A 72,089-nucleotide genomic window follows, 5' to 3' on the forward strand; every position below is an offset into this window, starting at 1 on the left:
TGCAGCTCAGGGTGAGAGGAAGAGGTCTGCACCTCAGGATTTACAAGCGAGCTCTAACCGAGGGCCATGGAGAGGGGATCGATATGGAGGTGGTCAAAGACAGATGTCTGGCCGTGGCGGTTTTCAGGGTGGACGGGCTGCTCCTACCTATCCTAGATGCGGCCGCAGACATCCAGGTGAATGCAGGATGAGTGAGGACGTCTGCTACAGATGTGGGAAACCCAGGCACCGATCGTGGTCGTGTCAGGGATTGCCAACTTAGGCACCAGCTTCTAGACCATATTGGGGTCGTTATTAGGCACCCTGTGGAGGACATTAGAGGAATACGGAACCGGCGAGAGTGTACGCGTTGATGCCGGGTGACACCAATGCAGCTGGAGACGTAGTTACAGGTACCCTTACTGCTTTTTCATTTATAGCTGTTGTTTTATTTGATACAGGTGCCACCCACTCTTTTATTTCTATGGTATATGCTAAGTTAATGGGGTATGAGGCACAGTTGCTAGATATTGGGTTGGCTGTAGCCACGCCGACTGGGTTAGTGGTGAGATGTAGAAGGGTACTTAGGAGATTTTCAATAACTATTCAAGGAAAGATATTGCCAGCTGATTTGGTGATATTAGATATGCAGGGGTTTGACATCATTTTGGGTATGGATTGGTTGGCAAATAATCATGCTAGTATTAACTGTCATTCGAAGGAAGTGATTTTCAGACCTCTAGGCGAGCTATAATATAGATTTCTTGGTTTACGGGTACGTTCTTTGCCATAACTTGCGTCATCTATTCATGTGAGAAAATTGATCCAAGAAGGCTACCAGGGAGTTGTTGCTTACATCAAGGAATCGCCGAAAGAAGAATTGAAAAAAGTTGATGTCCTTGTAGTTAGAGAATTCTCAGATGTATTCCCAAAGGAACTACCTGGTTTGCCACCAGACCGTGAAGTTGAGTTTACTGTGGATCTTCTACTGAGGTCAGCGCCAGTATCTAAAGCTCCTTATCGGATGGCCCTAACTGAGTTAAAAGAACTGAAGGATCAATTGCAAGAATTACTAGATAAGGGATTCATCAGGCCTAGTGTGTCGCCCTGGGGAGCACCAGTCTTATTTGTGAAAAAGAAAGATGGGACCATGAGGATGTGTATAGATTATAGGGAAATAAATAAACTAACAGTTAAGAATAAATATCCTCTTCCTAGGATCAATGATTTGTTTGATAAGCTCCAGGGGACCCAGGTTTATTCTAAAATCGATCTGCAGTCAGGTTACCATCAGGTGAAAATGAGGGCGGAGGACGTCTTGAAAATGACATTTTGTACGAGATATTGGCATTACAAATTCTTGGTGATGCCATTTGGGTTGACTAATGCACCAGCGGTATTTATGGATTTAATGAACCAAATGGTCCATCAGTACTTAGACAAGTTCGTAGTTGTATTTATTGATGACATACTGGTATACTCGAGGACTTTTGACGAGCATGAGCATCATTTGAGGCTGGTATTGCAGACATTGAGAGAAAGAAAGTTATATGCAAAGTTCAAGAAATATGAATTCTGGCTGAAACAAGTTTCTTTTCTCGACCATGTGATCTTTGAGGCAGGTGTATTTGTCGATTCGAGTAAAATAAAGGCAGTGGTAAATTGGATGAGGCCTGGAAATGTTCAAGAGGTTTAGAGTTTTTTGGGATTGGCAGGCTATTATCGATGCTTTGTAGATGGATTTTCCAATTTATCAGGTCCATTGATGCGACTTACAAGGAAAAATGTAAGGTTTGAATGGACTGATGACTGTGAGGGGAGCTTCCAGGAGTTGAAACAGAGGTTGGTTCAGTATTGGCCATTCCATCAGGAGAGGATGGGTTTGTAATATATAGTGATGCGTCCCTAAAGGGGTTTGGGTACGTATTGATGCATCATGGCAGGGTCATTGCATATGCTTCCAGACAGCTTAAAGAATATGAGAAGAATTACCCTGTGCATGATTTGAAGTTAGCTACAATGGTGTGCGCTCTTAAAATCTGGAGACATTATCTGTATGGTGGGAAATGCAAAATCTTCACGAATCACAAGAGTTTGAAATATTTCTTCGCTTAGAGAGAATTGAACATGAGGCAAAGAAGGTGGTTAGAACTTATCAAATATTATGATTGTACCATTAGTTACCACCCAAGAAAAGTGAATGTAGTGGCAGATGTTCTGAGCAGGAAGTCAGTAAAACCAATATTAGCAGCCATAGAAATTCAACACCCGATACTGATGGATTTGGAGAGACTCAGTATAGAGTTGGTAGAGGATAGTCCACAAGTTTTAGTTGCCAGCCTAGTTATACAGCCTACCCTGTATGAGAAAATTAAAGCAGCTCAGGGTGATGATGTAGAGTTGGCGGAGGTTATGACTAGAGTGAGGGATGGTCAGGGAGAGAATTTTAGCATATCAGATGATGGAGCCCTATGGTTCCGTACCAGGCTTTGTGTTCTTGTAGATACTGAGATCAGAAGAATTGTATTGGAGGAAGCTCACAGATTCCTATACACTGTTCATCCAGGTAGTACTAAAATGCACAGGGATCTGCGAGAGTACTTTTGGTGGAGTGGGATCAAAAGAGAAATTGCTAAATTTATACAGTAGTACTTGACGTGCCAATAGGTTAAGGCTGAGCACCAGAGACCAGCAGGACAGTTGCAGTCGTTGTTTATTCCAGAATGGAAGTGGAACCACGTGTCTATGATTTTGTTTTGGGGTTACCACTAGTGCGGCAAGGATTGAATGCTATTTGGGTAGTTGTTGATCGTTTGACGAAGACTACCCATTTTATCCCTATTAAAGTCGGCTATTCCATGGACAGACTAGCAGAGATATATGTTCAAGAGATAGTTCGCATCCGTGGTGTACCAGTATCCATAGTCTCAGACCGGGATCCTCTGTTTACTTTACAGTTTTGAAAAAGCTTTCACAAGGCTATGGGTACACAGTTAGCATTTAGTACAACTTTCCATCCCCAGATAAGAGGTCAAACTGAGAGGACAATTCAGACCTTAGAAGATATGCTTCGTGTATGCGTGCTAGATTTTGGGGGTAGTTGGACTCAGTTTCTACAACTAGTTGAATTTGCCTATAATAACAGCTACCAGTCTAGTATTGGCATGGCTCCATACGAGGAACTATATGGTAGGAGATGTTGTTCTCCTCTCTTCTGGGATGAGGTAGGCAAGTTTTGGGTCCAGAGATCATTCAGTAAGCTTGTGACAAGGTCCGACTAATTAAAGAAAGAATCAGTACCGCACAGAGTTAGCAGAAAATTTATGCAGACACTTGCCGCCGAGAGTTAGAGTTTGAAGTGGGAGATCGGGTATTCTTGAAAGTAGCTCCTATGAGAGAGATTATGAGATTTAGGAAGAAGGGCAAGTTGAGCCCTAAGTATATTGGCCCTTTTGAGATACTAGAGAGAATAAGGTCAGTTGCCTATAGGCTAGCTTTGCCGCCAGTTTTATTCAAAATACATGACGTGTTTCATGTTGCTATGTTGAGGAAATACGTCCCAAACCCATCCCACATCATTAGCTATATAGAGATAGAACTTAAGTATTCATTAGCTTATGAAGAAGCACTAGTGCAGATATTAGACAAAAAGACTCAAGAATTACGTACAAAAGAACTTCAGTTAGTAAAAGTTTTGTTAAAGAATCACGCTATAAAAGAAGCTTCTTGGGAACTCGAGGAGCAGATCAGATAGAAATACCCGCAATTGTTCCAAGATATATAAAGGTAATCCGGTAAAGTATAATAGTTAGATAAGTTTCGTTTGCAGGTACATGTATGGATTTAGTTAGTAGATAGTTTCAGTTTTATATATGTAATCTCTCAGAACATAGTATGTAACCACGGTATTCTTCCGCCATAAATGAGGATGAGTAATAAAATAAGTAGACCATTTGCTTTTATGGGATGATAGAAGGTAATACACATAGTAAATTTCGAGGATGAAATTTTATAAGGAGGGGAGAATGTAATAACCCAAGAATTTCTATAGGACTCGTCAATGAACACAGGGGTTTCGTCGACGAGGGCTCTTCAGGATCTCGTCGACAAAGACCCATCTCAATGACAAGAAGATACTGAAAGAGAGTTTAAAGCATACTGAAACTCGTCGACGAGAGTGCAGGCTCGTCGACGAACTTTCTACAGGACTCGTCGACAAGGTGACGTGTCTCGTTGACAAATCCCGCCCTATAAATAGTTGAAACTCGGATTTTTAACCAAAATTTTCAATGCAGAACCCTTATATCTCTCTCCTATGACCTACTCCCCTTCTCTCTTCGATCCTGGCCCCATTTCTTGCTGAATTGAAGATTTGATACCACCACGACGCTCCTGACGAAGTTCTCTGCAAGTATGTCGGAGCAGATCGTGGGGAAAGTTGATTTGAAATTCATCCCAAATCCAGGGTAAGGTGTTTTATTCAGATTATGCCTTCCTTGTAGTTATAAGAAATGTTGTAGGTAAGAAAATACTGATATTTTGTTCTGGAGGATATTGCTTTAGGATGTTGAGTTAGGAACCCTATGGGTATATGACCAGAATTTAGTAGAGGCTTTTCAGAGTTAAAGTAAGGGAAATATGCTATGCTAGCAATTTTTAATATGTATACAGAAGATTATGAAAGTGTATTTACAAGCATGAATATTAGATTATTTTTGCAGAAAATTATGAATATTATTTTTATAACATAATTACAAAAATTGAGCATGAGATTGTGTTAACTCAAATGTGTGGCATGAATTTATTATGGTACAATATATATAAATTTTATAGTATTACAGATATTTCAGAATATTATAAATGAATAAGACTTACAATATTTCTCAGGAAACATGATTTCTAAACCATAACATTTAGACAGTTTATTCAGACAGATTATACAGTGATAGCATCAAGATGCTACAGCAGATATACAGAATATACAGATATTATATACAGAGCACACATATATTATATACAAAGCATACAGATATTATATATAGAGTACACAAATATTATATATAGAGATTTTATGCAGATATTATAGATAGTACAGACAGAAAACACAGATATTACTGACATATTATATATATATATATATATATTTCATTTAGACATCTCAAATAATACAGTTCAAAATTATAGTATTATGGTTGTTTTTGAAATCATGTTAAAAGCAGCAAGATGAGTATATATTTATATATGTATACAGTATTACACGATATCAGATCCCTGTGGAAATTACAGACAGATATAATTACAGCAGAGCACGGTACCATTGCTAGTTTCAGATACATGCAACCACATGACTCAGATAGCATGTGGAAACCGTCTAACCGTGGTAGTAGAGATTGCAGTCTCCCAAGCACGCTAGGTTGAGGTAGCCGGTTAGACGATGACAAAGGTTTGATACAGCCCAGAGAGATTGCAGTGGGCTAGGATCTTCATAGATCATTACAGATTAGCGGATGTATAGATATAGATTGACTTTCTTGGTAGGCCAACCAGAGTAAGTCCAGCCTATAAGACGTACAACCCTATCATAAGGGGATATATCATAATATATAGATCCCAGGGTATAGCAAAAGTTCCTATGTACAGATATATCACACAACATTAATTTATATTATCATACTAGCAGTACCTTCAGATAGAAAACTCAGATACACAGTCATATTTTAAAGATTACATGATAGATAGATATATTCTGCATAGTTTATCAGTTTTCTCAAGTTACAGTATTATTTCAGTATTTTAAATATTTAACTTAGCTGCCACACACTAGTAATAGCATATTTCCACTTACTAAGCATTGTCTCATCCTAGTGACTTATCATTTTTTAGGAGATCTAACTAGACGAGCAGATCAAGCTCGTGGGTAGAGGTTGACTGGAGATGCCCTTGTGGGAAGGGTAGGTATTTTTTAAATAACAGTGTTTTGGGATAGTATTATAGTGACGTCACTGGGTATTTTGTATTATAAATATATTTCAGAGTTCTATAGTTTTCTCATATTGTATTGTACATAGCAGTTCCTAGTTTTGTGTACCGCTGCTAAGATATGTATGACAGACAGAGTTTCCTCAGTGCTCTTTGGGGCCTGAGATGTTATTTTCAGTATTCTAGACATATGACATTTATTATATTTAGGAAAAAAATGTTTAGTAAATAGCAGGTCGTTACATTGACAGTGTAGAGTTCCATCATAAAAGTGAGAGAGTGTGCGGGAAAAAAGGGAGAACCATGTTAAGAAAATTTGGTTTTTCGCAATAGTGCACAATTTTGATCAAACGACGATTGGAGGGTCATGCGTAGTCCGATCTAGCTGCTTTTAGAGACTCATAGACGCTGATTTTGAACGGTTAGATTTGTCACCCAAGAAATGTAGCCTCTAATTCCCCAGACCCGCCACATGGGGCCCAGAATGTTATGAAACCAATCATTCGTCTCTGATACCATTCATGCAGCAGAATTAATTTAAAAACCTCAAACAAAATACCAGAATTCTATATTTACATATGTAGACCCATAAATGCAATCTCATTCTTCCTATTACATAACCAAGATAAAAATATATTAAACATAAAACTATACACATAACCGTTATGGTATCCACTCACAAAAACTAACCCCACCCTGGAGCTATCTAAGCTCGATCACTTGGAAGACCTGAAAAGATTAAATATTCGTCGGGGTAAGACACTTCTCAGTAAGGAAGAAATAAGTTACAACAGTGTGTGGCTGAAGTATTTAATATATAATTATAAAATATACATTCAATTGTATTTCACCACCAATAGTAGCCAAGAAAATGCATTCGTAATCACATCATAGTCAACTTCTCTGTCACCCAATCACATACACACATACATAATTATTTTTACTGATAATTCTCGAGAATAGGGAAGTCTACCCGCCCATACAAGTAGATTCCCTCTGCTTTAGTGCTAATACCAGGGCACTCACCTTTCTCAATAAGCCCTCGAGTTATGTATCTAGGTAAAGTCTCTGAGAATAGGGAAGATCACTTGCCCATACAAGTTGTAGTGACCCAAAGAATAATAGTATTTTAAAATGATCATAGGGAGGAAAATTGGGAACAGGAACAGAAGGAGGCTTCGCGTTCGTCGATGACATTGCATTTTGGAGAAATAAAATTTCAGGAAACTACTAGGCTTTGTTGACGAATACAAGATTTTGTCGACGAAGGTCTTCATAATCTCGTCGACGAGGTCCCATTTCGTCGATGAGAAAATATCGAGCGAAGGTTTTGGGCTGCTTTGAATTTCGTTGACGAAGGGTAAGGTTCGTCGACAAATTTACTGAAGGACTCGTTGACGAGGTGATGTGTCTCGTCAACGAATCCTGCCCTATAAGTAGTGAAAAATCGGATTTTTATCACATTTCAGCACCTCTATCTCTCTCCTCTCTCTCTCTCTCTCTCTCTCTCTCTCTCTCTCTCTATCTCTCTCCTACGACCTCTCTCCCTTCTCTCTTCGATTTCGGCCCCACTAGTCGCCGGATCGATGATCCGAAACCACCACGACGCTCCTGGCGAAGTTCTCTGCAAGTCTGCCGGAGCGGATCGTGGGTAAAACGAAGTTGGATTTCATTCCAAATTCAGGGTAAGGCCTTTTAGTCCATTTTTGGCCTTGTGACAGTTATAGGAAATGATGTAGGCGAAGAAATACTGATATTTTGTTCTAGCAAATGTTGGTTTCAGGGTATTATGTAGGAGGCCGTACGGGTGTTAGGCCAGTATATCATAGGGGCTTTTTAGTAGTCAGGTAAAGGAAATATGCTATGTTAGGTATTTTTTTAAAATATTATACAGTTTATTAAATTGTGAAAATTATGTATTAAAGTATGGTGTGGCTTGAGAATATGAATATAGTATGGAGATATGTTTTATGAATTTCAATACCATGATTTTATGAATTTCAGTACCATGATTATACGAATTCTAGTACCATGATTATACGAATCTCAATACCATGATTATACGAATTTCAATATTATGATTATGCAGCTTCAGTGTCATGATTATACAGTACTTAGTATTATGACGTATGAATTACAGTACAGTTTATGCAGTATTATGGTTATTACGGTTATTTTAGAATCATGGTAAATAAGATAGTTGTATATAGAGATATATTATATACTATTAGACCTTGTTGGACTATGCAGTTATAGAGCACGGTACCGTTGCTATAGATATTATATTATGTTATGAGTGCAACCACCTATTTAGATAATACGTGGTAGTAGGTCGATCACTTAGGCCCTTGACGTGGACAGGCTCCCCATTAGATATGGGTTGAGGTGGGCAGATAAGACTGATGGAGTATAGTGATTTACCCTAGTTGGCCAGCCAGCGTAGATCCCGTCTACGAGCCCCACAACCCTATCATGAGGGGTTAAATCATGACACACAGTTATCCACAGGGAAAGTTTTCAGTTACTATTACGTATGTACAGATTTACAGAAATAGGTAACATACTTATGTACACTAGAATTATTTTGAATAGTAACCTACAATACTGTTATGTTAAGCAACATGGAAAGGGTGGTGTATTTTATTACTTGTACTGTACTTCCAGTTATACATGATTATATGAAAACAGATTTTTGTCTTACTGAGCGTTGGCTCATCCCAGTGTTGAATCATTTTTCAAGTGATCTAAGTAGGTGAGCAGACCAGGCTCGCAGATAGAGGGGTTTCAGTAGTGCCTTGTCAGTGAAGTGAGTATTGTGGAGGATTTTTGTATATCCCAGCATAGTTGAGGGTATTTTGGGGAACAAATATATGTGTATATTTTGGGAATCATGTTAGTACTCTGGTATTGGTATTGTATATATATTTACATATGGTAATGTCTATGTGATTTCTGCTTCTCGCTGCCTAGGCTAATGATTTGGGTTTACCCCCGGTATGGAATCAGAGCATGTAGAATATCATAGTATAAAAAATAAAAATAAAAAAACTCAGTTTATTAAGCAGGTCGTTACACAAGTGGTTTCCCTTTGCTCTGGTATCCACAGATAACTACTAGAGCACTCGCCTTCCTTAGCAAGCCCTCGGGCGGAGTATTCTACTTTACCATAAATACTTAAATAATTAAAGTTACATGCAACCAATGCAAATCATTTCACAGAGTTCCACACATATGCGCATACCACAATCAATCCACACATGATATACACATTCTTCATTCTCACCCACATAGGGTCCATATCCACAAAGAATGCAATGTCCACACAGGACTCTCATGCATATAACATACACATCCACATATGACTGGTCCACAAGGACTATTATACCTACAACATACATGTCCACACAGGACTGGTCCACATAAAACTATCAACCACACAGGTTACACGGTCCACACAGGACTAATCATCGCACATATTACAACACAAACCACCCTGTTCATGGTAAATAGGTAAAACAAACTCCTCATACCACTGCCAATGTCTTACCCCCCAATATAAATGCTCATATAACGACCTTCTCATAGTACTACCAACGTTATATGAAGGTTATATCAGGTACGATATAACGACCTCCTTATACCACTCCTAACACTTTATCGCAATTTACATAAACCACGACACAAATCAAAAACAAAACCAACCATTCAAGCACATCCACGCATCTACCACAGTATACACAAACAAACAGTATCCACAACCAACCAGAATTCGCAATCCAAACAATATCCACCAGTATACATCAGTCAAAATCAAGCAACACCCACAACCATTTATTTATCAAAGTTGTTTTCATGCCACACGGTTTTTCCCAATATAATATATATATTCAAAAACAGTATTTTCAATGCCTGCACCATTCAGAATAATTTACCTAAATATATAGAATTTTATACCTAAAAATTAACTAGTTTAAAATTAATGAAAAGTTGTTATAAAGTATTTCCCTTTACTTGCTCCCCGAATTCCTGCCTAAATCGAACAAAATGACACCTTGTATTCCAAAAATCTCAACTTACTCAAATCTTAGAAAAATATCCATTTAATACTTCCTAGGTTCCTTATATTTCAAAATAATAACAAAACCATAAAATATCTCACCTACCCTGGTTTTGGGATGTTTCCCAAACTTCTCAAATCGAAACTATGCTCTACCTAAGTTGCAAAGAATCTTTCTAGGAGTCTCGTGGTAACTTTCGATCATCGAACTAGTTAAATTCGGGTTGGATTTGAAGAGAGAAGGCAAAGGGGCCGTTTTTTGAGAGATAAACAAAAGAGAGAAGGATTTCTTCCACTGAAATTCTGATTTTTGCCTATTTATAAGCAACTTGACATGTGGCCTCGTCGACGAGACATCTCGACTCGTCGATGAGCCCAAGAACACAGTTCGTGGACAAAACTAGGAGTTTGTCCACAAAATTCAGAAATATGAAAACCCCTCTCGGTAAACCCTCATCAATGAGACATGCATACTTAGTGACGAGGTTCAGAAGTTAGCTCATCGACGAGAAAATCCAGTTCGTTGACGAGTGCCTGCTTATTACCTTTTTAAAATTTCTTTTTCCTTTTTCTATTTCCCCTTTTTCCTTTAATTATCTTTCTTATTATTTTAAATAGTTAAAATTTTCCAGGTCGTTACATGAGATCTAATGTTTTGAACAGTATCCACGTTAAGAAAATTTGGGCTTTTGCAATAGTGTGAAGTTTTGAAAGAAAGAAATAGAAGGATTTGTAGGGAGTCTTTCTTTTCAACATCGGAGGTTATTTCTAGATGCTTCAGTAATCTTATCCTTTGGTCTAGATCCTCCCCACTTCTCGCGAACTTGGATAGGGAAGAATTTCAATGCATATCGTCTGACTTATGAGATTAATAGGGGCAATTTCACAATTTGATTTTCCCAATATGCTTCCAAAGGTTGGTTCTCCTTTGTTCTCTTAGGTAGGATGACTGTGCTGTTGTGCTATTTGTCCTTTCAGCCTTCGATTTGTTGTGCTGCTGCTCATTGTTGGAGTTCTGATTTTTCTTGAGCAGGGGAGATTCAGTCATTGAGTGGTTGCTATGAGTTGGAAGGCTTGTTGTTTGTCTTTTCTAGAGCTTACCCTATTTTCAAGCAAGTAGGCTTATCTTCAATTTAAATAGTTAGAACCTACTGATTGTGTTGGGAAAAATAATTATATATGTGAACAATTCCCACAAGTAAATCAATGGTGTAATGCAAAAATAAATAAAAATGAGACACAACATATTTAATGTGGTTCTCTCAAATGTTGAGGTACGTCCATGAGGCATGACATCCAAATCCACTATCACCAAAATGTGTACAAAGTTGGTACAAAAGGCACGAAGCTTACAAATACACAAGAGTGTATAATGTAACGCCCCAAAATTGCAAAGTGGGGTCCGAAGGTTACGTGTCACATTCACCTGTTTCCGATACCATAAACTATAATCACGCAACGGAAATAAATAACAATCTCAATTAAAATACCAGAGTTTATCTATAAATACCAAATAAAAAAACAACATCCATTTGTTTATATTACATCCCAGTATTTAAAACATAAACTATACATAAATTGTTCTTACAGTCACCCCAAAATTCACCAAAAATACTATCTTGCTCGGAGCTCTAAGCTCGGTCACCTGATGGACCTGAAAATATAATCATATGCTAGGGTGAGACACATCTTAGTAAGGAAGAATAAATTATAATAGTGTGTGGTAGAGAGTTTAAATAAATACAAAATATAATCATTTGCTATTCAACATCAGTAGAGGAAGCACATATAGATTACACTCATATATACATAATTATTTATAGTGATAGTTCTCGAGAATAGGGGAGATTACCCGCCCATACAAGTAGTTTCCCTCTGCTTTGATACCAATACCAGAGCACTCACCTTACTCAGTAAGCTCTCAGGTTATGTATACAAATAAAGTCTTCGAGAATAGGGAAGATTACCTGCCCATACGAGTAGATTCCCTCTGTTTTGGTACTAAACCGAAAATTACCAGGGCACTCGCTTTTCTTAGCAAGCCCTCTAGTGGAGAGTTTTACTTTGCTATAAATATTTATGTAATTAAGTTCACACACATTCTTTATAAACCCTTTCACTGAGATCCATGTGTACACATAACTATGCACATCCACATAGGAAATACTGTTCACACAGGACTCTGCACAAGTTCTTCCCCGCCAACCATCACTGTCATACTTTCACAATGACCTATCAATAGTATATCAGTAGAACAACCTCCTTAGGTCTGCCAATGTTCTACCCCAATATATAATGACAATATAACGAACTCCTCAGGCCTGCCAACGTTATATCATGATTATATCTAAGCAATATAATGAACTCCTAAGGTCTGCCAACGTTATATTGTGATACGCATTGATAACCACACAAAATGACCCATTCACACACATCAAATTATTCATCACACGGTAATCACAAGTCGCCAGTATTCGTAACCAATCTATATTCACAAATAAACTGTGTCCACAACTAGCCAATATTCACAAGCAGTCAGTTTTTATCACCATTTAGTATTCACAACAGCCAATATTCGCAACCAGATAAATTATCAAAGTTATATTCATGCCACACAATTTTTCCTATATATAATATATATCAAAAATCATTATTTTCCAAATGCCTAACTGTTCAGAAAATCATACCTAAGTATATAAATTTGTATAATCGAATTTAACCGATTCAAACTTAGTAAAACCTGCTATAATTAATTCCTATTACTCGATTCCTGAAAAGCCTACTGAAATTCTAACCATGCTCGAGGCATTCAAAACTCCAAACCCTGAAATTACATTATCCCCAATAAAATCAACTCAAACCCAATATAAAAATTATTTACTACCTTTCCTAGGCTAGCATACTCCAAATACACACATAAACCCTAAAATATCTCACCTACCCTGATTTTGGGATGGTGCCCCAAAACCCCAAATCAATGATCCATCTCGATTAAGTTGTAAAGAATCTTACCCAGATCTCCATGGCAGTTCCTGATCGTCAAATCGGGCTGAAATGGGTCCAAAATTGAAGAGAGAGAGTGAGGGAGCCATAGGGTAGAGAGAGAGGCGTGAGGAGAGAGAAATCCTCGCTTAAAATGAAAGCAACCCTATTCATAGGCAGGGCTTCGTCAACGAGACACGTGGGTTTGTTGATGAGCCTAAGAAGAACGTTTTTCGAGAAAATCATGAGTTCGTTGACGAATCTCAAAAATATTTGGAACCTCTCTCAGTAAATCTCCATCAACGAGACACATGTCTTCGTTGACGGGCCAAAAAAGGATGTTCATTGACGAAGCCAATTGGTTCGTCGACGATTCCCCGCTGACTCCTTTTTAAAAATCCTTTTCCTTTTTTCTTTTATCCATTTTTATTTTATTTTTCGGGTTCGGGTTACTACATATAAATGAATGTAGCAAGATGGAAAGATCTCACCAATATTATGAACAAAGCTCTCAAAAGAACCAACCAAAAATGGCACAACCAAATATCCCAATATAGTGTTAGTAATACACAGCCGGAGTCACCAAAGCAGCAGCTTGTAGCGGAGAAGATGACCGGCTAAAGAGAAGAGTAGCACTGGTTGCAGCTTGCAGGCAAAGGGAATGTTGTGTGGTTTTGTGTGAGAATAGAATGGAGATTTGAAACTTTAGAGGGCTTCCAACTAATGGCCGAAAATCTGAATAGATAAAAACTAGGGGAGGCCGGCTACTCGCTGCTAAAATTAAAAAAAAAAAATCCAAGTGAAGGGAATGTGCTACTGTGTGTAGAAAGTCCAAGTGGAGGGGCTGCTAGGTGCTACCTAATGCACCGGCTAGGAGAAGTCAAGGAATAGCTGGACATGCTTCTTAAGAAGCCAAAACACAAATGAAAATTTGACCCACATTTAATGCATGGGGCCCCATAAGGAGGAAACCTAACAAATCTCCCCTTCTCGACTTATGGGGTCGACTCCACTAATCCGGCCAAAATTGGACACTTCACATGCTTGTCTCTAGACAATGCTTTTTTTATCATATCTGAACCATTATCATCGGGGTGAATTTTGTCAAGCTGCAACAATTTATTATCCAACACATCTTGAATCCAATGATATCTAACATCAATATGTTTTGACTTTGAATGGAAGATAGAAGTCTTGCTCAAATGAATTGCACTTTGGCTATCACAATAAAGAACATACCTTTCCTATTCCATCCCCAACTTTTTCAAGAATCTCTTCAACCAAAGCAATTCTTTGCAAGTTTCAGTAATGGCAATAAACTCGGCTTCAGTAATAGATAGAGCAACACATTTCTGTAATTTTTATTGCCGTGTCACAACTCCCCTCGCAAAAGTCATCAAATAACCCGAAGTAGATTTTCTAGAATCAACATCATCGGCCATGTCGGCATCCGTGAATCCATAGAGCATATATTTACCTTTTCCAAAACACAAACACACCTTCGAAGTGCCTCTAAGGTATCGGAGAATCCATTTTACCACTAACCAATGCTCTTTTCCCGGATTAGAGAGAAATCAATTAACAACTCCAATAGCATGAGCTAAATCCGGTATTGTGCAAACCATTGCATACATTAAAGAACCAACGGCCAAAGCATAATGAATTTTCTTCATGTCTTCCTTGTATTTCTCACTTGTAGGACTTTGTTTTGCACTAAGCTTGAAGTGACTGGCAAGTGGGCAACCAATGGGTTTTTCTTTATCCATATTGAACCTCTCAAACACTTTTTCAATATATCTTTCTTAAGACAACCAAATTTGCCCTTTTTCAAGATCATGAACAATTCTCATGCCAAGAATTTGCTTTGCCAGTCCCATGTCTTACATGGCAAAATACTTGCTTAACTCCAACTTCAACTTGTCAATCTTAGAGGAGTCTTCTCCTACAATGAGCATATCATCAACATAGAGTAAGAGAATAATATAAGTACCATCCGAAAATTTCTTCACAAACGCACAATCATCCGAAGAGGTTTTTGAGTAACCATGATCAATCATGAAAGAATCAAACTTCTTATATCATCCTTGTGGTGCTTACTTCAACCCATACAAACTTTTCTTTAAAATGCACACTAAATTCTCTTTCCCTTTTTGTTTGAGGCCTTCCGGTTGTTCCATGTAAATTTCCTTTTCCAAGTCACCATGTAAGAAAGCGGTTTTCACATCTAGTTGCTCAACTTCTAAATTCAAATTTTTTGTCATGCCAAGAACAACTCGAATAGATGACATTTTCACAACCAACGAGAATATATCATCAAAGTCAATTCCCTTTTTCTAACCAATGCCTTTTACCACAAGCATAGCCTTGTACCAAAGATTCTTTCCATCATTTTTCAACCTAAACACCCATTTGTTTTTCAAAGCTTTCTTTCTAGGAGGAAGTTTAACCAAAGCATAAGTATATTGTCAACTATGGACTTCATTTCCTCTTGCATAGCCTCCATCCATTTAGCTTTATTTTCATGGTTCATAACTTCTTGATAACTTTCAGGTTCCCCTTAATTTGTTAGAGTAACATTATCACTTGATGGATATTTAGTTGAAGGTCTTAGCTCTCTTGAAGACCTTCTCAATGGAGCTTGCTCTTGAACTTGTTACTCCCCCCCATTTTCATCTTCAACATCACAAGGAATTTCATCGTTTCCAAAATCTTCAAGAGGTGGAAGAACATCTTCCATATTTTCATCATGTGCCAAAGGTGGAGAAGGTGACTCTAAGTCAACAAAATCATTCCCATTAGATTGTGGTTGCTCAACTGTGCCAAAATCTTCAATTGTTTGATCTTTAAAAAATACAACATCCTGGCTTCTAACAATTTTCTTGTCAACCGGATCTGACAATTTGTATCCAAATTCATTATGCCTATAGCCAAGAAAATACATTGCATTGTCTTGTCATCAACTTTGGATCTTTCATATTTTGGAATGTGAACAAATGCACGATAACCAAACACTTTCAAATGATCATAAGTGACATCCTTACCTTTCCAAATTTTTTCGGGAACTTTACCAAGTGAAGGAGATGAAGGTGATAAATTAATCAAGTCTACCGCCATCCTCATTGCTTCACCCCAAAATGATTTTGGCAACTTCGCATGAGAGAGCATGCATCTCATTCTCTCTAGTATGGTGTGATTCATATTTTTGGCAATACCATTTTGTTGAGGGTTTTCTTGATGGTCTTTTTGTAATGACTTGAGATTTCCATCCATTTTTTTTTTCTGTATCATTATAATTCTTAATGCCTTGCATGAGCATAGTTGACATCATCACGGGCCGAAGTGGGGCCGTGGTATCTTGTGCATTTCATATAACACCTAAGTAGTAGAAGTACATACATATACAACATATTCTAAAATATATACCTAGTTGTACACATACACACATATGCATAACACTTCCCAAAAATCCCAAAATATTGTGGGCTCCACAAACTAGCCCAAAACTCACCCCAAACTACGCCGACTCTACACCTCCTCTACCTTTGAGCCGGCCCTGCTTGCCTCTCTAGGTTACTTGAAATGTTTAATAATATTAGGGTGAGAGACCTCTTAGTAAGAAGAAACATATTATTACCAGTGTGTGACATATGAGTTAATTGGCAACTTATCATTTAATTTATACTATATACAATATACATCAAGAAAAACATTTATATAATAACATATGCTTATGTCATTTAGAATATGAAAATTTCTGAGTTATCTATTCAAAAGTACTTCTATCTATAATAAGTAATATTTGCTTTCTATGTGTACTATATATAAACATAAATCTGTAAATTTCCCCCTGGATGGCTATATGTCATGACTTACCCCCTCATGACTGGATTGTGCGGCTCGTAGGCAGGGTTAAACACTGCTTGGCCCTCCAGTACTAGCCTAACAATATGCATATCTAGATGCCTATAGCACGAAAGGCCCGCTCCACCTAGTACAAATGCCAAGGAGCTCACAACTCTACTTGAGGCCATAATCGACTGTACCATACTCTATCTAAGACGTATGGTTGCACTGTTTATACTGTATCGCAACAGTACCGTGCTCTGTAAACTGCTGTATTCCATTAGGGTCAGATACTGTATAATAATATTTCTATATAACTTTAGTTATTTTACCATGATTTTGTATTTCTGTAATAACCATGATTCTGTATCAACTGTATAGCCATGACGCTATAATATCTATATATCTGTATATTTTGTAGCTGTAATTTTGTATTATGTATGTCATGGCTCTATATTTTATATAAGCTGTATTTCTATACTCACAGTTCTATGTTTTGTATATCATGATTCTATAAAATTCTGTATAATCATGGTTCTGTGTATTTTTGTATAATCATGGTAATAAAACACTATATAATTAACTTTGTAAAACACTATACAATCTTGCTATGAAATATACTATGTAATCATAATTCTGTAAAATAATGTATATCATATAAACTGCAGTTCTGTATAATTCTATGTAGTCGTAGCTGTAATAACCCGAAAAAAAAAAATTGAAAAAAAATTATTTAAAATTATTAATTAATTAAGTGGTTAAACACTATTAAATTAATGTATTAAATAAACAAATAAAAAATAGTATGAAAAAAAGAGTAATTATTAATTAATTAATGAATTAATTAAATATTATTAAATTAATTAAATAAATAAAAGAATAGTAAAAAAAAATTGGAATTAAGATATATATATATATGTATGTAAGTTTAATATATATATATATATATATATATATATATAATATGTTAGTTTAATGTATATATATATATATAAATGATATAATAGTATTATGATAAAGTCAGTAAAAAAAGAAAAGAAAAAAAAGAAAAGAAGATGAAAGCCTTCTCAGACGTCTCTCTCTCAATCTCTCTCTACAACTCTCTCAGTCTTCGTCGCCCTCTGTCTCCGCCTCTCTCTCTCCCCTCATTTCTCGACGAATACTCAACTGATTGGGAAACGGAAGGTGTCGTTTGGTTCCTAACTCCGCCACCGACATTTCTATTTGAGCAGATTTGTCGTAGGAACGACTTAAGCACTGCTCCTGGGGAAACGTAATTTTTTCCCATTTTCTCAATTTTGCTTTTAATCTGTTGTTGAATCAACGATCAGGCACCACCATGGGGTCCTAATTGTTGTTGTCATCATTTTGGCGTAGGTAATTTTTCAATTGAGATTTTCTAGGCCCTACTCCAAAGCGAGAGTGAGATTTGGAAAATTTGGCAATTTGACTAAATTTAAGGGTATATTTATTTATTTAGGAATTATGACCCAAGGAAATATTTAAATAATATTTTATTCAGGAATAATTTATTGGAGTTAGGAATTTTTTATTCAGGGTCCGGGTGAGCGCCGCAGGTATTTTTCGGAGTCCCTGTTGGCGTAGTTCAAGAAATCAAGTAAGGGAAAAAATATATATTAAATCATAATTTTTATGGATTTAATAGAAAAATAAATTGTGTTATATGTACATGTATATGTTTCAATATCGGTAAAATGCCAACTGCTTAAATTATATTTTTTTCGAGTTTATGGTTGTTTATTAGATATATATATGTAAAAATGAACTGACGAAAGTGGGAAATAATTTCAGGATAATTAAGTAAGAAATGAAAGGTATTTTCAGTATATAAACATTAAATGTTGGTTGACTTATTTTACAGGCAGTGTATGAATTTTATTACTAAATTGTGTGGCATGAGAATCTGTGCAAATTATATGTTAAATGTATGAGATGCAGGCTAAGTAAGTCAAGCAATGAGAATAAAATATGATATGGACAATGTTGCCTATGTATGTTAAATGCAACCATGTAAAGGTATGACAGCTGAAAGCTGGGTTAGCGAATCTTGCTCATTTCTATGTGGACTAACTGCTACAGCTAAAAAGAGCTGTGTTAGATTCTAACGCATTTCTATGTGGACTAACAAATGACGGCTAAAGAACAGCTGTAGTACAAATGAATGAAATGAAAATGTTATGATATGAAATGACAAGGAATGACAATACAATGAAATGAAATGTGAAATGTAAATGATACAAATGAGAACGAGTCACTTAAAGTGAAACACAAGGAAATGTTAAGTTATGAACATGAAAAAATGTGAATGATTGAATAACGATGGAAAGAATGATGTCTTATGATATTAGAAGTATCTATGTACGTAGAACATGTTACGATTGGGCGAAGCATACTCTTCGCCTGAGGGCTTGCTGAGTAAGGCGAGTGCACTAGTAGCTTCAGATGTGGCAATAGCTGTGTAACGCACTAGGGTAAAGGGAACCTACTTGTATGGGCAGGTAGAATTCCCTATCCTTAGGGCCTTTGCTGGTAAACTTTTCTATGAACTGTGTGAGTACGAGATCAATTGATCACTTGAGGGCTTACTGAGTAAGGTGAGTGCCCTGGTATGCTTTAGCTGCGACCTTTGGGTTGCCTAAATATCATAGTAGAGGGGTGCTACTTGTATGGGTGGGTAATCACCCCTATCCTCGAGTAATATCGTGGGTTAAACATTTGCATGTGTTTGAATAGGATCAGAGAATGATTTCAAAAATTATGTTAACAATTTTTAAATGTTAAATATTATGTTGTGTTGGCCTTACAAGACTTAAAATCTTGTTATCTTGTTTTAATGCTAACAAACAAGTGAAATTTAATGTATTTGTGTGAGTAATGTTATTTCGAGGCTCATATATAAGAAACTAAGGTGAAAGTGCTCACAAGGATCAAATGAAGCTTAAATGAGTCAAAGCATGGATTTAAAGATGATATATGAAACCTTGAAGAATATGAGGACATGAATGAGTTGTTGAAAGCCAAAGCATATTAAAGTCCAAAGAGCCAAAGAAAAGAAAAGTGAGAAAGCTCAAAGAGTATGGAAGCTTGAAGAAAAGATGAACTCAATCCAAGGACAAAACATGAAGATTCAAGAACTTAGAATGTTAATATCTTAGAAGTCTTTATGTAAGTGCTTTAATGTTTAAAATATCGTTTGAAATATTTTGAAACTCTTAGGTTAATTTCTTAAACCTAGATACCTTTTAAAATACCTGAAAAATATTTTTATAAGGTCAAAAATTATTTTAAAAAAAGGTTAGAATCATTTTTGGAATAAAAAACACCAAAAAGAGTTTTCCCAAATGCTGTCAGTTTTTATATATACACATTGAGGTGAATTTTTCTTTATCAAAAGCTCATTATTTTAAATGGTGGTCAACATGAAATTTGTAGGATTTTCTCTTAGATTTATTTTGATACCAAGAACACCTAATTTGGAGTTATACAGAAAACTTTATGGCCAACACACTAAAGCAGGGTCACTACTCTCAAACATCTGAACACTGTTCAACGGGCAAATTTTTTTAATTCTAATATTTTAAAATATAACCGTTTGAGCTCCAAACTTTCTAAAAAATTGGGAAACTCTCTAAGGAAACTTTTGCAACATGGAAATAAGTTTGAAAGCCTATAAATACATGGTTTTCCAAATCAAAACTAATCCAAGAATTGAAAAATCTGCTTGTAAAGCTGAAAGCACTCTTGTTCACTCATTGCAAAACTATTTTGCTGAGATATTTTGAAGTGCTAATCTTTCCTCTGAATTTCTTTTGCTAATCCTCATCTAAGAAGGATATTGGTGAATTCTAGACTTGAGCTTCATTGTATTTCATATTGATATTTTACATTCAAGTATATAGTGCTGAAATTGTACTAACTTGCTCTTTAAGAGAGTATACTTGTACGTAGATCTTATCTTGTATTTCTTGTAGTTCTTTGACGTTCCAAGGATTGTTTGGATCGTTGGCTAAGTAAGGGGATATTGCTTAGAGAGGCGGGCTCTAGGCTAAAGGAGTGACCGAACAAGGGAATATCATTTGGAGAAGGCGGGCTCTAGCCTTAACCAAGGAGGTTGTAAAGGTTTGTTCCACCCGTCAACGGAACAGTTTTAGTGAATCCTTTGGTAATTTGCCAAGGGTGAGGACGTAGGCTGGGTATAAGCTGAACCTCGTAAAAATCTCCATCTCATTCTCTCTTTCCCTTACTCTTTATTTTCAGCATATTTAAATTGCGTGGATGGTTTATTTGATAATTATATATGTAGACACCCCATTTTTTTCCTAGACCTAATATAACAAAAGTTGTTGTTATTATTATTATTATTTCTATTATCTTTTTATTATTTTTACTATTATTATAATTATTTTTATTATCTTACTTTATTATTATTATTATTATTATTATTATTATTATTATTGTTATTTATATTATTCTTATTATTATTTTCACTATTATTATTATTATTATTATTATTATTATTATTATTATTATTATTATTATTTTCCTTCATTATTACTATTATTTTACTATTATTAATATTTTGATATTATTATTATTATTTTTATTACTATCATTATTACTATTTATTTTTATTATTATTATTATTATTATTATTATTATTTATTTTTGTTATTATTATTATTATTATTATTATTATTATTATTATTATTATTATTGTAAGTAACATTATTATTATTATTTTACTATTATTATTATTATTATTATTATTATAAGAATAAGAAAAAAAAAAAAGGAAAGATTTTTAGGGTTTTGGGGGGAGAGAGAGCCTATTTATAGGCTCATTCTCACAAGCCAAAAATAGCCGGGGCGAAGACAAAAAAGACAAAAAAAAAAAAAAAAAAAAACCTAAGCTTTATCCTTCTTCTCCATCTACCCAGCCACCACTCTCCGGCCCTCACGACCCTCACCTCTCTTCTCCATCTCGCTGATGCCCCTGCTCTTTCTTCCCCTCTCTTAGTCGATACTCTCTTCTCTTCCCCCTCCTTAATCTCTCCCTCAAATCTCTGTTCCAATTTCTGCCGCCGCCACGACCCCAGAAACTCCACGGCGAACCATAGCAGCAGCCACCGCCACGAACCCCAGCCCCTTGCCGAGACCATTCTCGGCTCTCTACCGCTGCAACTCCGACGAACCACCCACGTAACATCATCAACCTCCCGGCCTCCATACTCGACGAACCAGCAGATAGGTACCCGTTGTTGCCACGGGCGCAAGGCCCCTAAGGGAAAGTGACAATGCCCGAAAGGGGGACGTTACATTGTGATATCAGAGCAATGGCCAGCCAGAAGTATGATTAATTTCACATTGCTTGGATAAGGAAATATTAGAGTATTAGGATAGAAATGATTTATACCAGAGTATAGGATTGAGTTGCGATTAGGATATGAATGGGTAGATTAAGATATTGTTAGGATTTCTGAGTTGTGTTTCGTAAGCTTGTGAGCAGAAATCCCTTGATGGTCTTCTATGTTTTTCTAAAGAAGTAGCTAACTTCAGAAAATCATGGTAAATCCATCGATGGTGATGTTTTTTAGCAGAAAAATTCGAACTTGGGATTTGAACTCGATGGTGAGGTTAGTTGATTTTAGAGGTTGTGGTATCGAGGGAAATCATCAGATACCACTAGGTAGAGGTGAACGAGCACGTGGTTATACGGTGGTCCTGGATGAGGCAGATAAAGCGAAGAGAGTAGGTATGAATTTATGTTGAAGATGATGATGATTTTATTTAATTATTGATGATACAAAAATTTATTTGAGAGACATATTTATTGAATGGTATGAGGTATAGTAAATCGTAGAATTATGGAGATGAAAGATTAGGTAACAAATTTCGAGGACAAAATTTTGTTAAAGGAGGGAAGAATGTAATAACTTGGAAAAAATTTAAAAAAAAAATTATTAATTAATTAAGTGGTTAAACACTATTAAATTAATGTATTAAATAAACAAATAAAAAAATAGTATGAAAAAAAAGAGTAATTATTAATTAATTAATTAATTAAATATTATTAAATTAATTAAATAAAGAAAAGAATAGTAAAAAAAGAATTGGAATAAAGATATATATATATATATATATTAAAGTTAAAGTATAATATATATATATATATATATATATAATATGTTAGTTTAATGTGTGTGTATATATATATATATATATATATATATATATATATATGATATAATAGTATTATGATAAAGTAAGTAGAAAAAAAAAAGAAAAAAAGATGAAAGCCTTCTCAGACGTCTCTCTCTCAATCTCTCTCTGCAACTCTCTCTGTCGCGCCTCCGTCTCCGCCTCTCTCTGTCCCCTAATTTCTCGACAAATACTCAACTGATCGGGAAACGGAAGGTGCCGTTAGGTTCTTAGCTCTGCCACCGACATTTCTACTGGAGCAGATTTGTCGTGGGAACGGCTTAGGCACTGCTCATGGGGAAAGGTAATTTTTTTTCCATTTTCTCATTTACTTTTAATCTGCTGTTGAATCAATGATCAGACACTACAACGGATCGTCGTTGTCATCATTTTGGTGTAAGTAATTTTTTAATTGAGATTTTCTAGGCCCTATTCCAAAGCGAGAGTGGGATTTGGAAAATTTGGCTAAATTTAAGGGTACATTTATTTATTTAGGAATTATGACCCTAGGAAATATTTAAATAATATTTTATTCAGGAATAATTTATTGGAGTTAGGAATTTTTTATTCAGGATCCGGGTGAGCGCTGCAAGTATTTTTCGGAGTCCCTATTGGCGTAATTCAAGAAACTAGGTAAGGGGAAAAATATATATTAAATCAGAATTTTTATGAATTTAATGGAAAAATAAATTGTGTTATATGTACATGTATATGTTTCAATATGGGTAAAATGCCAACTACTTAAATTATATTTTTTTCGAGTTTAGGGTTGTTTATTAGATATGTATATAAAAAAATGAACTGACGAAAGTGGGAAATATTTTCAGGATAATTAAGTAAGAAAAGAAAGGTATTTTCAGTATATAAACATTAAATGTTGGTTAACTTATTTTACTAGCAGTGTATGAATTTTATTACTAAATTGTGTGGCATGAGAATCTGTGCAAATTATATGTTAAATATATGAGATGCAGGCTAAGTAAGTAAAGCAATGAGAATAAAATATGATATGGACAATGTTGCCTGTGTATGTTAAATGCAACCATGTAAAGGTACAACAGTTGAAAGACGGGTTAGCAGATCTAACTCATTTCTATGTGGACTAACTGATGACAGCTAAAAGGACTTGTGTTAGATTCTAACGCATTTCTATGTGGACTAACAAATGACGGCTGTAGTACAAATGAATGAAATGAAAATGTTATGATATGAAATGACAAGGAATGACAATGCAATGAAATGAAATGTGAAATGTGAATGATACAAATAGGAAAAAGTCACTTAAAGTGAAACATAAGGAAATGTTAAGTTATGAACATGAAAGAATGTGAATGATTGAATAACGATGGAAAGAATGATGTATTATGATATTAGAAGTATCTATGTACGTAGAACATGTTACGATTGGGCGAAGCATACTCTTCGCCTGAGGGCTTGCTGAGTAAGGAGAGTGCACTAGTAGCTTCAGATGTGGCAGTAGCTGCATAACACATTAGGACAGAGGGAATCTACTTGTATGGGCGGGTAGAATTCCCTATCCTTCGGGCCTTTGCCGGTAAACTTTTCTATGAACTGTGTGAGTACGAGATCAATTGATCACTTGAGGGCTTACTGAGTAAAGTGAGTGCCCTAATATGCTTAGCTGCGACCTTTGGGTTGCCTAAATATCATAGTAGAGGGGTGCTACTTGAATGGGTGGGTAATCACCCCTATCCTCGGGTAATCTCGTGGGTTAAACATTTGCATGTGTTTGAATAGGATCAGAGAATGATTTCAAAAATTATGTTAATGATTTTTAAATGTTAAAAATTATGTTGATTATAAACTCATGTTGGTCACACACTGTTTTATTATATTGTTTCTTCCCTTACTGAGATGTGTCTCACCCGAATATCAATTGATTTTTTTTCAGGATTTACTCGAGATCAAACTTTTAGAGCTCGAGGTTTTTATAGCATTATTGGGAAATAGAAAAAGAAAATGGTATATTTTATGTTTTATGATTTATGTTTTAAGTTTTATAAGATATGGATGGTTGTGAAACATACTGGTATTTGTAGATAATGTTTTGGAGACATGTATATATTTGAATACAGGTGGATGATTAATTTATTATGATTGGTAGTTAGAGTTAGTAAACTCTGGTATTATGTTATATCGAGATTATGGGTTATGTTTTCCGCTGCGTATATGTTGATTATGGATTATCAGGGATTTTATTAGGTATAACGCGTCGGACTCAGGTGTAAGGGTTCGGGGCATTACAGTAGCTCTGTATATAAAACTATATAAGTTATGTTTCATAACTTTGTAGGCTATATAATCATGTTTCTGTTAAAATGTATAACACATTTCTGTAGAAACTATGTATAAGCATAATTCTGTACTCTGTCTGAATAATATATACTATTTTAGAAATTCTCATGCCACACAACTAAAGAAAATTCCATATAAATATATTCTGTAATGTTGTATAATTTTCATGCTCTAATCAAATACTATGCTATACTGGTAAAATTTCTAATAACGCTGGCATAATATTTATTCCCCTTACCTGACTATCTAGCTCTATATATTATTTAATAACCTCACACATGCGGCGTTCGTAATTTTCAACACCCTAAATTAACACCCATATAATTTCAGTCACACAACTGAATTTACCATAATAATTATCATATTCATATTTTCCCCAACTCCACATATCCAGTATTTCTAAATCATAATTTACCTGAGCTCCTGGCAAGATACCCACTATGGTTCTTAACCCATACCTACAGGGTCCAAAAAATAATCTAATCCTGAAAACATAATACCCTAGTTTTACTCCACAACACACCAGTATATTCCCATAAAATACAGAATCTAAATTCACATAAGCTTGGTAATGCTGAAAATACCCAAATAATCAACTTACCCTGATTTTGGGATGGTGCCCAAATTGGCCTAACCAACAATCTACTCCAGTAAACTTGAAGACAATCTTCCCAGGAGTAGCATGGCGGCTTCCGATCGTCGAACCGGTGAAGAACAAAGTCGGAATCGTAGAGAGAAGGAAAGGGGAACGAATTTTGGAGAGAGGGAGCTTACATGCAATCCTCGCAAAAAATGTGATTTTTGGCCTTATATAGAATGCTTGTCCTCGTGGCCTCATCGGCGAGCCACGTCTTCTCATCGACGAGTCCAAGAAGGGGGTTCATTGATGAACACCTAACCTTCATCAACAAGTTTCAGGCCTTGAAATCAGCCCTCTTAGTAAGTTCTCATCGATGAGACATGAGTCCACGTCGACGATCCCACGAAGGCTTCTCATCGACAAGACCTTGCTAAGTCCCTCTTGAAATTTTCCTTTTCTCTCTTTCCTTTTATTATTTAATTAATATAATTCTTTCGGTCTCCACACTTTTGATGTCTAATGCCTTGGCTATAACAATATTCATTAATGGACCAATGTACTCTCCACCATTATCCGAGCGCACACATTTCACCTTCTTTCTAGTCTCCCTTTCAACTTTGATCTGAAAATGCTTAAACACATCTTAAACTTGATCTTTAGTCTTCAAAGTGTAAGCCCAAACTTTTCTTGAACAATCATCAATAAAAATAACAAAATAAAGTGCACCACCATGACATTTAACTTTCAAAGGACCACATACTTCATAATGTATCAAATCTAGAATATTAGACTTTTTTAGTAACAAACTTTGTACGAAAAGGAGCTCTATATTGCTTACCAGCCAAACAATGAACATAATCTTTAAGAGTGTAGCGCCCCAAACCCGCCAAGTGGGGCCCAATGCTTACGTATTCTAAACATTTGTTTCTGATACTATACACCACAATCATGTAGCAGAAAAGTAAATAACCTCAATTTAAATACTGGAGTCTATATATATATATATCCCGAAAACAACTACAACCATCTGTTTATATTACATTTCAGCATTTATAAACATAAACTATACATAAACTACTATCACAAACACTCCAAAGTTTACCAAAAATACTACCCTACCCCGAGCTCTAAGCTCGATCGCCTGATAGACTTGAAAATATAATCATCCACTAAGGTGAGACACATCTCAATAAGGAAGAACAAAGCAGAGTAGTGTGTGGTTGAGAGTTTAAATAAATACATAACATATATTCATTTGTGTTTCACTAACAATAGTAGCTCAGAAAACGCATCATTAACAACAATACTGTCATCTGATATCATAAACGCATTCATAAATATTTTTAATAATAATAGCCGAGAATAGGGAAGATTACCCGCCCATACAAGCAGCTTCCCTCTGCTCTAATAGTGATATCAGGGCACTCACCTTATCAATAAGCCCTCGGGCTATGTATATAGGCAAAGTTTCCAAGAATAGGGAAGGTTATCCAATCATACAAGTAGCTTCCCTTTTCTCTGGTACCAAACTGAAAATACTTCCCTTTGCTTTGGTGCCAAACTGAAAATACCAGGGCACTTGCCTTTGTCAACAAGCTCTTGACAGAAACTTTTATGTAGTGACAAAAAGAATAATAGTATTTAAATAATAATGAGGGAGAGAAATGGAAATAGAAATAGAAGGAGGCAGTAGGCTTCGTTGATGAACGTGAAGCATTCATCGATGACATTGCATTTTGGAGATAATAATTTCAAGGAATTTCCAGGTTTCGTCGACGAATACAGGGATTCATCGACGAAGGTCTTCAGGACCTCGTCAACGAGGTCCCGTCTCGTCGATGAGAAAATTCCGAGAGAAGGATTTGGGCTACTTTGAATTTCATAGACAAAGGGTAAGGTTTGTCGACGAATTTACTGAAGGACTCGTCAACGAGGTGACGTATCTCATCGACGAATCTGGCCGTATAAATAGTGCAAACTCGGATTTTTATCCTATTTCAGCGCAAATTACTCTTTCCTCTCTCTCTCTCCTACGGCTCCTCCCACTTCTCTCTTCGATTTCGGCCCCGTCAATCACTGGATCGACAATTTGATGCCACCACGACATTCTTGGCAGAATTCTCGGCAATTCTGCCAGAGCGGATCGTTGGTGAAACGAAGTTGGAATTCATCCCAAATTCAGGGTAAGACCTTTTATTCAGTTTTTGGCTTTCTGGCAGCTATAGGCAATGATGTAGGCAATGAAATACTGATATTCTATTTTGGCAAATGTTGTTTTCAGGTTGTTGTGTAGGAAGCCTTGTGGGTGTTAGGCCAGTATACCATAGGGGCTTTCTAGTAGTCAAGTAAGCGAAATATGCTATGCTAGGCAATTTTACTATGTTTCAGTATAAACTACATGTTTTTAATAGATAATTATTCATGATAGAAATTTATATAGTTTATCATTTATATATAATATGTTTAAAATTTCTCTGTGGCTTGAGAATATGAAAATAGTACGGAAGTATGTCTTACAGTTTTCAGTACCATGATTATACAGTTTTCAGTGTTATGATTATACAGTTCTCAGCACCATGACGTATGAATTTCAATCCAGTTCAGAAATACAGTTGATACAGTTACAGTTTATTTAGTGTCATGGTTTATACGGTTATTTCAGAATCATGGTAAATCAGATAGTTGTATATAGAAATATATTATATAGTATCAGACCCTGTTGGACCATATAGTTACAGAGCATGGTACCGTAGTTACAGATATTTCAGTTATGAGTGCAACCACCTATTCAGATAATACGTGGTAGTAGGTCGATCGTATAGTACCCTAGACGTGGACAGGCTCCCCATTAGATATGGGTTGAGGAGGGCAGATCAGACTGAGGGAGTATAGTGTTTACCCTGGTCGGCTAGCTAGGGTAGATCCCGCCTACGGGCTGTACAACCCTATCATGAGGGTTTAAATCATGACACACAGTTATCTACAAGGAAGTTTTTAGTTATTATTATGTATATACAGATTTACAAAGATAGAGAATATACTTATGTACATTAGAAGTATTTTAAATAGCAACCCTAAATATTGATATGTTAAACAAAGTGGAAAGGGTGGTGGATTTTATTATTTGTACTGTATTTACATATCCAGTTATACATGATTATATAGAAACAGATTTTCATAATATTGTAACTCGTTTTCCACACACTAGTAATAGCATATTTCGTCTTACTGAGCGTTGACTCATCCCAGTGTTGAATCATTTTTCAGGTGATCCAAGTAGGCGAGTAGACCAGGCTCGTAGATAGAGGGGCTTCAGTATTGCCCTGACAGTGAAGTGAGTATTGTGGGAGTATTTTTGTATAACCCTAGCCAGTTGAGGGTGTTTTAGGAAATCAGATATATATGTATATTTTGAGGATACATTCCAGCACTCTGGTATTGTATATAATTATATATGGATATGTTTATTTGATTTCCGCTTCTTGCTGCTTAGGTTAATAATTGGGTTTACCCTAGTACGGAATTAGAGCATGTTAAATGTCATAGTATAAAAAAATAAAAATAAAAATAAAAACTCATTTAAATAGCAGGTCGTTACATTTTATCTTACCATAAATATACATATAATTAAATTAACATACCATTTATCTTATCAGACCACATTGCACACAAACTATCCACACAGGAAAACACTGTCCACATAGGACTCTCATTCAAAAAAAATACACGGTCCACATAGGACTGTCCACACGGAACACACGATCTACACAGGACTAACATCTTCACAGAATACATAGTCCACACAGGACTAACATCACACAAAAATATATCATGGCCCACACATGCACCACTAACCACCAGTACCAATCCCTATGACCTACCCATAGTATATTAGTGGAACAACCTCCTCAGGCCTTCCAATGCTCTACCCTAATATATAATGACAATATACGAACTCCTCAAGCCTGCCAACGTATATCGTGATTACATCTAGGCAATATAACGAACTCCTTAGGCCTGCCAACGTTAAATTGTTAGACACACGAATAACCACACAAAATGACCCATATACACACATCACATTATTTGTCACACAGCAATCTCAAGCAGCAGTATTCTCAAAAAATCATTATTCACTAATAACTATACTCACAGCGAACCAATGTTCACAATCCAACAGTATATTTCATCATTTTGTACTCACATTAGCCAATTAAATTGTGCAAGTTGTATTCTTACCACACAATTTCTTTTCCATATATATATACATAAATTATATCCAAGGTCATTATTTTCCAAATGCCAAATTGTTCAAATAAATCATACCTAAATATATATATTTTGTATACCCAAATTAACCAGTTTAAAATTTAATAAAAACATACTATAATTAATTCCCTTACTTGGTTTCCTAGATCACGCCCACAAAGACCCCAAATGATATCCGCGGTACACGCTTGAACCCTATATCAAAAACCCGAGTTTATCAACTCAATCCCAAAACAACACTCATTTAATATTTCCTAGGTTCCATATACCTCAATCTAACAATAAAACTTTAGAATATCTCACTTACCTTGATCTTAGGATAGTGCCCCGGAACCTCAAACTGAAAATTTGCCCCGTGTAGGTTGTAGAGAATCTTCCCAGGAACCCTGTAGTGGTTTCTGATCGTTGAAATAAGGCTTAACGAAGCCGAAATTGATGGTGGATGGTTGGAGGGTCATGGGTTTGCATGAGGGAGAGAAGAGAGATTTTTGTTTTGATTTTTCAAATGGCTATCGGTTGTTTATAGTTTCAGCTCTGCTGACAAAAACTGTCGCCAGTTTTCTTGGTCTCTTAAAAAACTATCATCGATTTTCTATTTACCCAGTCCGATTCTTACCATTTACCTTTTACTGACCGACGGTAAAAACCCCAAACCGTCACCGATTTTCTGTTTCCTCTAGAAAATCGTCACCAATTTTCTCCTTAACCAGCCCAAAAACTTCTTTCTCCCATTTTTTTATTATTTTATTTTCTCGGGTCCTTACATTCTCCTTTCCTTATAAAATTTCGTCCTCGAAATTCGTTAATCCATCATTCTTCACATTTTAAAAGCTAATTAACCATGTTTACACAATGCAATTTATGCCAACATATGAACCATCGAATCACTTAAAATCAATCAAGACTATCATTTATACAATTATAAATGTTAATTCAGGTGTAATCCCAAGAAGGGTGTGATTTGGGTCTTTTTAAAAGCCTTTAAGATTATTTACCACTTAATCCCTATTTCTATATTTAACAAATTAATTGCAGGGGTTTGAAACTGATTCAAATTATTATCTCAATGAATTCTATTTTACCCAATTAATTATCAAGTGCATGTGGGGTTATTCAACATACACACATGCAAGATAGGTAATGAAATGTGTTGCGAAAATTTAAAAGAAGTAAAGGAAGAGAGAAGACAAACACAGTTTTTACGAGGTTCAGCCAACCCGGCCTACGTCCTCGCCTTGAGCAACCCACTCAAGGATTCCACTAAATCCCTGCTCCTTTAACCGGGATGAAGCTTCCCTTACATCCACTGCTTACAAGAGGCACAACTTCTTCCTCACCCGGTTCACAACCCAAACCGTGATTACAATATAGAATTTCAAATTTTCAAAACAACTTAATTTTACTTCTAACAAAGCTAGTGAGTACAATGGAAAACCTAACACATATCCATATGATAAAACATGATGCTCAGTATGTATGTAACGATGTAATCGTTATATGAATGATATGCTTCACAAAATTTCCCTTTGATCAAATCTCCCAAAATGATTATATAAGTAGGTGCTAGGGTTTTAAATAATCTTTGGTTTAAAAGCATATGACTATTTCGCTTCAAATATTAAATCCAACTAAATGAGCTCAATACAAATATGTAATTCAATTTTTCTCCAAAAAATCTAGATCAATTAGATTTATTCCAATTATCCAAAAACAAAATTTGATCTTTGTATATGTATATATATATATATATATATATATATATATATGATATGTGCTCCAAAGATCAAAGACCTAATATAATATTTTTCAGAAAATATCCCTCAATAATATATATATAGTTATGAGATATAAGGATATTTAATCAAGTGGTTTTGTAATATCGAAAATATCGAGTCTTTAAATGAATACACACTTGAATCAAGAATATTTAACCATTGGCAAAAACTTTTCTCAAGTAGTGATCTTATAAAAAACAATCTATATGTATATAAAGACACTTAAGATCAATCTCTCAAATAATATTCAATAATAGATTTTGAGATGAAAAACTCTTTGAGAATACATATCGATTTACCAAACCTCAATACCAAGTTGAATGCACAACAATCGCTAGATCAATGTAGCCTTAGCTCAGATTTGAAGTATAAGCTTTGAAACAACAAACAAGAATTCAGTAGTGTGTTCAATCCTCTCCCAAGTTATGCTGAACGTTCGATACAATCAATCTTATGCCAAAAATTGGGGCACTAGGGATTGGAGGTTGATTATATAGGTAAACTTGGTCTTAGGATGAGTCCTAACCATTAGATCAACTTTATTAAAAAATAACTCACGTTTTCTCTCACTAAAGATTAAATTTTTAATCTCCTCGCAGGTTCAGACGATTGAGGAGTAGGGCTCAGATGACTGAAGTTCCTCAAAGTTTCGAAAAATTGAACTGGACACAGGGTCAAACGTCTAAAGTTGGGGTTTAGACTTCTAAAGTTGCAGGTTCAGACGACTGAAGTCAAGGTTTAGTCTTCTGATATGCTTCTACCTATTTCTTTGTTTCTCCAATAAAAATTCAGACGACTGAGCGTACACTTCAGTCTTCTAAAGTTGACACTTTATACTTTTGGGCAAGGACTTTGGTCTTCTAAACCAAACACTTTTTGGTTTTTTCATTTTAGTTTCAAAAATATGTTTTTCTCTCTTTCTTTGCTCTTTTATAACAAATTTTCTAAGATTTTAAAAAAGGTCTCTAAGTCCATAAATATCCCCTAAAGATTTTCATGAGATGCATGAGTTCTAAGGTTAGTCTAAGGTACATTTTAAGCTTCGAATTAAATCATATGAAATATGTAAATACATTCAGTTCTAAATACCCATTCCCATGATGATCTTGAACTTGCCACATGAATCTTCATTCTTCTACTCTTTTAGTTCCATGGATTGTGCCAAGATGTATACACTTTAATCTTCATGGCTTCCATGAATTTCTAGCCTTCCGTGCATATTGAATATTGTTCATGTTCACAATCTCAATGCATAAATCAAATACCAAATGATTTCTCATTATCAAAATAGGATTGAACTCATAGAGTCAACAATAAACATATTACATGTGCCTTTAGCATTGTACCCCTCAATCGTACCAAGCATATAGACACACGCAGGGCCGCCTCCGCTGCAAGGTACTAGGTTGTTTCTCCTATTTTGATCAGGAGCGGGTGCATTACTCGGTGGAACATGACAATCACGAACAATGTTGCCATGCCTACCACACCTGTAGCATACGGTATTCCCGCCCTAGCATTCCCCCTAATGCCTCTGATTACATTTGGCACAAAGGGGGTGAAATGAGTTCTCCTAGTAGTCTCGATCAGTCCTATTTGACTTCTGACCCCTAGCATCTCGATCTCCCCTCTAGGATTTCTATTGAATATCAGTATGTGAGCTGGAAGGTATGGATCTCTTCTTCTGTTTTTCTTCTGCCTCATTCTTCTATATACTGACCTCAACTGCCAAGGCCCTGTCCACCAGCTCAGAGAAACTCTAAGTCATCAATGCCACCACTTGAGCGTGTATCCCCGACCTCAATCCTTTCTCAAACATCCGGGTTTTCAGCAGCTCGTTCGGAACCATGTGTGGAGCGAAACGCGATAACTCCACAAACTTGGCCGCATATTGTTGCACTGTCATGGACCCCTGGGTCAAATGTAGAAACTCCTCTGCTTTTGCCTCTTAGGTTGCAACCGAGAACTATCTGCCAAAGAAGACCTCCTTGAAATGGCTCCAGATAATAGATGTATACCCTGGACACTGCTCCTCCATAAGTTTTACTAACCTCCACCACCTCTTGGCCCCCCCAACCAACTTAAAGGTGGCATATTGTACCTTCTGCTGTTCAGTACAGTGTAGAACAGTCAGGAGTTCCTTCATCTCCTGAATCTAGTCCTTAGTTACAATTGAATTTGCACCTTTTTTCAAAATTCGACGAATTTGTTCTAGTGAACTTCTGAAATGTGCAGCCCATAATTGCCAGTGGCTGACCCTGCTCTCTCCGAGCTTCCTTCCTAGCATGACGTGTTATGCTATGCAGCACCGCCAAGACATCAACGTCATCCTCACTAGAGGCATCCACATGTGTATCTCCTATAGTATCAAGGTCCTTCCCCTTAGGATCCATCTTGAAGACAAAATAAAACTGAACTTATAATCCCTCATTTATCATATCCGAAACAAGTTTTACCACAAAAAGTTACCATAACATATAAGTTCTAATCCACAATTCATTCATACCGTCTTACTACAGAATCATAACACCAACACCACAACGTGTTCAACCTACCTATTGTTCCAACTTATGTACCCTATGTTTTGGTCTCTCAACCCAGAAACGAAACCATTAATGGATTTTCCGTAGTTTTCCATAAATTGTCACTTTTGGAAAAATATAGAAGACCATCAAGGGATTACCGCCTCCAAGTTTCTAGACCACTATTCTTCCTAACCTACCCACTCTTATCCTTATCTTGACTCGAACCTATGCTCTGGTATTAATTATCTTTAAATTTTGCAGGACCGTTAGGCTCCGATACCAACTATAGTGCCCTAAACCCGCCAAGTGAGGCTTGAAGGTTTCATTTCCAAACACTTGTTGCTGATACGATACACCACAATTATGCATCAGAAAAGTAAATAACCTCAATTCAAATACCAGAGTCTATATATATATATATATATATATATCCCAAAAACAACTGCAACCATCTATTTATATTACATTCCAGCATTTATAAATATAAACTATACATAAACTACTATCACAAACACTCCAAAGTTTACCAAAAAATGGTACCCTGCCCGGAGCTCTAAGCTCGATCGATTGATGGACCTAAAAATATAATCATCCACTAGGGTGAGACACATCTCAGTAAAGAAGAACAAATCATAGCAGTGTGTGGCAGAGAGTTTAAATAAATACAGAACATATATTCATTTGTGTTTCACTAACAACAACAACTAAGAAAACGCATCATTAACTACAATACTGTCATCAGATATCATACACGTATTCTGATAGTATTTTTAATAATAATATCCAAGAATAGGGAAGATTACCCGCCCATACAAGTAGCTTTCCTCTACTCTAATATTAATATCAGGGCACTCACCTTATTCAGTAAGCACTCGGGCTATGTACATAGGCAAAGTTTCCAAGAATAGGGAAGGTTGCCCACCCATATAAGTAGCTTCCCTCTACTCTAGTACCGAACTGAAAATACTAGGGAACTTGCCTTTCTCAGCAAGCTCTTGGAAGAAAGTTTTACCTTACCATAAATATACATACAATTAAATTAACATACCATTTATCTTATTAGACCACATTCCACACATAAGAACACCGTCCACACAAAACTCTCATTCCTACAAAATACAAGGTTCAAACAGAACTCACACCCACACAAAACAAACGGTCTACACTGGACTAACATCTTCACATAATACACGGTCCACACAGGACTAACATCTTCACAAAAATACACGGTCCACACAGGATTGGTCCTCATAGGACTAACATCACACAAAAATATATCGTGGCCCACAGAGGCACCACTAACCATCAGTACCAATCCCCATGACCTACCCGTAGTATATCAGTGGAACAACCTCCTCAAGCCTGTCAATGCTTTACCCAAATATATAATGACAATATACGAACTCCTCAGGCCTGCCAACATTATATTGTGATACACATGAATAGCCACACAAAATGACCCATATACACACATCACATTATTTGTCACACAGCAATCTCAAGCAGCAGTATTCTCAAAAAATCATTATTCACCAATAACTGTACTCACAGCTAACCAATGTTCACAATCCAACAGTATATTTCATCATTCTATACTCACATCAGCCAATTAAATTGTGAATGTTGTATTCCTACCACACAATTTCTTTTCCACATATATATATACATAAATTATATTAGAGGTCATTATTTTCCAAATGCCCAACTGTTCAAATAAATCTTACCTAAATATATATATATATATATATATATATATTGTATACCCAAATTAACCAGTTTAAAATTTAATAAAAACCTACTATAATTAATTCCCTTACCCAGTTTCTTAGATTATGCCCGCAAAGACCCCAAACAATGTTCGTGGCACATGCCCAGACCCTATATCAAAAGCCCGAGTTTATCAACTCAAATCCTAAAACAACACTCCTTTAACATTTCCTAGGTACCATATACCTCAATCTAACAATAAAACTTTAGAATATCTCACTTACCCTAATTTTGGGATGGTGCCCCAAAACCTCAAACTGAAAATCTGCTCTATATAGGTTGCAGAGAATCTTTCTAGGAACCCCAGAGTAGTTGAAATGAGGCTTAACATAACCAAAATCGACGGTGGAAGGTTGGAGGGTCATGGGTTTGCATGAGGGAAGTGAAGAGAGATTTTTGTTTTTATTTTTAAAATGGCTCTCGATTGTTTATAGTTTAGCTCTGTTGACAAAAACCGTGGCTGGTTTTCTTGGTCTCTTAGAAAACCATCGCCGATTTTCTATTTAACCACCCCGGTTCTTACCATTTACCCTTTACTAACCCACGATAAAAACCCCAAACCATCACCAGTTTTCTGTTTCCCCCAGAAAACCGTCGCCGATTTTCTCCTTAATCAACCCAAAAACTTCATTTTCCCATTTCTTTTATTATTTTATTTTCCCGTGTCCTTACAAACCATCACCACTTATGCCACAAATCGGTGGAAGAGGGACTCTCAATTGCATTAACAACACCATTATCAATTTTACCTTGCATCATGTATAGTGTACTAGTCTTCTTGCCTTTAGCCACCACCAAATTACCCTTTGTGAGCTTCCATTTTCCATCACCAAAATGGTTGTCAAACCCTTCATCATCAAGCTTTTCGATAGATATCAAATTTAGCCGAATGTCGGGAACATGCCTCACATCTTTGAGCATCAACTTGCATCATAGATTTGTTTCCAAACAAACATTTCCCATGCCAACAATTTTTGACAAACCTTCATTTCCCATCTGAACAACTCCATAATTTCATTTGGAATAAGAAGTGAAGAAATCTTCTCGAGAAGTGACATGAAATGACGCACCGGAATCAATAACCCAATTAGTCTCTTGACTTGTCAAATTAATACAACTTTCATCACAAACAACCATAAGATCAGCATCAGGTGCAATTGAAGTTGTGTTTTCATGTTTTTTCTCAAAATTTTTCTCTTTATTTTGCTCCTTGAATTTCAATTTCTGAACTGAACTGTAATTTGTAAGTCATGGTACTAGAAACTGTATAATCATGGTACTGAAAAATTATAATCATGGTGTTCAGTAATTACTATAAAACATATCCACTAGCTGTATATTTTTTAAAACATACCCTGAAAATACTGTAAAACATGCTTCTCTACTATATTTATATTCTCAAGCCACACAGTGATTTAATACATAATATTCATAATTAATAATCAGTATAATGTCCTGCTATGAATAATAAACTGGTAAAAATATACATTTCGTACTGGAAATCATTTTAGAACTACCTAGCATACCATATTTCCCTTACCTATTTTTTGCTAAAAACCCCCTACTGAGACGGGTCCTACACCTGCAGGATTCTCCACTCAACACCCTAAAAACAACATTTTCTAGAATAGAATATCAATATTTCTTTGCCTACATCATTTCTTATAACTACCAAAAGGCCAAAAATTGACTAAAAGACCTTACCCTGATTCTGGGAAGAAATTTGACTCAATCCCACCGATGATCCGCCCCTACAGACTTGAAGAGAACTCTGCCAGGAGCATCGTGGTGGCCTTAGATCGCCGATCCGGTGACTATCGGGGCCGAAATCGAAGAGAGATGGAGGAGGAACTGTAGAGGAGAGAGAGAGTTTCGGCTGAAATTTCTGCGTGAAAATCTGAGTTAAACACTATTTATACTCCAGACTTCGTCGACAAGCCACGTCATCTCATCGATGAGTCCTTAAGTAATTTCGTCGATGAACCTTACGTCCTCGTCGACGAATTTCAGACGGCCTAAAACCCCTCTCAGTATTTTCTCGTTGACGAAGCTCGATCCCATCGACACGGTCCTGCTATACCCTTGTCGACGAATCCCCTGTATTCGTCGATGAGAACCAAGGAAAAATTTTTGGGTTACTACCCCCAAAGTGCAATGTCGTCGACGAACGCGAACTGCCTCCTTCTATTTCTGTTTCCTTTTCTCTCCCTATTTATTATTTAAATAACATTATTCTTCAGGTCGTTACACTTATGGCACCGCAAGCTTTGTCACTTAAGTGAGAAAGGGATGAAAATGTTGTTGTCAAAAGGGAAACTACCGTAATTGAAGTCCATTGATTTTGACTTGTGTGAAAATTGCATCTTAGGAAAGCAGAAAAGGTTAAGTTTCTTAAAAAATGGCAGAACACCGAAGGTTGAAAAATTGTAGTTAGTGCACACAGATTTATGGGGGCCTTCTCCCATTGCATCCTTTGGAGGTTCAAGGTATTACATTACTTTCATTGATGACTCAACCAAAAAGGTATGGATTTATTTTCTAAAAAAGAAATATGATGTTTTTGAAACTTTTAAGAAGTGGAAGGCTATGGTTGAGACAGAAACAGGTTTGAAAGTAAAGTGTTTGAGATTAGACAATGGAGGAAAGTACATAGATAGAGGGTTTAGAGAGTATTGTGCTACACATGGAATCAGAATGGAAAAGACCATTCCTGGGACACCACAACAGAATGGTGTGGCTGAGCGCATGAACAGAACTCTCAATAAGCGTGCTAGGAGTATGAGGTTACATGCTGGACTACCAAAAACATTCTGAGCTAATGCTATTAGTATTGCAGCTTATCTGATAAACCGAGGACCTTCAATTCCTATGGAATGTAAAGTTTTCTCACTTAAAGGTTTTTGGTTGTATTTCTTATGTTCATATTGATTCTGATGCTTGTAGTAAACTTGATGCAAAGTCCAAAATATGCTATTTCATTGGCTATGGTGATGAGAAATTTGGCTATCGGTTTTGGGATGAACAAAACAGGAAAATCATCAGAAGTAGAAATGTGATATTTGATGAACAAGTTATGTACAAGGACAGGTCAACTATAGTGTCAGATGTCACTGCGATAGACCATCAAAAATCTGAGTTTGTTAACCTAGATGAGTTGACTGAAAGTACTGTCCACGAAAGGGGTGAAGATGATAAGGAGAATGTAGAATCATAGGCAAATCAAAATACACCTATAGCTGCGGTCCGTAGATCTTCCAAGACCATTAAACCGTCACAGCGTTATTCACCTGTTCTAAATTATCTCCTGCTAACTGATGGTGGTGAGCCAAAGTGTTATGATGAAGCCTTGCAGGATGAAAGTTCAAGCAAGTGGGAGTTAACCATGAAAGATGAGATGGATTCCTTGTTGGGGAATCAGACATGGGAACTGACTGAATTTCCAGTAGGGAAGAAGGCTTTGCACAACAAGTGGGTATACAGAATAAAGAATGAACATGATGGTAGCAAGCACTACAAACCCATATTAGTTGTCAAAGGGTTCCAGCAAAAGGAGGGCATTGACTTCACAGTATAGTTTCTCCAATTGTGAAGATGTCGACAATTAGGCTGGTACTAGGAATGGTAGCTGCAGAAAATCTACATCTTGAGCAATTAGATGTGAAAACGACATTTTCTTCATGGTGACTTGGAGGAAGACATCTACATGATTCAGCCAGAAGGGTTCATTGTCCAGAGACAAGAGAATTTAGTCTGCAAACTAAGAAGCAACTTGTATGGTCTAAAACAAGCTCCAAGAGAGTGGTATAAGAAATTTGATCGTTTTATGCATAAAATTGGGTTCAAGAGATGTGAAGCTAATCACCGTATTATGTTAAGTTCTTTGAAAATTCTTATATCATTTTACTGTTATATGTAGATGATATGCTCATTGTAGGGTCTAGCATTGAGGAGATTAATAATCTGAAGAAGCAATTGTCAAAACAGTTTGCAATGAAGGATTTGGGAGCTGCAAAGAAAATCCTTGGAATGAGAATCATTAGAGATAAGGGTAATGGTACATTGAAATTTTCACAGTCAGAGTATGTGAAGAAAATTCTTAGCAGGTTCAACATAAATGAAGCTAAACCAGTGAGCACACCCTTGGGTAGTCATTTCAAACTAAGTAAGGAACAGTCACTGAAGACAAAAGAAGAAAGGGACCATATGAGCAAGGTGCCCTATGCTTCAACTATTGGTAGCTTGATGTATGCTATAGTGTGTACAAGGCCAGACATTGCACATGCAGTGGGAGTTGTGAGTAGATTCATGAGTAAGCCAGGAAAGTAGCATTGGGAGGCAGTCAAGTGGAATCTAAGATATCTGAGGGGTTCATCAGATACATGTTTTTACTTTACAGGTGCAAGTTTGAAACTGCAAGGTTATGTAGACACTAATTTTGATGGTGATAATGATAGTAGAAAGAGTACTATTGAGTTTGTATTTACTCTAGGTGATACAACTATATCTTGGGCTACAAATATGTAAAAGGTTGGTATTTTGTCTAATACAGAAGCTGAGTATGTTGCAGCAACTGAAGCTGGAAGGGAGATGATTTGACCACATGGTTTCTTAGACAAATTGGGCAAGAAGAAGAAGATGGACATTCTACATAGTGACAGTCAGAGTGTAATTTTTCTTGCCAAAAATTCGGTTTTTAATTCAAAGTCAAAACATATATAAACAAAATATCACTTTATCCGTTACCTTGTTGAAGATAAGCTGGTAATATTTGAGAAGATTTGTGACTCTAAGAACCCAGCAAACATGTTGACTAAGGGTGTTAGTATTGAGAAGTTGAAGTTGTGTGTAGTTTCAGTTGGTCTTCTAGCTTGAGGACAGTAGGATGAGTTGCAGGGATGAGGGATTGCAGTCGACATTGATGATTGAACTAGTCTCCAATTGGGAGATTTGTTGGACTTCTGTGGAGCCTAGTTGCGTTAAATTTGGATGATGACCCGACTCGTTTTGTAACCCATTCGGAACCCTGTGTGTAGCATACAAAATGATTGTTTTTGGGTGATTAGGGTTATGCAGTCACACTTTGAAAGAGAGAGCGAGAGGGAGAGCATTGTACCGCCACACTCTCTATATTTTCTTCCTGATAATAGTGAAATCTCTACAACTCCGTGGATGTAGGCAAAATTGTCGAACCACGTAAATACTGTCTTGTGTGCGTGATTGATTTTTCTTTGACATGTATTCTTTCTCTATTTTGTTTCTCATAGTTTTCGGGAATTTGTTCTTAATTCCCAACAACCTATACATAGACACTAGTGTAAGAAATTTTAAATTTTACCCCATTAAAACTTTTTCTCCTCTATACATCCTTTTGTGAAGCCTTTTTTTCATTAAATCAATCACTAATTTTTTTTAAAAGAGTTTCTAATCATGTACATTTGAAAAAACAAATTCAAGTTGATTGAGAATGACTATTTGTTTTAATAAATAACATTAAATTTTAACAATCAAAAAATATGTTACAATGGTAACTAATTGACCTAAAAATGATGAGTAATGAGACACATGAACAGATTTATAAAAGTTATGAATAAAAGAATTTTAAAAGTTTATAATAGCCGCGTGAACTCCAATTATGAATGAGCCAAATTTGACTGCGCATTAATTCCATGGAATATTTAAGATTAATAAAAACACCTTGCAAGTTGACATGGAAGATTAGAATAAATTATTGAATATTCTGTAGTACGAAAATGCAAACGTATATGCAACTTATCTGATTGGAGCACTTGTGTAATTCAGGGAATGCTAAAATGGCATGGCCTGTGTGAGGGCAAATGAAATAGATATTGCTAAGTCATAGAGTAAGAGAAAAATTGAAAATATTATATATATATATATATATATATATATATATATGAATATTTCTCTACTGTGAAATCGTTGAAATGCAAAACTTAAATAGTTTTTGAAATGCAAAATTTAAATAGTTTGGCAGTGTATGATAAATTTAAGTTTAGCATTGTAGTTTGTACATAGTAGTGGTTTTGGAATTATATACAATTTTGTTTAATTTGATTTATTTTATAGTTTAAGAATATGTGGAATTTCTAAACATAGGAAAATGTTGCTGAAAATTTTGGTAGCTTATATATAACTTTAATATGGTTTAAATTTTGTGATTTAAATAAAAAATGTTTGAATTTTATTTTTTATTTTTTATGAAAAATTATTCCATTGGTTTAATTTAATTTAAAATTTATGAAACTATATCCATATATAGCACACTACTCCTAACGTACATATATGACTATGAAAACTAAAATTTCTTACCCCTCGCGATATACTACCACCTCCAATGTCCAAGAAGTTACATGCAGAAATTTCACCTCCCTTCCCCATACTACCTTTTTACTTTCATGGATTCTAAGCGAAAATCCCTCACAACCAATTCTTCTTTCTTCCAGATTATACAATTTCCCACAGCTATGCCCATCAGTACTCCACATCCATAACCCATTATCACTGTTTTCCACTCAAATAAGCCACTGGTCTCAGATCCATCATTGTCGTCTTCCTGATGCGTTGATTCAACACACATCACCTCCAATGGAAAATGACACGAGCTAGAGCTGGAACTAGAGCCACAAGGGGGCAGAGGAGGTCCACAAAGCCCAGAATTGTTCTCATAATTGGATGGTGTAAAAGTAATAAACTGACCGCCAGAAGGGATAGGCCATGTAAGATTGTTGCTCGACACGTCAAAATGGACAAGAAAAGAAAGAGTCACTAATGACACAGGGATGAATCCTTGAAGATGATTATGAGAGAGGTCCAGGAATAATATTTCTGTCAGATATCCAAAACTGTCAGGAATGTTTCCTGTTAACCTGTTGTGTCCCAAGTTCAGAGATTGCAACCATATCATTGAGCCAAAGTTTTCCGGAATGGTTCCAGACAAGGAATTGTAGGAAAGGTCAATGTAGCCCATGCTGCTATTGCCTTTCAATGTGATTGAAAGAACATTCATGTTAGAGTAGATTCGCATTGATCGGCAAGAAAGAAAGACAGGAAGTTTGGATAAAGCCTCAGGTCGAATTCCCTCAGTTTCAAGGAGTCCTGTTGCAGCTTCGCATGCAGTCACACCACACCTTTCCACAAATGCAAGATGCTTCTTCAATCTGGGTGGAGGGATGGTGAAGTGGGGCAATTCGGCAAGCTCAAATGGGATGGAACCGGTGAGATTGTTAGAGCTTAAGTCAAGCCAAGCGAGGCTTTGGCACTTAACTAGTTCTGGTGGTATCTGCCCAGTGAGCATGTTGTCTTTCAATTGGATAATTGCAAGGTTAATGAGGTTTCCAGTGCTGGATGGGATTTCTTCAGTAAGCTGGTTGCTGGAAAGAAATAACCATCTTAAGTGGGTGCAATTACCAAGAGAGAGTGGAATGCTTCCAGAGATGAGATTGTTGTTCAGAATCAAAGTCTCTAGATTTCCTCCATTAGTGCAAATGCCCTCAGGAATCTCACCAGTGAGACTGTTCCCCCACATAATCAAGTTGGACAGATTTGGGAGGGTCCAAATTTTTTATGGAATTGAGCCAGTAAGTCTGTTGAGACTAAGATCAATTGTCCTCAGATTCTTACAATTTGCAAGCTCTTGAGGCACTGTGTCTGAGAGAGAATTGTTTGGCAGAAGTATCTTTTCAAGCAAAAAGGACGACGCAGTTGACAGGGGGGATGTGCAAAACATGCGAGAAATATTCCCAGTAAATGCATTTGAACTCAGGTCGAGCACTCGAAGTTGACTACAGTTGGTCAGTGACAGTGGAACTGAACCAGTGATATTGTTGAAGGGCAAGAACAGCTGCCTTAAACTCGGTAAAGTGCTAATTACTCTATCAAGGAAATTCCCAGAAAGCATATTATGACCAAGTTTGAGGATCTGCAAAGAGGAGCACGATGTGAAACTTAAAGGGAGACCACCAGAAAGTTTGTTAGCTGAAAGGTCAAGCACCTCCATTGTTCCACAAGTTTGCCCCAGCTCCGGTGGGATCTCCCCTGAAAACTGGTTATATGCAAGAGATAGCCTGCGCAAATTCTTCAGGTTTCCCAACAAGATCCCTGGGAGTTTGTGCTGGAGGTCATTGTGTGAAAGGTCAAGTGTCTCAAGAAGTTCACAATTTCTCAAATTTCTAGGGAAATCAGCCCCGGAGAGAGCATTGTAAGACAAGTTTAGAAACTTGAGCTTACTGCAGTCCCTGAATTCAAGGCTAGAGAAATTGCCGGAGAAATTGTTGTGGGAGAGATCCAAGTAGTTCAAGGACAGCAAAAAGTTGGCCACCAGGTAGGCAGGTATTTCCCCATACAATAAATTGTAAGACAAATCCAGGATGAATAGGTTCTTGTAGTGACCCAAATATCACCACTTATCTTGTTGTGGGAGAGATTGAGGAGATTTAAATTTTGACAGTTGGAGAGAGTATGGGTCAAAATGGTAGAATCAGAAACCAAATTGTAAGACAGATCGAGTCGCAGGAAAGAAGGACCGAAGTTGAAAACGATGCCAGGGATTGAGTTGTGAGAGAGGTTAAGAGAAGATAGATTATTGCAGGAGGACAACAGCAAAAGGGATGATCTGTTGAGAGGATTCAACAAGTCGTTGGAAGACAAGTGTTGTGCCGGGCACCCCACTTGTGCCAAACATCAATACTATAACTATTGCTATTGAATATATAAGAAAATTAAAGTAATGCAGAAACTAATAATAAAACAATAAAAAAAACAAGATAAGAAATTTACGAGGTTCGGTATAGAATTACCTAAGTTCTCAGGCGCCGATGATCAATCCATTACTTCTTGATAAAGTACAACTTTAAGGTGTGTTTTACAAATGAAGAGTTGAGCTCTTTATATAACTTTAACCTCAACTACATTCATGCATGGGCACGAGAAGGAAGATGGGTGGCAGGGTGCCAATTTCGGCTTTTTAATTAGTCCGTGAATTTTGATGTTAACAAGGAGGCATCAATCGCACCTCAATGGATTTTCTTACCAGGTCTGTCTTTACATTTATGTAGAATGGACTGTTTACAGAGTTTGGCCACAAGATTTGGTAGATTCTTGGGAACGGATAATGTCACGTTATATAGAACACGAGCCACGGGTGCGAGATTATGTGTTGAAGTGGATTTGCAGAAGGATCCTGTGGAGGGTTTTCCGTTGGTGATAGGACAAAAACAGAATTGGCAAAGGGTAATATATGAGAAGAGGGGTTTCTATTGTAACAAATGTTGTAGACAAGGTCACACTGAAGTAGTATGCCGGTTTGGAGTTAAGTCTAAGGATAAAAGAAAGGTAGATATAAGAAAGGAGGTAGATGAGATGGTTTGGAAAAAAGTGAATAGAAAAGAGAATATGATAGTTGAAGAGGAAGATCTTATTTTGAAGAGTCAGGAACAACGGATGGAGGAGAAGAAGGATGGAAACGTGAATGGTCCGTCCAAGGTGATTGAGAAAAATAAAGAAATTGTGAATGAGGTTAATAATGTGGGTACTAAAAAAGTGGAGGAAGTTAATTTGGTAGAGAAAAATAGTGGAGAGAAAGTCGATCGTTGTAAAGACCAGAAGGCAGGGGTAGAGGTAGAACGGGGAGGTTGTTCTAGGTCTGTTCAGGAAATCGGAGTTGTTGATGAAGGCGGGAGGGGAAAAGTTGAAAAGGATAAGGATGAAGAGTTGATTTTAGTGGAGGAGGTGGATGAGAGAGAGGGTGAAGTGGAGGGTGGATTGTGGAGGGATAATTATGATGTGGTATCTAAGGGAGATTTGGAGGTTTGCATTGATACTCAAAAAGAATATTATTCTGATCCAGGTAATGTGACAATGAGTGAATCAGAAGGAAGAAAGAAAGATGATGGACAAGTGAGAAAGTCTAAGAGGTCTAAGGCAGTACCTCAAAAGTTGAACCTATGATTGAAAAAATTATGTTTTGGAATATAAGAGGGTTGGGCACGTCGAGGAGAAGATTGAAACAAATCATGAAGGATCAGAAAGTTTCGATTTTGGCAGTCTCGGAACCTTTTCAAGATATAGAAAAGATACAAAGGTGGGCGATGTATTTGAATTTTACTAACTTTTGCTCTAATGTAGAGGAAGGTGGAAAGATTTGGTTGTTCTGGAAAGATGATGTTCAAGTGGATTGGGTGGGTACCTTAAATCAATGTGTGACAGTTTTGGTAATAGATGATAGAGACGCCTTGCTTCTTACTTTTGTATATGCTAAATGTTATCATATTCAGAGAAGAGATTTATGGGAACAGCTTTAGGGGATGTCGAGTGTTGACGTGGCTTGGGTTGTTATGGGAGATTTTAATGTAATTCGGTCAGATGAGGAAAGGGTGGGAGGTAGACCTCGCTTGGGTTCGTCTATGGCTGAATTTAATGGTTGTATTAATAGTTGTGGGTTATTGGACCTCAAATTCGAAGGAAGTCAATTTTCATGGTGTAATGGCCAACAAGGTTTGAGAAGAAGTTGGGCGAAACTGGATAGGGTGTTGATTAATAATGTTTTTTCTATGAAATATGGTGAAGCTAAGACTTCTTTGTTGAAAAGAAATACTTCAGATCATTCATCTATCTTATTACAGCTATGTGCGAGTATGGAAAGGTATGGACCAGCGCCGTTTAGGTTTCAAAACATGTGGACGTCACATAGGGATTTTTTGGAAATGGTTGAATCATCTTGGAGAGAACACATTGTGGCAGATTCAGGATTGTGTAAATTGGAGGGTAAATTAAAAAGGCTAAAACAAAGGCTTAGGGTGTGGAACAAACAGATCTTCGGTCATGTTGGTAGTTTTATTTGAGAGTTGGAGGAAAGGGTGGAAAATTATGAGAATTTACTGCAGACAGAATACTCGAAATCTGTTGAAGAAGAGTTCCTTGTGTCTAAAACTGAATTGGATGTTTGGTATAGAAGGGAAGAGGTTCGATTGGCACAACAAGCAAAGGTGAAATGGTTGATAGACGGGGATCAAAATTCAAAGTTTTTCCATGCTGTGATGACGCAAAAGAGACGAAATTCTTGTGTAAATTCAATGACGCTTCCTGATGGTTTGGTGTTAGAAAATATGCAGATGGTTCATGATGAGGCTGTGAAGTATTTTGAGCAATTCTTAGGGCAAAATAGTTCGGTGCAAAGGTCAAACCTAGAAGAGATTATCCAGTCGGTAGTTTCTGAGGAGTCTATAGGTCAGCTAAGTGAAGACCCAACCGAGGAGGAGGTTTATGAAGCTGTTTCGTCTATTTCTGTGAATAGTAGCCCGGGACCTGATGGGTTTGGGTCTTCTTTTTATATTACCTGTTAGAAGATTATTAAAAATGATGTGATGGATGCGGTAAAAGAATTCTTCAGAGGTGATATGTTGCCTCGGTATTTTTGTTCCTCTTACATAGTGCTTATTCCTAAGGTAAAGGATCCTCAGTCTTTTGATAAATTTCGGCCGATAAGCCTGTGTAATGTAATCTATAAAATTTTCTCCAAAATCCTTGTTGGTAAGCTTTCGTTGGTGATGAGTGATTTAATTTCTTTAGAACAGGGTGCTTTTGTGAAAGGGAGGAGTATTTTTGAAAATATAACGCTTACTCAAGAGATGACAAAATTATTACATAGGCGGGTGAGAGGAGGTAATATAATGCTAAAGATTGATATGAGCAAAGCGTATGATCGAGTGGAGTGGAAGGTGGTAGATCAAATTTTTAAGGCTCTTGGTTTTCCAAACTGGTTTTGTAAGTTGATTCAGAATTGTATTTCCACTCCATGGTTTTTTGTCATGATGCATGGCACTTATAGAGGTTTCTTCAAGTCAAAAAGGGGTTTGAGGCAAGGGGATCCGTTGTCGCTGTATATTTTCATCATCATGCAAGAAATTCTTTCTAAATTAATTCAAAAAAAGCTGTCTGAGAAGCGGATTTTACCATTTGCACACCCGTGTGGTGCACCTATTATATCACATTTAATGTACGCAGATGATGTTGTTGTTTTTGCTAATGTTGGAAAAAAATCTGTTAGTCAATTAATGGAGGTGATTAAGGAGTATGAAAACTGGACTGGCCAAATGGTGAATAATAAATAAATCAGCTATTTTTTTCTCAAACAAGTTGGGTGTCCAGAGGAAAGGAGAAATTCTTCAAGAGACTGGTTTTATTGAGGGTAAATTTCCTTTTACGTATTTGGGTGTGCCAATAGTGGATGGTAAATTGAAAGGCTGTCATTTTGACCCTTTAATCCAAAAAATCAATAAGAGAGTTGAGGGCTGGAAAAGTAGACTATTGTCTCAAGGAGGTCGTCTTGTTTTGTTGAGGCATGTGCTTTCAAGTATGTCATTGCATCTGTTAGCTGTTCTAAATGTACCGAAACTGGTGATCAAAAAGATTCAAGGTATGTTTGCTTCTTTTTTCTGGGGATTTAAGGATGGAAAAGAAAAAATGAAATGGAGGGCCTGGAAGAAATTGTGTGTTTCCTGTGGAGGAAGGGGGCATTGGAGTAAGGGACATTTCGGAAGTGCAACGGTCGTTATTCATGAAGTTTGGTTGGCATTTATTAACGCAGAATTCTTTATGGGCTAGATTTTTTAAAGCTAAATATGTGAAAGGAGGACATATTGCTCTTTGCAGATCGCATGGATCAGATTCTTCCTTTAGGAGGAAAGTTCTGCAGGGTATGCCTGATCTGTTAAGTAAATCTAAGTGGAAGGTTAGAGAAGGAGATGTAAAATTGTGGTATGATAAGTTTCTAGATTCGGGACCTTTGTATGCAAATTGTCCAAATGATGCACAATCTCATATCAAATTAAAAGATTTGGTTATCAACAATGCGTGGGATGTGAAAAATTTGCAGAGGATTCTAGGGTATAATAAAGCGAATGAAGTGATGGAAAAGGTGGGAAATCTTAGAAATTTTTCGGACATTCTGATATGGCTCCCGGAAAAGGATGGCTGCTTTAATACAAAATCCGCATGGGATGTTATCAGAGTAAGAGCTCCAAAATTTGATTGGGCTAAGTGGGTTTGGAACAAATGGTTACCGAAGAAAATTTCTATTTGTATGTGGAAGGCTGCTTTTGAGTGCCTAAGTGTTGATGAAAAGGTGAGAAGGGTGGGGGTTTCTCTGGTTTCGGCATGTAATTGTTGTGAGATGAGGCAATTAGAAGATTTGGAGCATGTGTTAAATAAGGGGGACCTTGCTTCTGAGGTTTGGAGGAAGGTTTCGGTGGAGGTAGGTGTTCCTTTCCTTAGGCAACAAAGTTGGAAAGAAAGAGTCCAAATGTGGTTTAATAGGGCTTCTAGGTTCTCTCAATTGGGTTCATTGATGGGTTTGATTCCTTGTTTAGTAGTTTGGAGGCTGTGGAGAAGGAGATGTGTGGCTAGAATGGGAAGAAAATTAGAGAATAGTACTGATGTGTGGCTCTCCATTAAGTATTGGGTGGGAGTTTTGAGTAGGAACATGACAGAAATGGTTCAGTTAAAGGATGCTGATTTTCAGGTTTTGCAGAATCTGGAAGTGCAAATTGTGAATAAAAGAATTAAAACTATGCAAAGTGTAAGATGGTTAAAACCGAGGCAAGGGAGATTGAAACTAAACTTGGATGGGAGCAGCCTGGGGAACCCAGGGCCGGCGGGTGGTGGTGGCATCCTTAGAGACCATACAGGTTCTTTTGTATTTGGTTTTTCAAAATATTTTGGTTCTTGTTCAAATAATGAAGCTGAATTGATAGCTGTGTTGGAAGGAATAAAGATTTGCAAACAGATGGGTCATACCTGTATCGATATTGAATGTGATTCGAATATTGTAGTTAATTGGATTAGAGTCCGGAAGTGCTCATTGTGGTATTTGTGGGATTTTTGGGAGTAGCTTATTGGTTTATTGGAAGGAGTGGATTTTTCGATAAATCATTCGTATAGAGAAGGGAACAAAGTAGCAGATGCCTTGGCTCGACAAGGTGCTATGGGGAGGAATAGTTTGTTTACAAATAGTAGTCAACTCCCTAAAGTTAGCAATGGTTTGTATAAATTGGAGAAAATGGGTATGGCTTATATGAGGTATGTTTAGCTGATATTCTTTTGGTTTTTGCTCATGCTTTTTGCTATTTTTCTTTTGTTTGTTATGTTGTGTGAATTTTGTTTTGTAGGTCCTAATTTGTTTTGTTTTGTTTGGACTTGTAACCCGGTTTTGGCTGGATGTTGGTGTTGTTCTTTGGGAGATTTTTAACATTTGTCTTTTGTTATCTCTCATTGATTGTCTTGTAACTACGGTATTCCTCTGCCAAAAGTGAGGGGTTATCAATAAATAAATGGAGGTACCGCCCTTCTTTTAAAAAAAAAAAAAAAAACCTCTAGTCTAAAAAACACTTTTCTCCAATGTGGGACAAATAATATAAAAAATTCAAAACAACATTTTATACTAATGTGGAAGTATTCTACCAATATGGGACAAAAACAACAAATCTCCACCTTGACGATGAATTCAACAAATTTTTCAGTCACCAACATTTTCTGGAGTTCCACATCATCGGCGCCTTCCAAAAATACTCAGATTTTCAGGATATTGATCAAGTCTAAACAATGTTTGAACTTGATTGTTGTTACAATCTTGGTCAACATATCTGCGGGATTTTCAGTTGTAGCAATCTTCTGAAGAAGTATCTTGCCTCCATCAATAATATCCCACATAAAATGAAACCGAACGTTGATGTGCTTCGTTCGTGCATGGAAGACTTGGTTCTTTGCCAAGTGAATAGCACTCTCGCTATCACAGAATACAACCATGTGCTTCTGAACAACTCCCAAATTTTATCACAGAATACAACCATGTGCTTCTGAACAACTCCCAAATTTTCAAATAAACCCTACAACCAAATAGCTTCCTTAACAGCCTCTGAAACTGCCATGTACCCTACTTCTATTGTAGACAAGGCAATGGTAGACTGTAAGGTAGACCTCCAACTCATTGGACCATTAGCAAATGTAAAAACATATCTAGTAGTTGATCGACGTTTATCCAAATCACCTGCAAAATCAGAATCCACATATCCAACAACACGTTGATCTATAGTATTATTTTTCTCAAATACTATACTAACATCAATCGTATTCATAATATATCTCAAAATCCATTTCACAGCTTGTCAATGTCCTTTACCCGGATCATGCATATACCTGCTCACCATACTAACAGCTTGTGAAATATCAAATTTAGTACAAACCATTGCATACATCAGACTACCAACAACACTTGCATAAGGAACCTGTGACATATACTTACGTTCCTCATCTGATTTAGGAGATAAAACCGCACTAAGTTTGAAATGAGGAGCAAGAGGAGTGCTTACTGGTTTTGACTGCTCAGAAATGCCAAAACTCTGTACTACCTTCTTCAAATACTGTTTTTGAGACAAACGAACTCTTCCTCTCATTCTGTCTCTGCGAATCTCCATGCCAAGTATCTTCTTTCCTTCACCAAGATCTTTCATCACAAACTCTTGATTTAACCAACTTTTCAACTTGTTGATTTCTTCCCTATTCTTTGAAGCTATCAACATATCATCAACATACAAGAGTAAATATATAAAAAATCCATTTTGTAGTCTGCGAAAATAAACACAATGATCATGTTTATTTCTGATGTACTTCTGACCCATCATAAACTGATGAAATCGTTTGTACCACTGTCTTGGAGATTGTTTTAAATCATACAATGATTTACCCAATTTACATACCCAATTTTCTTTTCTAGCAACCTGAAATCCATCTAGCTGAGTCATATAGATTTCCTCTTCCAAATCACCATGTAAAAATGCAGTTTTTACATCGAGTTGAATTAGTTCAAGATCAAATTGTGCTACCAAAGCCAACAAAATTCGAATGGAAGAATGTTTAACAACTGGAGAAAATACCTCATATTAATCAATGTCTCCCTTTTGTGCGTAGCCCTTAGTTACCAATCTAGCTTTGAAGCGAACATTATTTGCATCTAGAAATCCTTCTTTCTTTACATATTGGCAGCTGGGCTAGCTCCCAAGTCTGATTCTGATGAAGAGACTGCATTTCTTCATCTATTGCTTTTTTCCACTTGTCTGATTCAGAATTCCTCATTGCTTCTTTGAAAGTGTAAGGAACATTATCATCCATAACTGGAAGTGCATAGGCCACCATATCAGTATCTGAGCAGGTTTTCGAATTTCTCGCCTTGGCCTTTGAGAAACAATTGATTCTTGTTGCTGAGAAGATTTTCGAATTGAAATCTCCTCTTCTTGTACACTATTTCCCACCGTAATTGGAGAGTTACCTTGTGTAGTCTCATTTCTTATTGGGTTTCTTAAAATTGTCTCAACCCCCACCTGTTGTTGAGTACCACTGGTCTTCTCTTCAACTTGTGACTCCTTGCGTATTGTTTTCTTCATCATTGCAAGTTCATCAAAAGTTACATCTCTACTTAAAATCATTTTTTTCGTCTTTAGACACCAAAGACGGTATCCTTTGACTCCTGCACTTATCCCCAAGAATATTGCTTTCTTGGCTCCTGGATCCAACTTAAATTCTTTAACATGATAATAAGTCATAGTACCAAATACATGTAAAGAATCATAATCACTAGCAGACTTTCCATACCATACCTCATAAGGTGTTTTTCCTCCTATTGCAGATGATGGTAAACGATTGATGAGATGACACGCATATCTAACAGCCTCAACCCAAAACCTTTTGTCTAACCTAGCATTAGACAACATGCATCGAACTTTCTCCAGCAAAGTCCGATTCATACGCTCTGCCACCCCATTCTGTTGTGGTGTATTTCTGTAACGACCTCAAAATTCTTATCATTTATATATATATATATATATAAAGTAAACATTCCTACGCAGCGGAAACACAAATCTTAAAACCATTTATACATAAACTATACAATACCAGAATCCAGAGTATACAGACCATATAAGAATATCCCTCCAGTGTCATCTATCCAAAAACATACATCATTCTAACAAAAACTCACCCTATAACCAGGGTGACCTAAGCTACACTCTATTCACGAGCCTGATCTACTCGTCTCACTGGCTCACCTGAAAAATGTTAGAGTAATGGGGTAAGTCGACGCTCAGTAAGTGGAAATATGCTATCACTAATGTGTGGCAACTAAGTTAAGGATACTTTTAAAAATAATAACTGAACTGCAATGAAATAAATCATCTGTAAAGCATATCTTTCTTTCACAATTTAAAACATGTTGTATTGACTGTTTTTCTACTTTTCATACTGGTAATATCATACTATACTCATCATATACTATAAATGTAGCGACCTACTTATTAAATTGATGTTTTTTTTTTTTTTATAATAGCAAATAACATACTCTGATACCATAGTATTAACCTAAACAGCAGCAAGCAAAATCATACAAACACAACCATAACCTTTATATACAATACCACAATAATACCAGAGTACTACATGTTTCCAAAATATGTACATGTATTTGTTTCCCAAAAATACCCTCAGCTAGCTAGGGTTTACAAAAATGTTCCCAAAATGATACTCACTCTCTGACAGGGCACTACAGACGCCCCTCTATTTGCGAGCCTGGTCTGTTCGCCTACCTGGATCACCTGAGAAATATTTCAACACTAGGATAAGCCAACGCTCAGTAAGAAGAAATATGCTATTACTAGTGTGTGGCAAATGAACTACTATATATCATGAAATTTGTTTCATATAAACATGAATAACTGAGTACAAAAGTACAATACAAAATAATAAAGTACACCACCCCTTTTTCCTTGTTGCTTAACATATTAGTATTATGATAATAATTCAAAATACTTCTAGTGTACATAAGTAGGATCTCTGTTTCTGTAAATCAATACGTAAGTAATAGTAACTGAAACTGTTCCCTGTGGCTATCTGTGTCATGACATGCCCCTCATGATAAGGTTGTGCGGCCCGTAGGCTGGATTTACCCTGGCTGGCTAACTAGGAATAAATCACTGAACTCCGTCAGTCGACCTGGCCACCTCAACCTATATCTGGATGGGGAGCCTAACCTCTTCAAGGGCCTAGGTGGTCAACTTTACCACGTAATATTTGAATAGGTGGTTGCACTCTTAAAGTAACATAGTATCTGTAGCAACGGTACCGTGCTCTGTAGCTGCAAGTCCAACAGGCTCTGATATTATATAATACTATCTATACATATCTATCTGATTTACTATGATTCTGAAGTAATCATATTGACCATAATGCTGCATAACGTACTGAAATATGAATAATCATAACATGGAACTGCATATTCGTAATACTGGAATTCGTATAATCATGGTACTAAAGTTCACATAGTCATAGTACTTAAATCTGTAAAATCATGGTACCGAAATTCATAAAAATCATAAAACTACAATTCGTAAAATATATCCCCGTACTACATACATATTCACAAGCCACACCATACTTTAATACATAATTTTCGTAAATAAATACATTATATAATATTTAGAATTTTTCTAGCATAGTATATTTCCCTTACATTAACTTTGAAAAGCCCTTAGGGAATACAAGCCTAACACCCGCAGGGCCTTCTGCAAAACACCCTGAAACCAACATATGCCAGAACATAACATCAGTATTTTTCCGCCTATATCATTTCCTATAACTGCCAGGAAGTCAAAAACTAGATAAAAGTCTTTACCCTAAATTTGGGGTGAATTTCAGCTCTGTTTTCCCGACGATCTGCTCCGGCAGATTCACAGAGAACTCCGCCAAGAGCGTCGTGGTAGCTTCGGATCGTTGATCCGACGACTGGTGGGCCCAGAAATGAAGAGAGAAGGGAGAGAGAGTCGTAGAAGAGAGAGAGGAGAGAGAGAGCGGCGAGAGAAATGTGATAAAATCCTGGTTTTTAGCTATTTATAGAGTTAGGTTCGTCGACGAGACCCTGTGTTCATCGATGAGCCCTTCACAAAATTCGTCGACGAGGCCCTGTGTTCGTCGATGAAATTCAGAGCAGCCTGAACCATCTCTCGGTATTTTCTCGTCGACGAAGACCATATGTTCGTCACTGGCTACTACCTTATCAAACCGGCCCCCTCAACCCAGTGTACTGGGGAGCTGCATACTCTCCGAGCACGGCTGATAGTACCCACATACTATCTGAGATATGTGGTTGCACTCTATCTATATCTAGCAACGGTACCGTGCTCTGTAATCTGTATCTGTCTGTGTACCTTTCCTCAAGGATCTGATACTATATACATATATACTCTTTTACTGTTTTCATTATGTTTCCAAAATTACTGTAACGCTATCTTTATGTACTATATATACTGTAAAACTGTATACTGCATCTGTAGCATCTTGATGCTACCTTTGTATCTCTGGCTATATATTACGGTAATAGGAAATATGGCATACTAAATTCTATATAAAGTTGTGGTATAGATACCGATCTGAATAGTACTGTATACATGTATATGTATATATATATAAATATCTATTCATGAAACTACTCGTATAAAAATTGTATATGCATGTAAATTTCTCTATATACGTATATCCTTAACTGTATAATCTGTATAATCTCTCACTGAATTGAGGCATTACGTATCGCCGTCCCTCAATTCAGTGTAGTATGATATATTATAAAAATTGTATAAATTTCTTCATCTCATAAAAATCTAGTCAGGCCACACAAGCATTTAAAATCATATTCTAAAACAAATACTGTTTCAAACTCATATTCTGAAGATTCTGTATATAGTAAAATGGTGGAGTTATGCATCTATAAAATCTCTAATATCATTACAAAGCATATTTCCCTTACCTCAACTTTAAAAAGCCTCTATAAAAATCTGGCTCTATACCCGCACGATTCCTAACTCAACATCCTGAAAACACAATGTCCCAGAACAGAATATCAGTATTTCTTAGTCTACATCATTTCCTATAACTACGAGAAAGTCAAAAACTCAATAAAAGACCTTACCCTGAATTTGGGATGAAATCCAACTTCATTTTCTCGACGATCCGCTCCAACAAACTTGTGGAGAATTCCACCAAGAGCGTTGTGGTAGCTTGAAATCTTCGATCCAGTGAGAAACGGGCCCGGAATTAAAGAGAGAAGGGAGAGGGTTCGTAGAGAGAGAGAAGAGAGAGAGAGAGAGGCGCGGTTAAATGGATAAAAATCCGAATTTTCCTTCATTTATACTGCGAGATTCGTCAACGAGACACATCACCTCATCGACGAGTCCTTCATTAAATTCGTCGACGAAGCCCTGTATTCGTCGACGAAATTCAAGCTGCCCTTGAACCCCTCTCAGCATTTTCTCGTCAACGAGGTTCTGTATTCATCGACGAAATCCTTAAAGCCTTCGTCGATTAAACCCTGTGTTCGTTAACGAAATCCTTAAAGCCTTCGTCAACGAAACCCTGTGTTCGTCGACGAAGCTTGGTAAATTTCCCGCAATTATGATTATTTAATATTATCTCCAAAATGTAATATCGTCAACGAACACGGAGCGTTCGTCGATGAAGTCTACGGTCTCTTTCTGTTTCTGTATCTATTTTCTCTCCCTCTTATTATTAAAATGTTATTATTCTTCAAGTCACTACAATTTCGAACTGTGAAGTTTCAAGCAATACCTTCATCTTGACATCCCCTTATTGTCAGTGCTTCTGTTGTTTCCTTATGGACCATCTGATCCTTCTTTTTGCATTCAGTACTAGTTAATGCAGTACAAACAGCATCATAAGTAACTATATATTTCCCATACAATAAAGTGGTGGTCAAATGTTCATACTCATCAGGGAGAGAATTCAGTAACAATATGACTTTATCCTCATCTTTTACATTTTCATCCAAATTTAACAAATTGACCAAAATTTTATTGAAAGCATTTATGTGGTCATTAATTGAAATACCTGGTTGATACTGGAAGCAAAACAATTTCTTTTTCAAATAGAGCCGATTTTCTAGACTCTTGGTCATAAATGTATCTTCCAATGTCTTCCACAATTTCTTTGCAGATGTCTCCCTCATAACACAATATTTTTTATTTTTGACGAGACGCAGACGAATCGTACCACATGTCTGACGATTGATCTTTTCCCAATTTTTGTCACCCATATCTACCGGTTTATCATCCAAAGCAATATCTAGTTCTTGTTGATACAAGATGTCCATCACTTCACATTGCCATATACCAAAATTATTGGTACCATCAAATTTCTCCACCTTAAACCGAGCATTAGCTATCGTCTTCGATGATGATGTTAAAGCTGAAGGGGTTGGAGTTCGTGTGGACAGAGTTTCTTCTACTACTGCACTAGTTTCTGCCACCTTCTATATATTCAATCGCAACCAACAAAGTAAAAGGCCTAGGATGAATAGTACATACCAATTGTGTCTTTTCTGTTTTATCCTATGAAATTCCACTTTGACCAGGCCGACCTCCAGGGAGCGACTGAGCCGCAATGGTCTCTGAGCACTCGCTTAGACAAGGTCTTTCTTAGGCATCAAATATGGAATCAAGGATCCTAACAGAGGAACACCTCCATATCAACACTATTCAACCTAACTCTGATACCAATTGTTGTGTTGATACCAATTGTTGTGTCGGGCACCCCACTTGGGCCAAACACCAATACTACAACTATTGCTATTGAATATATAAGAAAATTAAAGCAATGCAGAAACTAATAATAAAACAATAAAAAAAAAACAAGACAAGAAATTTATGAAATTCGGTATAGAATTACCTACGTCCTTGGGCGCTGATGATCAATTCACTACTTCTTGACAAAGTACAACTTTGAGTTGTGTTTTACAAATGAAGAGTTGAACTCTTTATATAACTTTAACCTCAAGTCTAAAAAACACTTCTCTCCAATGTGGGATAAATAATATAAAAAATTCAAAACAACCTTTTATACTAATATGGGACAAAAACAACAATAAGTCCAAAGTCTGAAGGCTACAAGGTCTAGTGGTGGAGTTCAAGAGGAGATATCTTCATCAATCTCAGAGAAGGAATTACCTTGGAGGTTGAGATGAAGAAGAAAGGGTAAAGCTAGTAGATGGGAGAGGTGCAGGCAACCGACCAGACCAGCACCACTAAGGTTGAGGGCAATAACAACAATAACAACAACCACACACATTGTTCGATGAAGTAGTAATAACGATTTAAAAAATCTTGATATAAACTAAAAATACCTGAATCACTTGATCAAAGAAAGAATATGTTCACCAACAAGATCAACAAATGTAATAATAATGATTTAAATATTTTGATATAAACTAAGAAAACTTGAATCACTTGATCAAAGAAAGAATATGTTCACCAACAGGATCAATAAAAGTAATAATAATGATTTAAATATTTTGATATAAACTAAGAAAACTTGAATCACTTGATCAAAAAAAGAATATGTTCACCAACAAGATCAATAAAAGTAATAATAATGAGAATACTTGAATCACTTGATCAAAGAAAGAAATGTTCACCAACCAGATCAATAAAAGTAATAATAATGATTTAAATATTTTGATATAAACTAAGAATACTTGAATTATTTGATCAAAGAAATAAATGTTCACCAATAGGATCAATAAAAGTAATAATAATGATTTAAATACTTTAACATAAACTAAAAATACTTGAATTACTTTATCAGAGAAAGAATATGTTCACCAACAAGCATAGAACCACTATTTAATATTTTGGTAACCCCTTTTACGAGCCTGCAATTAACTATTGAATTGACTTTAGAATGCGATGCTATGAATCATTAATCAAGGAAAAGCCCCAAAATAAATTATCATGTACTGAATATTTGACTACTAAATTTACATAAATGCAGCCGACCAAAGTTTTTAAAGAGTCCGCCACCACTAAGGGAATGTGTCATTTATTTTGTTGTTCCACGATATAGAACTTCCAACATTCAGAATTGACCGAAGATCTTGTAATTAGTTTTTTCCATTTAGTCGAAGCTAGAAGACCTCGAGATTTTATTTAATTTTTTATTTATTTATGCATTTATTTACATAGCAATAATGCTGAAGTATTCAAAAGATCAAATTTTCCATCATCAATGTGACGACACTTGGGATGATGACTGCCATTAAATCCCATGCGAACATTAATGTCTAAATTTTCAGCCCATCGAAATGAACAAAAAGTATGCCATGCTTTTTGTATTATTAGAACGGTATAGAGAGCAACATGTGTAATCAAGCTCTCCTTCCTTCTTCCTCATCCCATCTCCAAGTCGGCACTCATCCAAACCCTAGAACGACGGAAAGATTTTGCACAGTGAAATACCCAACAATTCAAAAATCCAAACGTGCTGTGCATGAAGGGGGTAAGAGAAATCCAAATGAAAATCGTCAAAGCCATACTTGGATAAATCGTCAAAATTCAACCAAACTCACCTCCCAAATCTGTTCATCTGTTACTCTTCAAGCAGATTAAGATTGTTTGGAACAGTCCGATCGGGAAACCTTGTTTGAGAGTTGATTTTCTGCTCCTCATTGAAACCGTGACCGCTGTGATTTTTTTCTTCTTCTTCTTCTTCAAAAGTATAGAACATAAATTGTCTGGAAAAAAAATTAATAATAATAAGATAAGACATCGAAGGTGCATGATTTTTATTTTTTTATTTAATTATTTTTGCATTTGCTTAAATTCGATACAGTCATCTCTTGTCCTATATTCTTTTTATCATGTTAAAATTAGAAACCTTCAAATAAGTTTTATTTTTTTACAATCTTCCAGATGAAAATAAAATGAAAAACTAGTTGAGACTTGAGAATAGTAAATATTGCTTATTATTCGAATCTACACATGATATTAATTTCATTGGAGAAGCTAACTCAAATCTTGTACGAGTTCAGTTCTTGTACAAGTTCATTGGACCCCCCAAGCAACCCAAATATGAGGAAGGCCGACCGGCCCATCAACCAGCTTCTAAATAAATTATGAGTATGATTTCAAGGACAACAGGAATCATGGACCACGCAGATAGTTAAGCCCATGTAACGATCCGAAGAATAATGGTATTTAAATAATAAAAAGAAAGGAAATTGGAAATAGGAACAGAAGGAGGTAGTCGATGACATTGCAATTTGGATGGAATAATCTCGAGAAATTTTCTAAGGTCTCATCAATGAAAGCAGGGGTTTCGTCGACGAGGGTTCTTTAGGGTCTCATCGACGAGAAGATACTGAGAGAGGATTTTTGGAAGATTAAAATTCGTTGATGAGAGTTGAGGTTCATTGACAAACTTTCTACAATACTCGTCGACAAGGTGACGTGGCTCGTCAACAAATCCCGCAGCATAAATAGGGATTAAATGTGATTTTTCAATCATTTTCCTGTGCAAAACTTCCCTCTCTCTTACCCATTAGTTTCTCCTCCTTCTCTCTAAGATCTCGAGTCGTTTTTCCACCGGTTCGACGATCTGAAGCCACCACAATGCTCTTGCGAAAGTTCTTTGCAAGTCTGCCGGAGCGGATCGTCAGTGGGGCTGAGTTGGAAACCATCCCAAATCTAGGGTAAGGCTTTTTACTCAATATTTGGTTATTTAACAGTTGTAGAAAGTGATGTACGCGTAGAAATACTGAACTTTAGTTCTGGGGAATGTTGTTTCCAAGGTATTGAATAGGGAACCCTGCGGGTGCGGGATGGATTTTCTTAGGGGTTTTCCAGGACTCAGGTAAGGGGATAAACTAAGCTAGTATTTTTATGAAAAATTTGTATAATATTATAGCATTTGATTTCAGGAAAATAAATATATTTATATATGATTTTTATTTGAAAAAATACTGTTAAAAATGATGGTATGCTAAATATGCCAAAAACCTATTTAGTGTGGCATGAGTAGGAATTGTTATGAAATATTGTTTTCTGAGAATGTATTAATGATATGGATTTTTATAATGGAAAACCGGCGTACGGGGTGAAATTTTTATATATGTTTGCCGGCGTACGGGCCGAGCTATGTGCATGATTTGTCGGCGTACAGGCCAAGCTATGTACATGATTTGCCAACGTACTGGCCAAGCTATAGAAATGATTTGCCGACGTACGGGCCGAGTTATGGAAATGATTTGTCGGCGTACGGGTCAAGCTATGGAAATGATTTGCCAGCATACGGGCTGTGCTATGATATGATTTGCCGGCGTACGGATCGAGCTATGGTAAAATGTGAAATACCAGCGTACGGGCCGATGATTTTCATGATATACGTATATATGCAAAATGATATGATTGATTTGATAATTAATGATATGACATATCCATGTATCACAATTTCAATATATGTTATATGATATTAGAACCTAATTGGCTTGGTTTAGGCTAGCACTTACACGGTACCGTTGCTCTGTGTCTATGGTCATCATGATTATGATATTTATGTTAACGCCGCTGTACGGAGTGGTGTGAGATTGGATTGTCGATGTAGTTTTTACGAAGAGTATAAGCGCCCCTGGTGTACGGATAAGGTCTGGCAAACTCATCAGACTTACAGACTGTACTTTTGACTTGGTAGTGGTCGGTCAACCATTGTCAAGTCCCAACTTCGGGTCACACAACCTAATCATGTGGGGGTAATACATGACAATAGCTAGCTAACCTACTAGGATTCTTTTCGTATTATTACTTATATGAGATGAACTATGCTATGGAGACCATTATTGTGACGCCCCAAACCCGCTATGTAGGGCCCAGGTGTCATGTGTTCCAATCACCTACATCTGATACCATAATTAACAAGCACGCAGCGGAATATAAATAAATGACCTCAAATAAATACCAGAGTTCTATATAACAGCCCAAAAAAGAACACTACAACATCCAGATATCTATATCCAAAATTAGCATTTAAAACATAGCCCAGAACAAATATATATCTGTATATATATACCAGTATCTCACATTACCCCCCCAAAAAAAAACCAGCAAAAACAGTCCCAGCCTAAGCCTTTAAACCCGATCTCCAAAAGAACCTAAAAAATTGTTAATCCACTAGGGTGAACACTTCTCAGTAAGGGTGGAATAAATTATAATAGTGTGTGACAAATGAGTTTTAATATTTACATATCAAAATAAACTGCTTCTCACGTAATATCAATAACAATTGAGAAAATGTACTATTAATAACATTCCCGACATCTAATATCACACACACATCCAATATACACAAGTACATAATTTTTATGTAGGCGAAAGTCCCTAAAGATAGGGAAGATTACCCGCCCATACAAGTAGTTTCCCTCTACTCTAGTACTAAAAACTACCTACCAGAGCACTCACCTTACTCAGTAAGCACTCAGGTGAAGTATTACCTCGCCGTCATTACACACATTTTTATTATTTTAAAGGCGAAGGTTTTCAAGGATCTGGATGTCTACCTGCCCATACAAGTAGCATCCCTTTGCACTAATACCAAAAAACTACCTAGAAGAGCACTCGCCTTTCTCAATAAGCCCCCGGTGGTATGTTTTATCTCGCCACATGCACATACATGCATTCACGATATGCTATACCATTATTTTTATGCTATAATTAAATTCACATGCGCACAACACATCCATACAGGAGTCATTCATCTCATACTTCATCTTTCAATATCCTCAATACGTGGCCCACACAAAGCAACTACATACATATCAGTACGTGGCCCACAGAGGCACCTACATACTTCTTATCTACACCTGGCCCACACAGGCACCACTACCCACACAGGGCACATAACATGGCCCATACTGGTGCCACCATCCACACACGATGTAACGTGGCCCACACAGGCATGACCCACACAAGTACCATTATCCACACAGGATATAACGTGGCCCACATATGCACCACTCCAACTTTCGCAACACGTGGCCCACATAGGCACCACTATTCACCAGTATCCAATCCCCATGACCTACCCGTCATATATCAATAGAACAAGCTCCTCGACCTGCCAATGTCCTACCCCATATAAATTACAATATGACGAGCTCTTCAACCTGCTAACGTCATATCATGATTTATATTTAGGCCATATAACAACCTCCTCATGCCAACGTTATATTGAGATGCATACGAATAACCACACCAGTTAGTTCACACAAACGCATCAATGCATTTCCACACAAGAACCCAACAGATCAATTCATTTCCTACACAGTATCCCAACAGATCAATACATTTCCACACAAGAGTAAAACATAACAATTTATTTATCATGTCATAATCATTCCAAACATCCCCACATGCAAACCCAAATGTTACAGCAATTTATATTCAATTTATTAAGAAAAATTATTCCTATGTCACACGAAATTAATATCATATGCAATTATCCCAAATATAAGTCTTAAACAAAAATCATCATTTTTCCAGTAATCAGGCTATTCTAAAAATCATATAGATAAATAATAAATTTCATACACTCGTAAATAATTAGTTCATCTTAATAAAATATTGATATAAATTTTATTTCCCCTTACCTGATTCCCTGAATCACGTCTGCAAGGCTTCCAAAATTATACTCGCAGCGCTCACCCGAATCCTGATTCAATCAAATCAACCCCAATAAAATATTATTTTAAAATTTTCTAATTTATAATAATTTAATAATAATTAATTTCTAAATAACCCAGTTATTTTAATTTTGGGGCTATTCCTACAACGACCCCACGAGAAATTCGCTTCACTAGATTTGTAGAGAATCATCCCTAGATTCTTGTGGTGGTGTCCGATCGCCCATTTGACTTAAAATTTAAGAAAAATTAAAGTAAGAATGAGAATTTGGCTTACCCTAGGAGATATGCCTACGTTACTCCTACGACAAATCCATTTCGGTAGATATGTCGATGGCAGAGAATGGAGTCTAGTGGTATTTTCGGATTTTCAATCAGACGAGAATCCGTCGCGAAATCGTAGAAAGAAGAGGAATGAAAAATGTGAGTTGAGAGAATTTTTTTCTTTTTCCTTTCTTTCTTTCCCTTCCTGTCTGCGCGTTAGAAGGAGATTTTTTTTTTTTTTTTTTTCTTTCCTCTCTTGCTTCTCTAGAACTTAACCACTAATTTCCTCTTTTTTTTTTTCTTTCCTTTATCCTTACTTTAACCTTTTATATATACTTATATATGCTTATATACTTACTTACATATACTTTTATATACATATACTTACATATATACTTATATACGCTTATATACTTACTTACATATACTTTTATATACATATACTTACATATATACTTATATATATATATATATATATCCAAAATCCTCAAGTTTCTTAATTTAATTAATTTTCTTAATAATAATTAATTAATTAATAATAATAATTTTTTTAATTTATTATTATTATTTGGATCGTTACAATTATGTTCTGCCATGTTTGATTACACATGTTTTCCTAGAAATGATGTATATACAATTTTACTGGTTATGTTTATGATTATATATGTATCACAGAAATGCTCATGTTGTTACACATTAGTGTTAGTTTATTTCCCTTATTAAGAGGTGTCTCACCCCAAAATTTTATAAACATTTCACCCTTTTTAGGCCCTTGATAGAAGAGCGGGTAAAGTCTCGCTGATCTAGTACGGTTGTTTTGCCCTTCCAGAAGAGTAAGTGTTTTGATAGGGTGGTGTATATTTTGTGGAAATGGCCCTAAGACATCTTTTGGGTTGTGTATTGTGTACATATATATATACAGTGGTTGTAGTAACTCTGGTATTGTGATGTATGGTATATATAGTGAGACGTATATAATTGTTTGTTTCTTACTAAGACTTTTGCTATATGTTCTGATATATGTTTGGTACCCATGGGTTCAGGTGAATTATGGTCTATTGAGTTTTGTGATATTGTATTGATATTATGGAAAAAAAAAATGTAGAAATTAAGCAGGTCATCACAGCCTAAGTCATACGACTTGAGTAACCCCAAAAGAATTAAAATAATATTTATATTACAGGGGCTTTAATGAATAAAAGTGCCAAGTTAAAAATATATAATGGTGTTCCAAAATTTTTTGACATTTGACTTCTCTTGGAATTATAATTTCATCCCTACCTTTATCTACTTGTACACTAAAATTTTATGTCAACTGAAAATTGATATTATTCAAAAGTTAAACCCTACCAAAAAATTTGGAAAAACTTTTATTTACTTGAACACTAAAATTTTATGTCAATTGAAAAATGATAGTATTTAAAATTCAAAATCCAACCATAAATTTAGGAAAAATTTGAACTTGCCAAGTACCAATAAAATAGCCCACTATTAGAAGCATGAGCCTTGGTATAGATTGTTAACTCATAATCTAATATGACATGAAGTTACAAATATCTATAGGTTTATATTTTTGTTTTTGTTTTTCGCTTTCATCTTTTCTAACTTAAAATAATTTTTTTTAATATAGGAATAATTTATCTCTCCAAGTATAACCAAATGGTGTGTGGAAAGTCATGAGCTCATTCCTAAACTTTTAGACCGTCAAGTAATTAGACAACGATCCAAATCATTGTTTTGAGGTTCTTTTATACATGATTTCAATTTTCATTTCTAAAGGCGAAGATAGAATTTCTTTGTTGAGAGATTGAGCTCTATAGCTTCTCCAAATGAGATTTTCCTTGAAAATGAATACTCTAATATTATAAATGGGATTCTCCCTTTAATTTCTTTTTTTTTGAAAATGTCAAATCTATTTATATAATTATCTATAACTATTTTAAAATATCTATATAATTACACATTGTTATCCCAAAATACTTTCATGATTATGTCAAATTTATTCCTAAAATTACTAATAATTATCATAAAATACCTCCGCAATTAGTCATAACTAACCAAAATGCCCTTAGTACTTTTTTTACTCTTGGCTATTTTTTTAATAATTTTTTTAAAATTTTAGAAAAAAGAAAGAGCCATGGGACACATACATAACACGTACGTGCTAGTAGGCATAAGATAGCTTGTGTAATTCTTGATGATTCCCAATGCGAGGTGACCCCTTATCTTTTGTTGTGGAGGTCAAGTGTCTCCAAAAGTAAACAAATTTTCAAGATTATGAAGAACTCTTTACTTAATAGAGCTTTTGTTTGATAGCATAAAATTGAAGTAGGATAACAACTCCAAAATGAGTTGCCTAATTCTGTGGACTTGTTGGGGTTTGCCCCACATCGGTTGTGGAAGGGACCTGGTGGCCAGTTATTAAGTGTGAGGGAAAGTCTCACCCCATGAGCTAACTTTTGAGGTTGAGAAGACTCAAGACTGTTAGGACCAGAGGAGCTCATGGGTGGACTTGATACACATGGATAAACATCAACTTGACCTAAAAGCTTAAGTCTATTGAGTCTTGGGCCCAACCATGTATATAAGCACCCATCATCCGCTCTAATTTTTCAATGTAGGACAAGCTCACAAGTGAAATTTTCAACAATCTCTCCCTCACTTGTGAGTTCTAACTGCTCCCCCTTGAACGAAAATCATCTCCCTTCTGGGAGTAAGTCCAATTCTCCAACAGTTGTTCAAGTAGACCTTACCACTAGCGTCTTACGTGCGTCGGATTGCATTCCACGTGCCTCTGAACCAATCCTACCTCTCACGTCTTGACCCTTTTCGGATCCATTTGCAGCCTAGATGATCCTTATTGGCCTCAGCCACACACTTGGTCCTCCAACTATTAGCACGTCAAGAGAATTAACTTCACGTCTCGACTTTTTACAATGTCACTCACTCAGAGTTATGAACCATCGGCTCTGATATCAATTGTTAGGACCGGAAAAACCCATGGATGGGCTTGATACACATGGGTGAACACCAACTTAACCCAAAAGCTTAAGTCTATTGGGTCTTGGGCCCAACCATGTATATAAGCACCCATCATCCACTCTAATTTTTCAATGTGGACAAGCTCACAAGTAGAATTTTCAACAAAGACCACCCAACACTACTATCAAGAGCCCATGGTTTCTCCTTGGGATGCTGAGCATGTGGTGCTGCCAATTTGGTGAGCCCAATTTGTGTGAAGTTTGGAGCGCAATCCCAATTCGTGAGGAGTTTGGAGCCTGATGTGTGAGGAGGAGATTGTTGGGGTTTGTCCCACATCAATTGTGGAAAGGGTTTGGTGGTCAGTTATTAAGTGTGAGGGAAAGTTTCACCCCATGAGCTAACTTTTGGGGTTGAGAAAGCCCAAGACCATCCAACAGGACTTTGGTCAAGTGTCCTATTAATATACTTCTGCGCAAACCCTTCCTTCTCACAAATGTTAACGTAAGATTTCGATACAAACAGAATAATAAAAATGTTGTGGACATTATATTCCTAAAAATGTTGTAAGAGATCGTGAATCAAAAACTCTCCTAAGAGGCTCTTGTAAGACTAGTAAAGCAATGTGGTTCTGCACATAGAATTTGAACTCAACAATTATGCAATGCAAAATTAGCCCTTGAACCGAAAGAAGTATTGTTTGATATTAGTCCCAATTAATGTAGATCCCATAACACTTTGATGGGCTCAAAAATCAAAATAACATATTGTAATTGATGGGTTCAAAAAAAATTTATTTGTAAACTATCTAACCTATCACATTTTTATCATTATGTTTCTCTCCCAACTCTGCAATTGTTTACCCAAAATTCTTAAACAAGAAGAACAAAACAATTCTAAGTTAGAATTTGTTCGGGGAAGGATTTGAATTTATGTAGAATTGAAAAAAAAAAATTAAAGTATAATTTTATATTTTATATTTTATTTTATTTAAATTTACATAAATTCAAATCTATGTCTTGAAATTCATACTTCCAAATCTAAAAAAAACAAAAAAGACCAAAAAATTCTCATATTTTATTCTGATTAAAAATAATACAACCCAATAGTATATTAATTCCTATGAAGGTAACGGGTGGAGTCCAAAGTCCTATAGCAGTTCATTCAGACTAATTCAATCAACCATATACATAGATGTGTGTATATGAAAATTTGTCATATGTCAGTAATTGTATTCTAATCTCTTGATATACAATCCACATGCATTAGAATACTATAGCTATAACTTATATAAAAAAATGTATATTTTTCAATTGATGGCAAAAACGTGGGTGCACACAAAAGCACACAAAAAGAAGGAAAATAATATAAGAAAGTTTATCCAAGTCGTATCTTTTTTATTTATTTTTAATATGATTCTCTAGTTATTTTTGTCTCTTGCACTGCGTTTGAAAATATGAAATTAGAACTTATGGACCGTTTAGTATTACTCTAAAAAATTAGATAAATGAAAACAAGAAATAAAAATCAATAAATAAAAATAAAAACTAAAAACTAAAAACTAAAAACTAGCAATCTGTTTGGTTAACATTTATAAAACTAATACAAATTAAAAAGTTAGATAAAAAAAATACTCATTTTCATCTTTAAAATAAAATACTATAAAAAAATGATGAAATTAATAAAATTACAAATAATATTACATTAAAAATTACTATAATAAAAAATAATATTTATTATAATGATTTTGCTTAATTGATCTACTTTCAAAATTTAATTTACAATAAAATTTTATTGGGCAAGACAGTTGAAAAATTCTAAAAGTATTATTTAATTGGCTTTATTATTATTTTTTGAAATTTATATATCTTTTTCTTTTAATTATATTTAAATTCATATGATGATTTTAATTTTGATTTTAATTTTGAAATTTATAAAATGAATAACTTATTTAAAAAAAAAATACTTCTAGATATTAAATTTTTTGACAAGTTACTAAAACAATTGAAAACCATAAAATCTAGTTTTCAATTTTTTGACAAACAGTTGAAAACCAGCAAAAACAAACATGTTTTTAAAATTTTTTTTTTCATTATGGAAAAATAGAAAAAAAGAAAAGAAAAAAGTGACCCTACCAAACATGCCCTTAGGCTTTGGATCAAACTCTATATGGTAGAGTTCTTCTTTTTTTTTTTTTTCTAATTCTATACAAAAAATATGGTAGTGCTACCTTAACGCTAATGAATATGTACTAACTAGATTTGAATAAAAAAATAAATCTAGATATTGGAATGTTTATTTTCATGTTGTTCAGTATCGATTAGAGTAATACTAAGGTTCGTATGGTCATTTGTCTTAGATATTTACTATTGTGTGTTACTATCTTTTTTTCTTTTGTAAACTACTATTACATCATTCAACCCAATTTCTTGATGTAATATTTAGGGTCTGTTTGGATCATAAATTTTGGTTAGGATAAAAAGAAAGGAAAGGAAAATAAAAAGAAAACTTATTTAATTTCCACTATAATTTCTCTCTATAGCAAATATTACTAAAAAAAAAAAAATTATTTTAATAATCAAAAATTAAGAAAAATAAAATATAAATGATGTGTAGAATCATAATTTTATTCATTGATTTGGTACAGTTTTTTTTTTTTTCTTATTGTCCTTCACAATCAAACATAAAATCAATAAATTATTTTACATTTTCTTTTCCTTTCTCTAATGTCTTCCAAGCTCCAAATGAAGTCTTAAAGAAAATCAAAGAAATTAAGAAAATAATGGGACACTTACCAAGACATATGTCCTTATCTTTTGTCAAGAATATATTTCAGTATTAAAGGAAAGGAAAGGAAAAATAAAGAAAACTAAAATTCCATAATTGTTTGGTGGTTGAGGAAAAGAAGGGGGGAAAAACAAAAGAATTCCCAAAAAAGATAATTTTTGTTTGGTATTAATGGAAAAATAAATAGAAATGATATTATTTAATAACATTAGTTACATCAATTGTGAATTTTTACAAAATTAATTAATTAATTAAATCCCTGCACATGCCAATAACAAGATGTATATTTACTACAGTAACAACAACAACAAAAAGAAAAACCAAGTCTTAAGTTCCACTAGGTGGGATCAGTTAGACGACTCAATTTTCGCCAATTTTTGTGGTTATGGATAATTTTCTTCAACAAATTTAGAGCTATTAAATCTTCACTATCTGATTCTAAGTTATTTTAGGTCTACTCCTATTCTTCCTACTGCCCCTTACATTAACTAATTCACTTTTTTCTCACTAGCACATTATGTGACTTACATTACAAATGTTCAAACCATATCAGTTGTCTTTCTATTATCTTATCTTGTATAAGAGTTACACTTAATTTACCATCAATATGTTCATTTCTTAATTTATTTTTTAACATTATACTTGTTCATCCATCTAAACATTCTCATCTTGACGACTTTTATTTTTTGGATATATTGTTTCTTAATTGCCCAATATTCTTATAGCATAACATATTTTATAGTCATCCTATAAAATTTCCCTTTTAATTTTAAGGGTATTTTACAATCACAAAGTAGACTCGAAACACTTCTCCATTTTACCAAACCTTCTTTAACTCTATGTATTACATCTTCAATTTCTCCTTAAGCTTCAATTCAAGGTATCAAAATCTACTAATGCTATTGATTTTTTCATCATTAAGTTTAATTTTGTCTTCAATATTCTTCCTACCACTATTGAAATTACATTTCATATATTCTATCTTATTTCTACTTATACTAAAATCTCTAGATTCTAAAACTTATCTCCATAATTCTAATTCAAATTCTAGTCCACCCCTAATTTTATCAATCAAGACAATATTATCTGCAAACAACATGCACCATGGAACGTTATTTTGGATAATCCTAGTCAATTCATCAATTATTAAAGCAAAAAGATAAGGGTTCAAAGCAGATTCTTGATGTACATCTATTGTGATTGAAAATTCCCTAGTCTCTCTACCTATAGTCTGAACACTAGTTATAACTTTATCATACATATCAATAATGACATCAACATACCTACTATATACTCTTTTTAAAAAAAAACTCACTATGAAACTTCCCTAAGTACCCTATTATACACTTTCTCTAAGTCGATAAATGTCATATGAAAGTCTTTCTTTTTCCTAAACTTTTTCATTAATAATCTTAAAAGATATATAACTTATACATAGATCTCCCAAATATAAAACAAATAAATTTTCTAAGACTTTCGTTTCAATTCTTATTCTTTGTCTAACTACCCTTTCCCACAATTTTATTATATCATTCATAAGTTTAATTTCATGATAGTTATTACAATTTTGAATATCTCCTTTATTTTTATATATAGGAATTAAAATGTTTTTCCTCCATTCGTCTTACATTTTTTTTAGTTTTTATAGGTGTGTTAAATAAATTAGTTAACCTAATAATTTCATTATCACCTAAGCATTTTCAAACTTCAATTTGGATGTTTTCTGGTCCTATAGCTTTTCAATTTTCATTTTTTAATGCAAATTTAACTTCATTAACTTTAATCTTGCCAATAAATCTCATATTTTTTAGTTTTTTTCTTCATTTATCAATTTTAAGTTAAGTTTTCTACTTGTTTTCACTAAATAGCTTACGAAAGTAATTTTGCCATATTTATTTTATGTCTTCTTCCTTAACCAAGACAATATCATCATCACTTTTTATATATTTTACTTTACCTAAGTCCTTACCCTTTCTTTCTCTAACTCTAACAAGTTTGAATGTCTCTTTCCATTTCTTTTGTATCTAATCCAGCATACAAATTATTAAATGATCTATGTTTAACTTCACAAACAACATTTTTTCTTGCATTTTTTCTTGTCTTTTTTATTTTTTCAAAGTTTTTCATGCTTTTACATTTTTACCAAGTTTTATATCAAATTCCTTTTTTCTTTACAGCTTTTTGGACATCTTGA

General features: G+C 35.6%; 1 pseudogene; it reads right to left on the reverse strand.

The window, feature by feature from the left end:
* Window positions 1–42,691: 42,691 nt before the first annotated feature.
* Window positions 42,692–58,485, reverse strand: LOC131149932 (receptor-like protein kinase BRI1-like 3; annotated as a pseudogene).
* Window positions 58,486–72,089: the final 13,604 nt, after the last annotated feature.

The sequence above is a fragment of the Malania oleifera genome, chromosome 1 (genome assembly GCF_029873635.1).
Source record: "Malania oleifera isolate guangnan ecotype guangnan chromosome 1, ASM2987363v1, whole genome shotgun sequence".
In the NCBI taxonomy this organism is placed as follows: Eukaryota; Viridiplantae; Streptophyta; class Magnoliopsida; order Santalales; family Ximeniaceae; genus Malania; species Malania oleifera.